The 72,089-nt window shown below is 39.4% G+C and overlaps 1 protein-coding gene and 1 long non-coding RNA gene across 3 annotated transcripts; one reads left to right on the top strand and one right to left on the bottom strand.

Moving 5' to 3' along the window:
• The first annotated feature begins 15,112 nt into the window (after positions 1 to 15,112).
• Positions 15,113 to 68,238, top strand: LOC131065256 (ubiquitin-related modifier 1 homolog). 2 transcript variants are annotated; one of them, XM_057999727.2, is made up of 4 exons: positions 15,113 to 15,296; positions 67,047 to 67,122; positions 67,237 to 67,319; positions 67,601 to 68,238. In XM_057999727.2, the coding sequence occupies exons 1-4, from the start codon at positions 15,274 to 15,276 to the stop codon at positions 67,725 to 67,727; spliced, it is 309 nt and encodes a 102-aa protein (XP_057855710.1). In that variant the 5' UTR covers positions 15,113 to 15,273; the 3' UTR covers positions 67,728 to 68,238. The 2 variants fall into 2 exon arrangements, with proteins under 2 accessions (XP_057855710.1, XP_057855712.1); XM_057999729.2 differs by having other exon boundaries at positions 15,118 to 15,296; positions 67,610 to 68,238.
• Positions 15,661 to 68,883, bottom strand: LOC131065257 (uncharacterized). Its single transcript, XR_009111396.2, has 3 exons — positions 68,635 to 68,883; positions 45,284 to 45,405; positions 15,661 to 16,036 (listed from the first exon to the last, which is right to left on the bottom strand). It is a non-coding gene; the product is annotated as an uncharacterized LOC131065257 (long non-coding RNA).
• Between the last annotated feature and the right edge of the window lie 3,206 nt (positions 68,884 to 72,089).

The following is a 72,089-nucleotide window of genomic DNA, read 5'->3' as shown; positions in this document are numbered from 1 at the left end:
AGAGAAATTAAGTCTCCTTCTGTTACATTTCATCCAAAACAAACTAAACAAGAAGATGTGATTCAATTCCCTTCTACGCCTAAAAGAGTTGAATAGAGACCCCTAGATAGGCAAGAAGTTTAGGAGAGCTCATCTAGCTCTGAATCTTCAGAAGAGGAGGAAGAACCTCCAACTCAACTTGTTTGAAGGTCTACAAGACATAGACAACCACTTGAAAGGTATTCACCTGATTATTGGAGATGTATTTTTTCTCTGAATACTAATATGGATGAACCTAGATCTATAGAATAGGCATTAGGTATAAATGATGCAGAATCTTGGAAGATTGCTATGGAAGAAGAAATGACAACTTTGAAAAAGAATGATGCATGGGATGTTGTACCATTGCCCAAAGGATGGAAACTTGTTGGTTGTAAATGGGTGTTCAAGAAAAATATTGGTTCAGATGGAGGTATTGAGAAGTATAAAGAAATGTTGGTTGCGAAAATGCTACTCTCAAGTTGAGGGTGTTGATTATGGTGAGATATTTTTTCCTGTTGCAAAAATGGCATCCATTAGATTTTTTCTTTCTATTACTACTACTTATGATTTAGAGGTTGAGAAAATGAATGTGAAATCACTTTCCTTCATGGTGATTTAGAGGAGGATATTTATATAACACAACCAGAGCACTATGTGGTAAAAGGTAAAAGTAATAGGTCTGTAAATTAAAGAAATATTTGTATGGCCTCAAACAAAGTCCTATGATGTGGTACTATAGATTTGATACATATGTGTTGAATTTGGGATTTGAGTGCTCTAAAGCATATTACTATGTATATAATAAATCTGATGGTGATCATTTCTTGTACATTGCATTATATGTTGATGACATGTTATTCATTGGTAAAGGGAAAGGCGTGATTTCACAACTAAAATCTCAACTTGCTGCTAAATTTGAAATGAAATATCTTGGTGCAGAAAAACACATTCTTGGGATGGATATTAGAAGAGATAGAGTGAACAAAAAGCTATGGCTATGCCAGAGTAAGTATGTCAATTCAATTTTACAGAGGTTCAACATGCAGGATTGCAGGCCATTGTGTGTTCCTTATACAGCTAGAAGAAAATTATCTATTTTAGATTGTCCTACATCCTCATCAAAGATGGAAGCCATAAGAAGAGTGCCTTACCAGACTGTAGTTAGAAGTTTGATGTATGCTATGATCTGCACTAGACTAGACATTGCCCAAGCAGTGGGAGTTCTTTCCAGATATATGTCTAATCCTGGTGGAGTTCATTGGGATGCAATTAAAAGAGTCTTTAGATATTTGAATGGTACCTTAGAGTATTCTTTGTGTTATCATGGTAATTTGGTAGTAGACGTGATGTTCCTTGATATTCATGGTTATATGGATTCGGACTGGGCAGGTGATATTGATAGCAAAAGATCCACCAGTGCTTACGTGTTTATTTTATTTGGTGGTGCAATTAGTTGGATGAGTAAGCCATAGGCTGTGGTTGCTTTGTCCACTATGGAAGGAGAGTATATGGTAGCTACTCATGCTTGTAAAGAAGCCATTTTTATTCAAATACTATGTTCAGATATTGGAATAAAATAAGGTGCAGTGGCAATTTATTGTGACAATTAGAGTGTGATCTGCCTAGCTAAGATCCTGAGATTTCATGCTCAGACCAAACACATTGATGTTCAATATCATTTTGTTAGAGATATGGTCAAAGATGGCAAGGTGAATTTGGTTAAGGTAGAAACTTTGATAAATGTAACAGACTCTTTAAATAAGGTTGTGAGCATAGAAAACTTCAAATGGTGTTCGGAGCCTATGGGCCTCATGGCCCCTAGCAATTAATTTATTGTGTAGATACTTCCTTTGCTCTTGCAAGGTGTCAACATGTGGGAGAATGTTGGGAAAATGGTGTCTAATCTTGCATTTACATAAGGTTACTATTTATAGTAAGTTTTCCTTTGGGCATGAATTGGTTCAAAATTTTCCCCAAAGCTTCAAATTGGCTAGATAAGCATGCTAACAAATTTTCGTTACAAGATCATAACTAGATTTGAAGATATTAAAGTTTCTATTTTTGAAGGTTACGATGAAAGGTTTAAATTTAATTTTGAGGACTTTACAGGTTTTGAAACATCCTGAAAAGTGGGCATAATTGGCGTAGCAGGTTATGAGGTGATAGAGAACTTCAAGATCTTTTCGGTGCTTCAAATAGTTTGTCAATCAAACACCCAGTTCACAAGTTATGGCCTCTAAATGTTTGGTCTTTTGAAATAGGAAATATAAAAATGCATCGAACACATAAATGAGTTGTAAAAGGGAGGGACACATGTTGATGTGTGTTTTGACACATCATAGGGCATCTAGATTAGAGATAAGGTTGGTTCCATTTTATTGGGTGATTTTAGCCCATGGTTTTGTAATATTGTTTGACAGTTTCATGTATTGTATCTCCTATATATGAGGTGCATGAGATAGAGGTTGTGTGTAAGAGTCTTATAGCTACTGAGTTACCTCTGAATCTCTGGTTGGTGGTACTCTTGTTAAGAGATTTCTCTGCAAGTATATTGCAATTTGTTAATAATTTTGAATAATATATTGGGCGGCTTTTGGAGTATGGGGTTTTTCTCCCGAAAGGGTTTTCCCCACGTAAATCATTGTGTTGTGGTATGCATGCTATTATGTCTATTTTTGTTAAGTTTCTATTACTATTATAACAATCTGTAAAAGTTTTTACATTACCCTCCTCTCAAGGTTAGTGTAGGAAGTTCTAAAGCTATGTGATTTGCATGATTGGATATCTTTTGAATGGAAAGACTAGCTAGAAGATGAGGTTAGTATTTTCCCTTGTGCAAGGGGTTTCTTCATTATGGAGTTCAAGTCCCAGGAGGCTAAGGACAAGGTGTTAAAATTGGGTCCATGGGTGTTTCAAGGTGACTTCTCATGCTTGAAAGCCTGATATCCATCATTTGATCCTCACACATATATTTTCTCTTTTGTATGTCTTTGGGTCTGATTACCATACCTTTCGATTCAATTTTGGGAGTTGGAGTGCTTGAAAACTATAGGCATTTATTTGGGTAAATATTTTTGTGCCTCGAAGGAGACAATAAATTATGCGAGTACCACCTGCACTTGGATTTGTGGAGATGGATTTCTCCACAATCCTCCCAAGTGAGATCTCATTGAACGTTAGCAAGAGACTTTGGAGGCAACAAGTAGACTATGAGAAGGTTGCCTTTAGGTGTAGAAGGTGTTATTCTATAGAGCAATTCACTAAAATCCCAAAATTTAATCTTTGCTTTTGAAAACTTGTCTCCTCACCTCACACCTACATGGTGTGTTGGTGTAGAAGGCCATCATTATATGATCTCTTCCTAGGCAACCAAGTGCAGTTCTGAGTCCTCTCCATTGGATTCCTCAAACATAACTCCTTTAGGCTCTCTTCAATGCCCAAAATTTGGGTTTCTGCTTCAGGTTTCCAATAATTGTGCTCCTTCAAACATCACTACAACCTCTACGGGGTGTGTGGGCCTCAAAAATCCTATTTCTCCTACTATCCCCTCCAATGTTCCAAAACATGTTGATCGGGATGCCTTGGTTGGGGTTAATACAGGCTCAACGATGTAAGAAGATATGAGTCTTATGTCACCTCCTGAAGATATGCACCAAAATTTTGTGGATTCCTCCCATTTAGCACATGGTTGGACAGAGGTTAAGAGGAAAAAATATCCAACATGAAAATATCTAAGGGTGCTCCGGTCTTCTATGACAAAAGGGAAATAAGGAAAGGAGAGAATACATCTTGGTTTAGTGGCTGTTTAGATCAAAGTTAATAAAGTTTTTGTTTATCATAATAGGGAATTTGTTAGTGTGTCTTTGTGTTCTTTGTTGCACCCCTTGTGTCAAGGGCATGCTTTCTATCTTTTTTTGATCCTTTTATATTATGCGAGTTGCTACCCAAAAAAATAAAAATGAATGACAATTTGAAAATAATAATATATTATATTTTTTAATATATTTTTGTTTAAATTATAACATTTTGTAAAGAAGAAAGTAGAAATCATAAACTAAAATTAGCTCAAATAATATAATTTTTTATTTAAATATTTTTAATATACAGTTAATATAAAATTAAAAATAATGCTATAATATAATATAATAATATATAATGTTTTTGATTAAGGAATAAACAGGTTTTGAAGGGACCCGAAACCCTTTAACATAGAAAAATTACAAAAAGATACTTAAAGATATACCCATAATAAGAAACAACAACCAAAAGATAGCAAAAATCCAACAAAAAGCTAGAAACCAAACAAACGACAACAAAAAGGAGAACCTAATTCAAATTTTTGAGGGCCTTTGTGGCCTCAGCTTCCAGATGTGTCATGTTGAGAGCAATCTTCTTGAAAACCTGTATGTCTTGATTAGGAACTTTCTTCTTCAAGTTGGTTTTAGTCCTCTTGGATGGACTGGTGTTTTCATCTTGTTTCTTCTCGATAGAATCCACATCAATCATTATCCCTTCTTGATGGAGGCTTTCTAGTTTTCCAACCATTGTATTTATGCTTTCAGCTAAGCTCTTCGCAACTTTGTGGCTATAAGTCACCAATGAAATGAGGTTATCATTAACTTGTGGAACTTGCTTTCCAGTTGTTTCAATCTATCCTCATACTCTTTCTTTAATTTCTCCTCCAAATTTGAAATTCTATTGTCACATTCTTTCTTCAGGTCATTAATCGTGCTCATAGTTTTCTGAATAGACTCAACAATAGATTTTCTCTTCTCAACACTCCATTGTTTAGCACATTGGTTGTCTTGTTTACTAGTTAGAGCATGGAGTTTGACATTGATTTCCTTTATTTCATTGAAGGTCCACTTATGAATTCTAAAATTCTTAATTGTAGAATCACAGGCAATAACCAAAACGTCATCAGGATTCTCTTGGTCCATGCTGAGGTAAGGATAGCTCACATCAAAGTCTTTTGGAAAAGGGAATCTGTCATTCTTATTTAAGACAGGATTTGACTTATCCGTCATGGCATTGAAGGAGGGCCTAGACTCAAAATTGGATATGGTGATAGGGGAATCTTTGCTCCTCTTGGTTTTGTGGCTTTGCTTCACATTGGTTTTCAGCTCAGAGTCGTAATCCTCCAAATCCGTATTCCACTCCTCATCAGAAGAGAGGCTAATAGACTCATCTTCCTCAGTATTATAAGAGGAATCTATAACTCTAGTGGATGGAGAGGGTTGCGATTTGATATGCTCATGAATTGATAACAACAAACCCCCATGAAGGACTAGGTTTTTCTTGTTCTTCCTATGGTATTTGATACTGACATTAATGGAAGCAAGTAAAAAGAAGGAAAAAGAGATCTGCATCTTATGCCTAAAATGATTCGACATAACAAAATGGTGCCCAAAAGCCCTAGTAAACCTGCCATCTAGGGTAATATATTTCATAAGAACAAAAAGCATAGAGCGCCAAATAGTTTTAATTTTACCATTATCATAGCTACTCTTGACAACTTTGACCAGTTTATTCCTTTCCTTGTCATCTTTGGGAAATTTTTTAACCGCCGCATCTGACATTTTCCTCTCTATAAAATTTTGCCTTGTCCATAGACAAACCAGTGACCTCAACTAACAAACCAGTGACCTCAACTTGTTGGCATTCTACACTTAGATGAGAATTGTTGATGTTGTCATTGATAGCAACCAACTAGTAATATGGTTCACAGGTTACACTAGCAACACAAACTTCACATACCGACACTGGTAGCTACACAAAGTTCATTCACATCGGCATCCAATTTACACCGGCAATGAATCATACCGGCACCCAAGCCGACATAAGATAAAGTTTTGTTTATGTGAATTATATTGTAATGTAATTAATTATTTGTAGCTGACATGATGTATTGTAAAGACTCATATATGAATGAGATCTTATAGGTCATTTTGTAAGTATGTATGGTATGTAATTAGGTAATGCAAGTAGATTATGTGAGCGAATATCTGTATATGTATTTTGATGTAATAATTTTGATGAGCGAATAAGAGCAGAGCAAAGCAAAGAAAGGTTTAGGCAGAGGTATTTGACAGAGCTTAAACCAGTACTGAATCCAGCATTGCAGATGCTATTTTGAGCAGTAAATTGTCATTGGATTTAATCATCCAATTTTTTAGTCAGTGTGACTCCTTTTTGTGATTGACCAGTGAGCTCTAGGCTATTGGCCTTCCTGCATGTGCAAGCCCCTATTGTATTACTAATATTTATTCATATTGGCCAGTGAGTAAATATTGTGGGTCACAAATCCCACTGAGGTTTTTCCCCTACCGAGTTTCCTCGCCAAAATATTTGTGTTATGGTGTGCATTGATGGTTATACTGTTATTTCTCTTTATTGTTTTATTGCTTGTTTACCGATACATTAATTTGGGTTATAAAGTTGCAAACAATTTTAAATATTTCATTTACCGGTTAGACATTGATTCACCCCCCCCTCTTAGTGTCTTTGGGACTGATCAAGTATCTAACAATTGGTATCAGAGCCTAGTCCTCTATTTGTAGAAGCCTAACAACTTGAGGAAGATTCTAACACCGGTATCAATAAAAAGCTTGAGACAACAGTTGGAAGGAGCTCTTGAAGATTTTGATGCAGAAAAATTGAAGAATATCAAACTGGAAGATGAACTTAGATCTGCTCGGGAATTTATCAAAGCACTTCAAGATAACCTGGTTATAGCCAAGAATAAGAGAAAAGAATTACATGTGCAATTGTAAAATCAAGATGATGAAGAAAAAGAAACTCTTAGAGATATTGCAGACAAATTGAGACAAGAAAACAGTAACATGAAGAATGAGATGCAAGATTTAACCATGAGACTATACAAGGATATTGAAGATAGAAAGAGGAATGAAGAAGATTTGGCCAAAAGACTAAATGAAAGATCAGATGAATCTCAAAGGCTTAGTTATGAAAATGATATGCTCAAAATTGATTTAATTCACATGCAACATGACAAAGAGGAACTTTTGAGACAAGTTAGCACTTTGGAAAGTGAGTCGGTCACTGCAAATGAATACAAAGACAAATTCAAGAAAAGTTCAGATAATCTTGATGATATGCTAAAAAGTCAGAAACCTGATGGAGAAACAATTGGACTTGGATTTGAACATGGAGAAATTTTTGGGACTGCAAACAACCATGATCACAACAAACTAGTAAGACAACCTAATGCCTATAAATTCAATGGAAAATGTTTTAATTGCAACAAATTTGGTCATAGAGCAAATCAGTGCAGATTTAGAAATACTCAAAATACAAACTCACCCACCGGTCAATGCTCCAAATGTAATAAAATTGGTCATAACTTAGACAATTGTAGAATGAATGTGAAATGCTATGTTTGTGGTAGATTTGGACATTTATCTAATCAATGCAGAACTCAAACCGGTAAAGGTTATGGAAAGGCAATTTAGAGAAATAATGTAACTTGCTATGCATGTAACAAGATTGGGCATATTGAAATTTTTTGTAGAAGCAAGACTATACTGGCAAACAATAAAGGATCAAATAAAAAAGGCAAAGAGAAGGTGACTGAAATCAAGCAAGAATTTTCAAAACAATGGATTAGGAAGAGAGATCAGAGAAGTGATGAATCTGTCACTGCACCGGCAGAACAGGGTAATCCTGCACTGACAGGTGATTCTTCATCCAACTAAGGAATAATCCTTAGGGGTAAGGCAACAAATTGAAAATCATGCATTTACCCTCGTTTGATGGTAAGAAGTTATATTTCTTCTTTACCAGCGGATATGTGGAGTTTTTCACTTCACCGACGAGAATTTATCGCAGTTGTAAGATAATTTTTGGTTATAAAGGCATTGCAACCTCTCATTTCAATTCACCAAGCATTCGCAGAGAGCGGAATTGAGTAAAGGCATTCTAAAGGCGAAGCAACAAAGGTCTTTTTAGGGCATTCAAGGATTTCACAGTTAAAAGGTATTTATCTTTTGCAATGGCATCTTCATCTTCTGTTCCCGAATTCGTAGCAAACCCTACCATAGTGGAGAACATTAAGCGACCTAGACCCATTTTCAAGATCATTCCTAAGATAGAAAAACAAGATGACTCTATTGGTGCATTTTCTAAAATCCCAAAGGGAGTCGCATTCACTGAAGACCCTAGGGCATACATACTTTGCAACATAGAAAGTTTAGGGTCCAAAGATTTGATGAGCATGTACATGAATGTAATCACTGACAAGGATGGGAAAGTGAAACCAGAACATAAGGTAGTTGAGGATTTAGATTTCATAGACATCCTCCATATGCCATAATTCTCAGATGAAGTCGTTTGCTATGTCCTTAGTAGGGTTCATGGAGAATTTATGTGGTTGGACTCGGTATTCAAGATTACCAAGGAAGTTATTAGAGTTGTTACTAGTTTACCCTCCACCGGTTCTAGACCTGACAAGAAGAAGAAAATCCCTAACAAGGAAGTTATGAGCTTAACTGGAGCTACATATGACAACCGGTCACTTAGGGTTAATGACATAAAGGATAAAAATGTTAAATTTGCTAGCATGGTCATTGGATATAAAGTTGGTCATACAAATAGATTGAATTCTCTGTCAAGTTCATGCATTCACAATGCACATGAGATGATTATAAACAATGCAAAAATTGATATTTGTGAATGATTGAAGGATGAATTGATAGATAATTTGGATAAGATAAAAGGTGATAAGAAAGGAACCTTCAAATTTGGAAATCTGTTAGTATGTTTAATGCTTTACTTTTCTAAGGAGATCCTCGGTATGGGTCATAAGGATTTTGCCTATGATATTTCTCTTGGAAAACAGATAAAGGAGGCAATCACCGATATGGGAGCTAACAATGATGAGTTGGTTAAAGATTACTTCAAGAATTTCCACACTAGGATGAAACAGAGAGAAAAGATTTCCCAAAGCATTGTAGATAAATATGATAAACAAATATGCTTTGTAGTGAAGAGAGATGAAATTTGGATGGAAGCAGTCAGACCCAGAACTATATGGATTACTGAAATGGGATATGAGGTGGACTCTCACATTTTGGAATCATATGCAAAAATACTCCTAGATGCTTCACCAAAACCATCAGAGAAAATATTTGGTAGTGCTGAAACAATTGAAAGTGATGTAGCCATGATGAAGCAAAGAAAGAAAAGAAACAAATTCATGAAAGATGCTTCTAAAATGGTAAAAGATGTTACAGAAGAGTTGATGAGTCTTAGTGGTATGGCTGCTAGTATGAAAGAAAGTCAATCAGAGCAGACACTGGTAGCTCATGTTTCCCTGGTTGTTACTTCTTCTGAGACAAAAAGTGATAAAGCAACTGAATTTAAAAGAGTTGAAAGGAAGAAAAGAAAACCTTCACCGACACCTGTTCCATCTCCAAGAAGTCAAGGACACAAAGAAAGAAACAACAAGTTGTAAGAGAGCCTAGTGTTCCAAAGAAGAAGGTAACTGCAAAGAAGAAACAAGAACCTAAGGCACCAGATACTCTTACACCGGAGGAATTGATAAATGAAATCACACAAGAAGGTAACCTTAGCAATGCAAATAAACTTTATCATTCTTTCAAGGATTCAAATAAAATCACTATAGAGGAAAGCATTATTTTGCACCTTGATATCTACAAGAAAGTTCTCATTGAGGTTGTAGATGATCTGCCTAATGATTTGTATTTGAGGTTAGAGGCTAAAAGAATGTCGGTAATAGAATTGGATAAGAAATTAAAAGTAGAAGCTCTACTTGTTGTACATCTTGTTAACTCCAAACATGAAATTGATGACTTAATTTCGGAGGCAAATAGAACAGTTTTTGTAAGTGGTCACCGATAGGTTAGCCTTATGGTAGGGAGAGTGAAAGAAATAGCAGATGAAACAACAGACAAATGGGATATATTTTTTGTGGAAAGAGAAAAGAAAGAAGAAAAGGATAGACAAAAAATGGACGTCTTTTGCAAAGGTATATCAGAAGGATAAAGGTAAAGGTAAAATTGGTAGTGTACCTAATATAATGGTCAATGATAACCTTCCTCCACCGACACATGACACCCCACCAATAACTGCAGAGGCACCCGTACAAACTGAAAATCAACCGGAAAAGAAGATAAATGAAATAACAAGAGATTACAATAATCCGGAATCTGAAATTCTTTTTACCATAAATGTGGACACACAGGACTTCAAAATTGTCATGGACAAGGAAACCACAGAGGTAAAGCAAACTGAAGCTACAAATATTGAGATCTCTGAGTCACCGGTCAACACTGTTGACTCTTAGAATATTGAGATACCAGCAGAAGTTGAGAAACCTGTTACCATCCTAGATGCTATTCAACCTAACATTGAGAAATTGACATAAGCACAAGTAAAAGCAGAGGTAAAAGCACAAACTGGACCTATAAATGTTGACACTCAACAGAAGGTAGAGAAATTGACAGAGAAAGAACCTAAACATAGTATAGTTGAACCGACAGTCAGCAAGGCAGAAAGTAAGGATGATAATAAGGTTGAAAACAAAGTTGAAACACAGAGTGAGAAAAAGGAAGAAATAGTGGATAAAGAAAAGGTCAATGATGAAAACAAGGAAGAAGTGGTTAAGGCAATTGGACAAGTATCTGAAGAAAAGAAAGTTATTGCAGAGCCTATCAGTAATATTTATTCATATTGGCCAATGAGTAAATATTGTGGGTCACAAATCCCACTGAGTTTTTTCCCCTACCGGGTTTCCTCGCCAAAATATTTGTGTTATGGTGTGTATTGATGGTTATACTGTTATTTCTCTTTATTGCTTTATTGCTTTTTTACCGGTACATTAATTTGGGTAGTAAAGTTGCAAACAAGTTTAAATATTTCATTTACCGGTCAAACACTGATTCACCCACCACCCCCTCCCCCCTCTCTCAGTGTCTTTGGGACTGATCAAGTATCTAACACAACTATCAAATTTTCATCAATCACCAGATTCATGTCACACATCTAAATGTGCCGCTCCTTCAAACCCTTTGTAAATATTTTAGTAACACTAGCATAACATCCATGATGTCTCTTGATGAAAGGGTTTAGGCCTCCGTGTTCCAAAATTCACCAAATGGTTTTGTCCTTTTTGGTCTCTTCATAATTCAAAGGTACAACCCTTCTCGCACCTCCCATGGTTGTAGCAATGGCGAAAATGTACAGATAGACAAAACCCCCCAAAAGCTTAGTAGCCACCCAAAAAGCGTGCGAGGCTCTGAGGCAATTCCTGAAAATGGCTTTTCTCTTAATAATGACATGGGCCATCATATTATAGCATGACATTATCAATCACAAAAAGGTTTAGATCATTTAGCCTAGGATAAGTCATGTGACAACAAGGCCTCGACATTTGTCATAACATGATCCCCAAGGCTCCATACCTTTTCATTTTTACTCACGTTGGCAAAATAATTTGCAAGTCCATTCGCTTCACTATATGCATGTGTAATTTGAACCTTTTGAAATGTCTTTATAATATACATAGATTTCTCAATCCATTTTTCAATGGTCCACAAGGGTTTTTGTTGGCCTTTTAAACATTGAATAATTTTACTAGAGTCTCCCTTTAGCCACACTAACTTGGCATTGATGCTCTTAGCCAAAATCAAGCCATGGTAGGCCGCAATGGCTTCAACAAGGTGGTTTTTTTGACATCCCAGGGGGAGTGCCACCATTGAAATAAGCCTTCCATTATAATCTCTAATCACTCCCCCACACCCATCCAACCCAGGATTTCCTTTTGTCACCCCATCAAAATTGATTTTCACCCACCCAATCGAAGGAAGGTTCCAATGAACATTATCCCTAGGCCATTTGATTGGTTTGAAAACAATAGAAATGTCCACATTAATTTTCCAAATAGAAGTAACCCAAGAATCATATAAGGAGTAAGAAGACTTCCCCTTATCTGGGTATTTGGCTCTTACATGATAAAAGTTTTCCAGAATGGCCCTACAGATTATAGAAATTTTAGATTGAGTAATAGAAGAAGAATAATACACAAGATAAAGTCATGTTTCACTCTCTTTCATTCAATACACTTTACATATATATATACAATTTAAAAATCCCATTTTATAGGGAATAACCTCCCTATTTAGTTGTGATTGTTACTTACGTAACAATACACAACTCAAACTATACGAGTTGTTAAAATAACTCAAACCATATTATATATTATTGTGAATATAACAATAATATTACTATATACTAACAATTATATGATAATAATTATTCACATAATTATTATTTACCCACATACATGGAGCGCTAACTTAAATTTCCTAACATTCCCCCCCTTAGTGCGAACATGGTAGAATAACATTACATAGTCCTCTGCACCATGCTCACCCCTGTGACATGCCCACTCTCGTGGCTCATGATCTTGATTCAAAATGAAAGGCACCTCTTGTCAACCTTTCATGGTTCTTCCATGGGTTTGCCACAAACCTAGACATGAACAGGAACCCACTCATCTGTTCACATTGTGTGGCTTTTTGGATCCTCCTACAAACCCTTTCAAGATCCATGAATTGACTTACTCTGGTGCTTTTGTTCGCCACTATGCTTGCACATCAGGGAAGTTACATATCACAAATTTGAAAAACCCATACTGGAAAACATTTCACATTACATTCCATAAGAGCACAATGTTCTTAATTGCAATCACTGTTATCAATCGCTGCCACTTGATCTTGAACAACATAGACAACTGCCACTACCACTAGAAGTTGCCCTTGACTTTAGTTATTTTGGCACGAAATGGGAATGGAACATTGGTTATTATCTCCCTTCACAATGTGAAATTTCCACTTATTCACATAATGAAGAATACTGAAAAGCAAATCATATCAAGCTGCATAACACTGTCCAGATCTTGCTGCACATGATCATCATTTCCATTGAACGTATTCATTGAGCAATCATCTTCTAGTGAAGTACGATAGTCAGAGGATCGCCATAGTCAAAGGACCTCTGCAGTCATATGCTCTCCAATGCAATCATTTTTCAACATTTGCACACCATACTAAAAAGCTAAAAGAAAACACACTACATATTGTACATTTGTCACCAAAGTTGATAAGTGGCCCCATCATTGGTGATTGACGAGAGGTCGCCAAGTGTCCACTATCCTCCAACCTCCTATGCCTCCATTGTCTAGTAGTTTTTCTACTTAGTAAATTTGACTTTGAAGCTCAATTTTACAATGCACCTATCAAGATGGATGTTGCATACAAACTAACGCATCTAGTTACAATTGAGGCTTTTAAAAAAAATAAAATTTTTGACTCTTGAATTTTGAAAGACACACTATTAATAATCTTACAACTTAAGATTCATTAAGATAGACCCTACGACACAAAATGTTTGACTTTTATGATGACATGCAATATCCTTATAAAAATTAACAATTGATAACTAGATAATAAATTATAATAACCTAATAGCCTCCTACCAAACCTCACAAAAGACATAGTTAATAATTATGGATGAGAGGGCAAATCCCCTAAAAGAGAAATTTGCACTAATTGAATTTTGACAAGTAGTAGAGTTTGAGAATAGAGGCAAGATATCATACAAGCTAATATAGACATTGACCTAAATTGTGCAAAGACACATGAATGTCAAATGAATAAGGTTCGATGTGAACAAATTCGCTGAAAAAGAAAGGCAAAGCCTCTGCCAAATCGCAGCCACCAAACTGCTGCAGTTTTCCAAAATTTAGAATGCTAGCCACAAAAAACATGATGCTGCCAATGAACCACCTCAAGAGATTATGCCGCAAACTGCAAATGATGGCACCAAATATGTATGAAATCTCATCTCTCCCAACTGAAATAATAGTTCACAAGCATAAAGAGCAGTATGTTAGCCAATAATATAGAGGCCGATCGAAAGCAAGATTTGGGGGAAAATGATCGAATTCGAAGTTCGCACCTTGGCAATAATAAATACAACACAAAGAAATGACTTTGCATATATATTGTGGCAGTCCTTCAGAACTGATTGAAACAACACACCTGGACAACAGATTGGGAGTCCTCCAATGATTGTTGCAAGCTCATTAGTTGATAACAATCACCTTCACACATGGACACCAATCTAGTAAAGTTGAGCCAATGGATGGTTGGAGCAATAGGATACACATGCTAAGCAAATATTCTATCATATCACGTAGTCTCTCTCATTTCTTGTTTTTATTCTTGCCATTGTAATAAATCACCATGAATACAATACGCCAAAGAGATAAAGATATACAACCACTCAAGAAGAATAATGCATGCTCTGAATTTGTTCTAAACTAGGTGCTATTGTGTGCCTCTCATACCATATAGAAATTTTAGTGCTTCACTCTCTTTCATTCAATATACTTTATATATATATATATATATATATAGGATTTACTAATCCTATTTTATAGGGAACAACTTTCTTATTTAGTTGTGACAACTCAAACCATATCAGTTGTTAAAACAACTCAAATCATAATATATTAACAATAATATTACTATATACTCATTTGTATGATAATAATTATTCACATAATTATTATTTACCCACATACATGGAACACTAACTTAAATTTCCTAACACTAATTTTGTTGAAAACCACATCTGAAAATGAAGCAGTATTCCTAAAGACTCTCTTGTTGCCTTCTTTCCATAAACCCCATACCACATGAGGAAAAGTTAAGGACCACAACATGCTCAAAGCTTATAATATATTACATACTATTATAATATAATATAATATTATAGTATAATATGATAGTTATTTTGTAATATTATATAATCTAATAATAATTTATAATACGTAATAATAATAAATTAATACATAATATAAAACTATAATATAACATAATAATTATATAATATTTTATTACTTTTATTTTGCATTATAATTTTTTATGTTACAAACTATTAGTGAATTATATTGGACCAAAATAAAAATTAAAGAAATTAATATGAAAAAAATATATAATTTTTAATAACCAGTTAAAATATACGCTTTGCGTATAATTTCCTTTAGAGCAACTAATAAATAAGAAATAACACAGGTGTGGAAATTTAGCGTAGAGTAGCAGCAGAAAACATCTCCAGAAAATTTAAGAGGCTATCTGGATGGAGTGTTCATGCAATTCTCCGCAAGCTATATAAGCTTTCAAGGAAACGTAATATAGCTAAACGAATATGAAGCTCACTGTAGAATTTGGGTACGCCTCACCTGCTTTCACCTCTCAGCCAATTTGCTTCTTTTATTTTATTCTGTTCCATGTCTTGTGGGTGGCTATGCAACTGTTTTCTCATTATTATGTTAGATTGAAAATAAATGTTATTCATTTCATTATTCTTTCCTGAAATTTTTTCAAAGTAGAATAAATAAAAATACAGACAGCGCTGTAGAAACATCTCGAATATGGAAGGTTTTGTGCCGATTGAAAGCCAAAAAATACATCACTAGAGTATATCCAGGAAGAGAAATATAAAGTCGAGATTGTAATTTTCTCAACATTAATATTATTAAGAATTGACCTTATAAACATTCAAGTAAAGGTTAGGTTTTACATTAACCGAATTTATTTAGAATCAGAAGATAAACCTTTAGAAATCCATATTTTTGAAATGCCATTGAGCTGACGTGTATATTGGGGCAAAGCTTGAAGTTGGAGACTCCAATACTTCCCTAAACAAAAGCTTTGTGAACTATCTAGATTCTATACGTAACATGGCCGAAGAAGTGCTTCAGGGCGAATAAGCGGGTGAACCCTTGAGTGTCATTCTGGTTCCAGAGCTGGCTGAGTGCGGAGTGGAGGTTGAGTCCAACTTCTACTATTGCCGTCAAACTCGTAGCCTCTGATAAAGGACAATCCAGAGCTGTCTCTTTTCCTTGTATTGTGAGGCCAACGATGGATTTTATGGATAAATCTCGACTCATCATGAAGTCTTCTCCTTCCTGTCGCCAACAGAAGTTGGGTCAAGCTTCAAGAGATAAGATAAGCCGACAAGAAGCTAGCACAGGGAAATAAGTTAGTAAGAGATCAAGTAAACAAATTACAAAACACCATGGAAACAGGGCAGCAAGAGATTTTGGCACTAAAACGTTGAATTAAGTCAAGCCAAGGATGGATGCATAGCCCAAGCAACTGAAGAAAGAGGTATTCTGCATATCGAAGAGATTCAATCAGCAACAACAAACAAGGAGGTCAAAGAAACTAAATTAATGGAGAAATTAGAAGAGGCCAAGTCATGGACGCAAGCGGTAAAAGAGCCAACAAAGATGCAATAAGAGCTCATAAAGAAACAATTCAGGTTACAAATGTGGGAGGAAAAAGACCGACATGCTAAGAGATGAAAATGTATGAGGAAGGAGAAAATACCAGCGTGCTAGAAAGAGACTTCTTATTAGATAAATTCCAATGGGCAGGGCACATCCTCCAAGTAAACAGAATTGGAAGAATGGTGAGGGGAGAAAGGAATAGAAATATAATGGTAATCTCGAAAAACATAGAAGATAAGAATAAAATACTAAGAAACAAAAAGGCTCCTCAAAGGTTCATAGTTTTATATGGGCGATCTAACCTTAACATAGCTAGAAGAAGGATAAAATAGAAGAAAGTTGTAGGAGCAAGAAATGCAAGAAGTTTAGGCATGGTTTTATAGGGGGTGAAAGGAAAGCCAAAGTGCAGAATAACGCTTCCAAATGCTAAATCTAATAGGAGAGATGATGTAGAAAATTTCTTACAAACTCTTAAACTATTGCAGATTAGATAGACATGTATAAAATCAGATTTAACAAATAAAACCACAACACCAGATATATGTAGGAAAACCCTTTCAGGAAAGAACCCACACTCCAAAAGCTAGACTCAATTGTATAATCAGCAACACCAACAGTTAAAATACAATTCCTAGAGTCAATGCTCTTCAAGACTATATACAGCAGCAAAGAATTCTAGAGAATATCCGGCACCTAAAAGCTTCTTAGAAGATGTCCAACCTATCCTACAAAATACAGAAAGAAGCTACATATTTATAGAGCTCAACACAAGCAGAAAGCGCCCATAGTTTCCAAAACCAACTCCAACACCAAAGAGGTAAGTGGTGTCATAAACAACAACTTTCTAAACTCATGACATGTTGCACATAGCAACTTCCAATGCAACAATGCATAACTCATCCATAACGGTCACCTTGCTATATGCAATACCTACCTCACACCACTTGTCAAAAGTGGACTCCACCATAAATATCAATTACCAGATAATTACTCTCCATGACTCTTCCATCGAACTAGTAACCGTCATAGAAACTTGTCATAGTCCAATATAGCAACCCATGACACCAGTCCCCTAATTTTAGGACTTTCAAAGTGGGTGCGATAAAATAAATAAATAATAAAATAAACATGTTTGGACTCTAAGGTTGAGACACCTTAATCCCAACATTCTCCCACTTGTCAAAGACGTATCAAGAGTCAAAACACTTTGTCATTTGCTTAATGCCCCAAGGCCCACATAACCGACACACCTGTAATGTCCCTCTTCCTAAATTACTCTATTCTGCCCTAGATTACAATTTCTCAGCTATCAAAAGGGTTTTAGGGAGGGAATCTCCTTATCTCTTTGGCAGGAATAACCTGCAACACAAGTTAGAGGATAATCTTCTAATTACAACATATGAATGGTTGGCATTTATAAATCAGTTATGGTAATATAAATACAGAAAAAATAGGATATAGAAAAACTAACTAAGATTCATGAATTAGAAAGACTATAATTTAAAGCATTACTATAAGGAAACTTAAATAATTTTGCAACAACACTCTAACGTAAAGATCATAAGTCTTGAGTCATAACCATAAGAATCCTAATTGTCTTAATAGGGTGCCTTAGCAATGGTTAATCAAGTCATTTTATGATTGTGCCTTAATAGTGGTTCTCCCTCTGTCTGAGAGGGTGCCTTAACAGTGGTTCTCCCTCTATCAAGTCACCTTCTCCTATTCATATGAATCATCATCATCATCATCATCATCATCATCATCATCATAGAGATGATGGAGATTGCCTCAATAGGGTGTCCTAAGTCTAACCCTCCTAAGCCCAAAGGCAAAGCACCTTCACCCCCCTTGGCCTCATGTGGACTCTGCCATACATATGAGGTGGCGTGCTTAGAGGTGACCCTTAACGTCGTTCTCCCTATTGCAATCATTCTTCTTCTACCATGTCTGATAATAAACAAACCAGAATATATATATATATATATATGTGCAAAGCATCATATTTCATCACTTTTCCCAGAATATATAACCATAAACGACTCCAAAGTATGTTGTGTAAATTTACATAACAGTGGACTGTTATCAGACATTATGCAAAGAATGCTGTAGAAATATTGTGCACAGGATCACGTACCGGAATGTATTAATGTCTTAAACATGGATATGACAGAGAGTTCCTTACTTGCTGTGAGTTCAATCTGCTTTCTTTGATGTTCTTCCTCCTTCGATTCTTATTCCTTCAGGTTTTAGTGCAGATTCATTTTCTGTCTGTAACTTCATAACAGTTCTGATCTGATCTAGTCGACGGTGATCCCACTAGATGCTTTTGATTTCCTTCCTTTATATCTCTCAATGTGAGGGAGGGGTCACACCTCTTCATCATGTATGCCCTTTGGCAAGAGACATGCCCTTTCACTATTGGCACTCTTTGAAAGAGTGCAACTCTTCATTATTTGTGCCCTTTGAAAGGGGCACAACCTTTCACAATTAGATATGCCCTTATTTAAATCAGATCTGCATTCTGATTCCCAAACTATCCTCACTTCAAATGAGTTCTCTTCTCCCTTTTATACCTCATATTTGGGGGAGTCACAACTTATCATTTCATGCCTTTTGACCATTCATTAACTTAATTAAACTTTAATTATATTTAGTTATATTCTTTATAATTTAATTTAAATTTAATTTAAATTTTTTTGTATTTTAATTTTATTATTATTATTTATTATTAAATTCTATTATCAGAGTGGGGACACTACAACACCATTTGAACTTCTCAGTGCTCACTGATTTCGTCAGTGCATCTGCAACATTCACCAAAGTATCAACTTTCCCCAACTTCACCTTTCCATCTTCCACCATATCATGAACAAAATGAAACTGTACATCAATATGCTTTGTTTTGCAATGAGTAGTATTCTTTGCTCAACAAATAGCACTTTCGCTGTCACAACGAATAGTAATCTGTCTTGCATCAAAACCAACATATGAGCACAATCTCTTAAGCCAAATGGCTTCCTTACAAGAATGAGTAGCTGCCATGTACTTTGCTTATGTAGGACAAAGCAACTATAGCTTGCCGCTTGCTCATCCAACTCACTGCACCACCAAGCAACGTGAAAACATATCCATTGGTGGATCTTTAGCTGTCAGTGTCACCTGCCCAGTCCGAATCCACATATCCATGAATGCAAACTGAATGTTGAGGTCCAGTAGGATAACCATGAAAACACAAGGAATACTCAAAAGTACCCCTCAAATACCTGAACACTCTCTTAACCCCATCCCAATGCACCCTACCAAGATTAGCCATATATCGACTAAGGTCTGCCACTGCTTGGGAAATGTCTGGCCTCGTACAAACCATAGCATACATCAGGCTGCCAATGACACTCACATAAAGTACTCTAGACATGTCCTCCACCTTAGTAGGAGATTTTGGACAATCCTCCACATAAAGCTTCGTCCCTTGTAACACTGGAACAACTAACTACCTGCAAGTTGACATGCTGAATCTTTCCAACACAGAGTTAACATACTCTGGCTCATCCAAAGCTTTTTGCTAGCTCTATCTCTAATGATCTCAATCTTAAGAATATATCTCACTGCACCTAGATCTTTCATTTCAAACTATGCTGATAACTGAGACTTCAAATCTGAAATCATTCTTCTACCATTCCCAATAAACAACATATCGTCCACATATAGGACTATGATAAGAATGTGACCATTTTCAGATTTATAATACACACAATGGTCAGATTTAGATCTCAAAAATCTCAATGACAATGCATAGGTGTCAAACTTTTGATACCACATTCTAGGAGACTGTTTTAGACCATACAAAGATTTTTTCAACTTACAAACAAGACTCTCTTTACCATAGCCGATGAAGACATGCTTAACCGCCTTGTTCTCCTATTTTGATCTTTTCTGACTTGGCAGATGTGCATATGCCTCACAGCCAAAGACTCTAAGATGTTTCAACGAGGGGCTTCTTATCAGACCATGCCTCCGTGGGTGTCTTCTCAACAAGTGCCGAAGTAGGAGATCTATTAATCAGATAACATGCAGTGGCTACAACTTCAGCCCAAAATTTCTGTTCAAGCCTAGCACCACTCAACATACTCCTAGCCCTCTCCATCAACATTCTATTTGTCCTCTTTGCAACTCCATTTTGTTGTGGGGTGTATGGAGTTGTCTTATGTTTGTCAATCCTATGGTCATTGCGGAACCTATCGAATTCTGCTGAACAAAAGTCACTGCCATTGTTAGTCCTCAAACACTTAATTTTTCTACCAATCTGGTTTTCAACCAAGGATTTGAATTCCTTAAACCGACTAAAAACTTCAGATTTACTTTTGAGGAAATATACAAATGTCCTTCTACTATGGTCATCTATGAAAGAGACAAAATACACAAATCTAGATATCGAAGGAACATTAATAGGACCAAACACATTTGAATGAATATAATCCAAAACCCCAGAATACTTATGAGAACTGGAAAATAAAGAAGCACGATGTTGTTTGCCATAAACACAATGTTCACAAAGTCGAACTCAAGATTACAATTATCAAGGCCTTCAACAAGGCTCTTATTTTTTCAGGGCTCCAAGACCCTTCTCACCAATATGACTGAGTCTCTGGTTTCATAACATTGTCTTCTCTGTTGGGAGCTTCATCTCCAAAGCATTTGCACCCTTGGGTATTGTTGTGACCTTTTTCACACATTGCCCCATTGTAGATGGGAACCCCCTGTTTTTGCTTTTTTCGGGTTTTGCTTTGGTACCGCAACTGCTAATCACTAGTCTTTCTACAAATGCGGAGTTAGAGTTTTTGAGAAGTCATCTCGAGCCAAGTAGAAAATTCATGGCCAAATCAGTGTTTGAACGTTGCCAAAGTGTTTAGAAGATCTGAAGGATGAGGACAATTGCTTTGGGTCATTTCTGACAATTTTCTATTTTTAGAATTTTTTGTTTTTTGTTTTTTTTATAAATTTAGAAAGTTTGATTTTTGGCGCTTTGGGCATAATCCAGGAAACAACTTTTTTTGGCTTGCTTTTTGCTTTTTTGCTTTTTTCTGCTTTTTTGAAAGTAGTACCTAGGTTTTGTTCCTCATGTCATTTGGTCAGTGCCCATGTCTCAGATTCGAAAAATTTGGTTTCTAAGTGTAAAAAGCAGGGTAAAAATTCTAATCATGCAGGAGCATCCCCGGTCTATGAGCAATCTTGCATCAACCAAAAATATTTCCTTTCAGTTTAGTTCTTGTTCAGTTCAGTGTGCGGTTTTTTGTGTTCCTACCGGTAGGTGCCGGTCGTTGTTTGCTTTTCATTGCAGATCCTATTTTCGGTCTCCAAGCTGGTTCATGTGCTTAATTCCATATTTTCAGTCCATTTGGATCCTTTTCCGGTTAGTTATCGCTCCCGGTTTGACTGTTTTTGGGTTCCGGGACATTTCTTGACCTTACCGGTTGGTTTTCCTTCATTTCTGGAGCGGTTTCTTGGCATGTGGATCTATTTGGGGTCTTGTCTGATGTTCTTTGGCGTGTGGCTGACCTTCTTGCTGATCCACACTTCTTGGTTGTTATTTTCCGGAGGAATTTCTTTCATTCTTAGGGCCGACCTAGTTACACGTTTCATTTTCCTGCATTGGTAAATGTAATCTTTTGTGGCCGACCCAGATATGTTCCGGAGGGTATATATAGGGTATTATGTAATCATTTGTAGGATAGAGGAAGGAGAAATCAGAATAAGGATTGAGATTGGTGATTAGTGATCCGGTTGATTCTGAGAGTCCCGATTGGATTGTATCTGGCTTGTAGCCTGCATGTTATCGGTTGACTACCGAATGTTCTATGATGATTGTATGATGATAACTGGTTGGTTGCCGGAGGTTCTAAGACAATAATATGATCTGTTTCTGTAGTCTTTCTATGTTTTATTGTTGCTTTCGTTGTGTTACTCTTGCTGCATAAGCCGGTCAGTTCTCTTTTGAAGGTTTACCGGTTATGGCTGCATTAAATGGTATTAGAGCTAGTTATGAACCGGTTGGTGGAAGAGTTGTTTGCGAACCTTGAAGTATTCCTTTGGGTAGACAGATCGCCGATTGGAGGCAGGCTGCGCGTGTGTTCAATAGATCACCGAGTGAGAGGCAATTGAAACCGGTGGTCAGATCGCCGAGTTGAGGCAGTTCACCGGAGCAGAAGAGGAGATGCCGCCTAGAAGGACGAACCCCCGGAGGGTAGAGCAGAGGATGGAGGATTTCAAGAATGAGGTGAGGAACGAAATCCGGAACGCATTGGCTGGTTTGTGGAGGAACCCAAAGTCCGAGGATGAATATGAAGAAGTCGGTGAAGAGCTTGAAGCGGAAGAGGCTGAAGGACCGGAAGACGGAAGAGAGAAAAGATTCCCGAGAGCAGTGGCGCAAGCGAGTAAAGTTCATAAAGTGGAAGTTTCAAACTTTTCTGGAAAGCTGAACCCGGAGGATCTGATTGATTGGATCGGAGAGTTGGAGGATTACTTTGAGTTTGAGGATGTCAAGGACCCGCAGAGAGTCCGGTTGGCACAAACTAAGTTGAAAGGGCATGCTGCCTTATGGTGGAAATAATTGCAGAAAGACAAAGTGGAGAATGGTGAAATGAAGATCACCCGGTGGAGACAGATGGTTGCAAGATTGAAGGCCAAGTTCATACCGGGAGACTATGAGTTGGAATTGTTCAAGAAGTTGCAGAACCTGAAACAGAGAAACATGACTGTGAAAGAGTATACTGAGGAATTCTACAAGGTGATGATTAGATCTGGACATAGAGAGATGGATAGAGAAAAGGTGGCGAGATACATAAATGGACTTGCATTTAACATTCGGGATGAGATGAGTATGTTGAGGGTTTCCACAGTTGAAGAAGCTTACCAGTATGCTTTGAAGGCTGAGGGAAAGATTAGAAGAAGACAACCGAATAACCCTAGAGGGAAGGAGAGATTGAAGGGGCAGATGAGTACAGAGAAGTAGAATGTTGAAGAAGAATCAAAACCTAAGTGGAATAAAGAATCGGAACAAAAAACACAAAGGAAAGGTAGTGGCAGTACCAACAGAGAATTTCCCAGTAAATGTTTCAAGTGTGGAGAAACCGGACATAGATTTTATGAATGTAAGCAGGGAATGGCAAGAAGTTGTGTGGCAAATGAGGAACTGGAAGGTGAAGTTACTGGAATTGATTGTACATCGAAGCAAGGAGAATCCCTTATGTTCAGAAGAGTCATGATGGAGCAGAGCAGTGAAGATACCGGATCTACTCAGAGAAAGTCTTTTTCGGATTGTGTGCAAATCAGGTGGTAAGTGTTGCAAGGTTATTGTGGATAGTGGAAGTACTGATAATTTGGTATCTGAGGAGATGGTAGTGAAGCTTGGATTAAAGAGGCTCGAACATCCTTGTCCTTACAAGGTAAGTTGGTTACAAGATGATCAAAAGTTAGAAGTAAAGGAGCAGTGTTTGGTGAATTTTAATATTGGGCCTTTTATGGATGAGGTCTTGTGTGATGTTATCTATGAGTGCTTGTCATGTCTTGCTGGGAAGACCTTGGCAGTTTGATAGAGGAGCTATTTATGACTGTAGAAGAAACCTAATCACTATTGAAAAAGATGGGCAAAAGTTCACATTGACTTCTTTGAAGGAGAAAGAGAAGGAGGTGAAGAATCTGAGTCTTGAGAAAAGTTGTAGTATTGAGAAACCAGTTGCAGAGGTTATATCGAAGGTGGCATGAGTTTACATAAGGATTTGATAGATAAGCTTGATGGACAGATAGAACCGGATGACATAAAGCTTATGGTGACAAACCGGATGAGATCTTGTGGCAGAAACAAATTAGAGTTGCAGAAGAAAGAGAGCAGTAAGAAGAGACAATGTGCTTATCTGAAGCAAAGGAAGAGAAAGAAAGAGAGTCAGGGGTTAGAGAATCCGGTTGAGATCCCGGAGGAGCTAAAGAAGAGGTTTACAGATAAGGAAGATGTTTGGATCAGAAATGAGCATGGGGTCTTTATCCCGAGTCCTTTTCGATGTTCATGAGTTGCCTCTCACGAAACATCTCTTTCTACCCGGGTGTCTGATGCAGGAGCATCCTTGGTCTATGAGCAATCTTGCATCGACCAAAAATATTTCCTTTCGGTTTAGTTCTTGTTCAGTTCAATGTGCATTTTTCTGTGTTCCTACCGACAGGTGCCGGTCATTGCTTGCTTTTCATTGCAGATCCTATTTTCGGTCTCCAGGCTGGTTCATGTGCTTAAATCCAGATTTTTCAGTCCATTTGGATTCTTTTCCGACTAGTTATCGCTCCCGGTTTGACTGTTTCTGGGTTCCGGGACAGTTCTTGACCTTACCGGTTGGTTTTCCTTCATTTTCGGAGCGGTTTCTTGGCGTGTGGATCTATTTGGGGTCTTGTCCAATGTTCTTTGGCATGTGGCCGACCTTCCTGCTGATCCGCACTTCTTGGTTGTTATTTTCCGGAGGAATTTCTTTCATTCTTAGGGCCGACCTAGTTACATGTTTCATTTTCCTACATTGGTAAATGTAATCTTTTGTGGTCGACCAGGATATGTTCCGGAGGGTATATATATAGGGTATTATGTAATCATTTATAGGATAGAGGAAGGAGAAATCAGAATAAGAATTGAGATTGGTGATTAGTGATCCGGTTGATTCTGAGAGTCCCGGTTGGATTGTATCTGGCTTGTAGCTTGCATGTAATCGGTTGACTACCAGATGTTCTATGATGATTGTATGATGATAAGTGGTTGGTTGCCAGAGGTTCTAAGACAATAATATGATCTGTTTCTGTAGTTTTTCTATGTTTTATTGTTGCTTTCGTTGTGTTACTCTTGCTACATAAGCCGGTCGGTTCTCTTTTGAGGGTTTACAGGTTATGGCTGCATTACCTAATTAGGGTTTTGTTTTAGAAGAACATTCCTCAAGCCACTTCATCAGTGCCCATGTTCTCAGAATTGAAAAATTAGGTCTCCAAGTGCAAAAAGCAAGGTGGAAACCCTAATTAGGTTTTGTTCCAGATAGTCTTGGTATAAACATGGCAAGTCAGAGATGGACATGACAGTTAATAAGTGTGAAGACATGGCTGTCCAAATAAAATTCGCCCAAGGGAAGAATGGCAGACAAAGGTTGAAGTCCGCCTTGGAAGATGGCACATCAACTTGGATGTCAAAGTTCTCTTCAAGTTCGCCCACGCACAAACAAGTTTGCAGACACATGCTAAATTCCTACCATTAGTTAAGAAACCTATGGCAGAGGTTAATCAAACTCCTACCTTTGGTTAAGGTCAAGCAAACAAAGGTGGCAAGCAAACTTCCAAAGGCATGTGGAAGATATGGCCAAGGAAGACCAAAGTCCGCCTTAGCATGATGACTCCAAAGTCCGCCTTAGCATGAGCTTCTCCAAAGTCCGCCAAGACAAGAAGAAAGCATGTCCAATGAGAGCCAAAGTCTGTCCTCTAGGAGAAAGACAAAAAACGAAATAAAGTATGGCACATAGTCTTCCAAGTCCACCTAAGGAAGAGCAAGGCAAGTTTGGAAAGAGATTGTCCAAGTCCGCCAAAAGGTTGCAAGAAAAGAAAGCATGTTCAATGAGACTCTCAAATTTCGCCTTGGACATGTCCAACAACCTTCAAAGTCCGCCTTGGCATAAGGCTGTCCAAGTCTGCCCTCCTAAACAAAGTTGGCAAAGCATGATCAAAGTCTGCCTTGACATCAAACACTTAAACTCCGCCATGTAGAAAAGCAAGGCAAGGTTTGAAAAGTAAAAAGAAAAAGGAAGTTGGCAAAGAAACCTCAAACTTCGCCCATGGCATGAAGACCTTCAACTCCGCCTTGGCATGATGACTCCAAAGTCTGCCCAAGGGAAGTTGATGAAGATGGCAAAAAGGCTTCCAACTCCGCCCTAGCAAGCCATCCATGAAGCCCGCCATGTAGACAAGGTTGCAAGAAGAAAGCAAAGTCCCAAGGAGATAAAACATAAAGCAAGATGGCGAGGTATACTTGAAGTCCACCCAAGTGGTGTGGAAGCATGAACATGGTACAAACTCCTTAAAGTTTGCCTATAAAAAGTATGAAAAGCATGATCTAACACAGACTCAAGTCTGCCTTGGCTAGACTTCCACAAAGTCCTCCTAGGCAAGAAGGATTAAAACACTTCCAAAAGCATACAAAGTTAGACATTGGCAAACAAACTTCCATGTCCGCCAAGCCTTGAGAAAGAATGGCAAAGCACATTCCAAGTCAAGAAAACAAGCATGAAGGCATAAAGCAAAAAATGTCTAGACTTGTATAAAATCCGCCCTCTCTAGCAAGACCTTGACAAAGACACATCAAAGTTCGCCTAGACTTGAAAAGAATGTCTAATACACTTCAAGTCCACCTTGGCATCAAATCCTTGAAGTCCGCCCAACTTAAGTGAAGGATGTCCAAACAACCTTGAAGTCCGCTAGACATAAGGGGAAGATTAAAACAAGGAAATAAAGAAAAGAAAGGGGTTTGGCATGATAAAGAAAACAAAATTTGCTAAGGTAAATTTCATAAAACACAAGTTGACTAGGCATAAATGGAATATGTGAAGATGCCTAAGCAAGACATAAAAAATTGCCTATGGCTCAAGGGTAAGACATGAAGACAATCGACTTGCCATGCCGAAGAGAGAAAATGGCTAAAGGGAAAAACAAATTTGACAAAGTAGCACATGAAATCAAGGGTCAAATAAATGAACGGTTTGGACAATAAAAGTTTGACACATGAAAAATGGCAAAGTGTGGAATTTTCCACAACCAAAAGAATCAAATTTTGACTAAGTGTTGGAGAGGAAACAAGAAGAAAGAAGAAGAACAAAGAGGAAAATAAAGAGGAGATGAATAAAATTCTTGTCCAAAGGCGGAGTTTGTTCTACTTAGCACAAGCCAGATCCAAAATTGAAGGAAAATCCAGAGGCAGAGTGTGTTCGATCATAGAAATGGTCAAAATCTTGGCTAGGTGTTGGAGGATCTACATGAAGGTGTCACAAAATAAAATTGACTAGCCAAAATTTGGCTAAGTATGGGAAATACTTCACAAAAAAAGTTCCAATTTCCTTCATTGTGGCGAAGGTGAAGGGGAATTCTTCTCCAAAATTCAAGGCACTTAAAAGAGTTTCCAGGCATCAAGAAAAGTTTTCAGGCTTGGTGAAAATTCTAGACTTCTTGAAGGATTTCATCTCTTGAAGAGTCAAAGACAAGCTCCCAATCAAGATCAAATGGTGGCAAGAAGAGTATTCCAAACAAAATTCCATACTTAGACAATTTCTCGACACAATTTGGAGAATTCAAGGAGGATGTTCAACAATCAAATTGTTCCAAGTCGGCATGTCCAGGTTCAATGAACTTGACTTATCCGGAAGCTTCTAGAAGGCATACTTCACAATCTAACAACCTTCTATTTTATTATTGGTTTATATTTAGCAAGAAAGACAAGTGTCCTCAAATGTAATTTTCTCATTGGTCGAGAGGTAGTTAGTTGTAGCAAACCCTAATTAGAGTTTTATTTTGTAATCTTGACTGTTGATTTGAAATCAATCTTGGCCATTGAATTGTAATTGGGGAGCGTATAAATTGAGCTCACCCCTCATTTGTAAATCATGGGAGCATGTTGCAAAACATGTTGTGATAAGTAAATTGTTGCTTACAACTGCCAAAGTAAAAAGTAATGCATTGTTTGAATTGATGGTGATTACCTCTCTTATTTTGGAGTTGGCATTTTTTTTATCCCTCATCATAGTTTAGATTTTATTTCATGTATCATAGAAGAATGCAAGATTTGTTAAGTATTGATTTATGGTGAATTTCTGCTCATACTTTTGATGAACAAATGATTTTTGTTCATTGTGTAAAGTTAGTCTGAGCTTATTTTGTGGAGGATTTAACTTCTACTTTGAGTAATATTGTTCAACTGTTGGTATTATTCATAAGTATGAAAATCATAAGCACATCCTTTAAGGATCGCACTCACTTTGTGTAGTTGTCCTAAGTGTGGCGAAGCAAAGTGTTGTTATTGAAGTCACCTAGTCAATACCGTCTCTTGAATTCTTAGGAATAGATTAGAATTTCTAAACCTTATCTCCTTTTCAGTTTTCTTGAAATCCATGATCCAAAACTCAAACGATAAATCTCCATTGTGAATTGAACAAGCCAAGTGTAAGTCCCCCTTGTATTTCAGCATACAAAGTCGCCCGTTCACACATATAGACCTTGGAGTTAGCCTTGTGGTCTTGCTCGCAATCTTGGCACAAGTAGTGATTTTGTTCAGGGGAGGATAGAGTATCCTTGGATGTTTTATTCTAATGTTCGGTATATGATAAAACACATACCAACAGGTACCCAAAAAGCACGACCACCAGATGTTGAAAAAACAGTTTTCTTCTCTGCTTGATCTGATGGTGAGGATGGAGAATTCAAAGTCCTCTTCTTGGAATTCACATAAGCACTATTGCATTGAACCATGCATGCTTCCAACTTATACAAGGTGCCAATCCAAACACCCTTAGCAAGCACCATAGAGCCTCTTGTCATCTTGCATCCACCTTGCGAGAAAACGACCTGCACACCCATATCACTCAACTTGCTAACTGAAAGTAATTTCTGTGCCAAACCAGGGATATGCAGAACACCATCAATCCCCTTCACTTTTCCATCAAAGAATCAAATTTTGACTTTTCCATGGCCAACAACCTTCAAGTGAGAGTCATCACCTAGATACACCTTCTCACCATCAAACTCTACATACTTTGAAAACCAACCTCTGTGAAAGGTCATGTGGAAAGAGGCACTTGAATCTATCAACCACACATCTTTCGATGCATGTGTTGCCAAGGCTGCAACAAAAACATCTATTTCATCATGAGAGGATTTATCAGAGTCAGAATCAAATAAATCCTTTTTACCTTTCTTTTTCTTCTCCTCCTTGCACTCTTTTCGAAAATGATCAGATTTGCCGCAGTTCCAACATTTTGCCTTAGACTTTTTACCAAGAGACTTGGATTTACCCTTCTGGCCCTTTTTCTTGCCTTTCTCCATCATTCTATCACGAGCAACTAGGGCCTCCTTAGCCATCTCAGAAGATTTCCTTCGCATCTCTTCAAATAACAACGAACCAACCACATCCTCCATCTTGAAAGTGGTTGTTGTACTTCCAATGGCCATCACAAGGTGATCCCATGAGTCCGACAAAGAACATAACGAAAACATACATTTATCTTGATCCTCAATCTTTTCACCGACAAAATTTAGTTGAGCAACCAACATGTTGAATGCATTTATGTGATTTGCAACAAACCCTCCTTCCTTTATCTCGGAAAGAGTACAACTTCTTTCTGAGAAATAAATTATTTACCAAAGATTTCCCTTGATAAATATCACCAAGCTTTTTCCAAAGTGCAGCTGCAGTCTTCTCCTCATGGACAATTAGGAGCACTGAATCAGCTAGACAAAGTCTTATCAAACCCTTGGCTTTCCAATCCATTTTATCCCAATCATCGTGTGGTGTATTTTGAGGTTTTTGTTGAAGAAACTTCAGCCCATATATCTCTATCCACGAGCATGTCATCCATTTTGAGTTTCCACAACTCAAAATTGTTGCCAATAAATTTATCCATCTCTATTCTGTTGGATGTGCATGCCATATCTAAGCTGCAACAAAGTTGTGAAATCTTCCTCTGCAAAAGTTCCACTGAAATAGATCAGCACAAAAAACCCGTTGACCCAACAACAATAACAAAGCTAGCGAGGCTCTGATACCAATTGAAAGGAAGCCAAAGTGCGGAATAATGCTTCCAAATGCTAAATCTAATAGGAGAGATGATGTGGAAAATTTCTTACAAACTCTTAAACTATTGCAGATTAGATTGACATATATAAAATCAGATTTAATAAATAAAACCACAACACTAGATATATGTGGGAAAACCCTTTCAGGAAAAAACCCACACTCTAAAACCCAGACTCAATTGTATTATCAGCAACACCAACAGATACAATACAATTTCTAGAGCCAATACTCTTCAGGACTATATACAACAGCAAAGAATTCTAGAGAATATTCTGCACATAAAAGCTTCTTAGAATATATCCAACCTATTTTACAAAATACACAAAGAAGCTACATATTTATAGAACTCATCACAAGTGGAAAGTGCCCATGGTTTCCAAAACCAACTCCAATGCCAAAGAGGTAAGTGGTGTCATAAACAACAATTTGTTAAACTCATGACACGTTGCACACAGAAACTTCCAATGCAACAATGCATAACTCATCCATGACGATCACCTTGCTATATGCAACACCTACCTCACACCACTTGTCAAAAGTGAACTCCACCATAAATATCAATTACCAAATAATTACTCTCCATGACTCTTCTATCGAACTAGTAACCGTTGTAGAAACTTGCCATAGGCCAACATAGCAACCTATGACACAAGTCCCCTAATTTTAGGACTTCCAAAGTGGGTGCAATAAAATAAATAAATATAAAATAAACATGTTTGGACTCTAAGGTTGAGACACCTTAATCCCAATAGGGAGAAAGCCCGTTATAATGACACCATGGCATCATGACTTATAATGAAAAGGAAGACAGTCCCTTAGGATCATATTACAATACTAAGCTGGAATTATAGAGGCAGTGCCAAAATTCAAAGATTAAAAAAAGGTATCAGTTTGGAATGGGTTAACAAAAAGTGGTAAGGGACATGAGAGACTGATAGTCTTGGTAAGAAATCATAAAAATGGAAAAGGAGGACCCAAATAATCAATGCATATGGATGAGGATAAGAGATAAAGAATCTACAATATGTCTTCCAGCATGTTTTTTTGCCCCTTATGGCTCTAACACGTACATGAAAATGAACACAGACAAGGAAGATTCATATGAAGCATTAAAAGGGACATAATAGTGTATCATGCCATTGCCAAGGTCATTTTAATAGGGAGTTTTAATGCAAGAAGAACAAATAACCAAACATTGTACCTCAATATGGAGTAGGGGTTGAATAGCAATCCACTATGGTCAGAGGGAGAAGAGAATCAAAAGTGGGAAAGGATCTCTTAAGACAAAAAGAGAGATATTTCACAATATGGAGCTGAATTGTTGGGGATATGCATCTTTCATGATTTGGTCATATGTAATGGCATAAAGACATGGCCAAGCTCAACGAACATCACATGGAAAACTTACAATGGGCAAAGTGTAGTGGATTATGTCATTTGTTCATAGAGTATTATGCCAAAGTTAATGCAGGTGAAGATATGAATCTGCCCTATATAAATGTAATCTGGTCATAATCATGTATATGTAAAGATTGTTATGCAAAAATAAGACTAGGAGAGAACTTGTCCACAACTAAGTAAAAAAATGGACTATTAGGGCAAAATCCTTATGATCCATGAGAATCAAGATATTTTTAAAGCAATGCTCGAAAAAAGTTACAGGAAATAAAAGATATTGGCAGCTCTAGCAAAGACAAGAGAATAATAAGCGGTGATAACTTAATGGCTATAATCCACAAATCTCTCACAACATGCAGAAGAACTATGACTAGAAGAGGTACCAAAAACAGTTTTTCGGTAAATTTGTGGTCTAATGAAGATTGCAAGGCAACAAAAAGAATCAATACAATCTTGGGAAGGCATAAAACAAATAGACAAGTGTATGAAAAATTAGTGAGATATAAAAAAGTAGAATACATGAAAGTAAGGAAGAAGGAGCTAATTTCTCTAGGGAGGCATAGTCGGAGAGGGTTTTGGAGGGACTTGCAGCAGACTAGAACAAATGTTGAGAATAATATCATAGACATCCAGTCGCCAGATTATGAAAAAATGTTGTATGAAAGAGACCAAAATAAAGACCACTATCAGTAATTAACACTAGGGCCAAACCTTTTTCCATAAAGGATAGAAAGGAAGGAATTAAAAAAGCTGGTAGTGGACAAAGATCTAGACATAGATGGATTAGAAGAAAAATTCTTAAAATGGGGCTTGGAAGCTCTAGCACCACACATCAAAACGATATTTAACGTGGTCATTTCATATGGTTTCTTGGAAAATTGGACAACTAGTGTGGGCATCCCTCCTTAAAAGTGGGATGTCAATAACTTGACAAATTATTGTACTATAATCTATGTTAACAATCTCTTGGAACCTCCCATTACCCATATGGGTTTTTTTTGAGGTCAATATGCTATTGGGTTTGCCTAAGGTTCTGCTTGGGCACCTGGGGTTCATTATGAGTTCTCCGCAATAGGGAGCCTAGGGTTATTGGGTGAATCTAGGGGACTAAAGGGCTGCCCAAAGAAAAAACAAAAAACAAAACAATTTTTAAAACATTTTTATGAACAAAGAAGTGCCAAATACCTACTTTCTCCCTTAAGTGATAAAATTGTGAAAATGTTGTGCGCCATGAAGGTCTGTGTGGTTTCAAAGACCATAATTTGGGCTTGGTGGTAGGCGCTTTGCCCCCTTAATCCCTCTGTGGGCATTGCCCCTCAATCTTGTTGGGGTTGTTGCCCCCAAATCCATATGAGGGGCACTACCCCTCAACCCCAATGGGGTCTCACCTCCCAACCCCCACTAGTTATAGGGATCTCTTATCACATAAGTGTAAAGCGGAAAAATCGAACCCTAATTGTTCTCCCCTCCCCAACTCCAAGGAGAGAGAAGGGAGAGTCACTAGGGTTGATGGTTTTCACTTAGGAGAGACTTTACATTCAAAAGAGGGGTTGAAACCCACAAGATCCAATCCCACACAATGCAAGATTGGATTCTAAATGAGTTTCAAGGGTTAAGACATCAAGGATACCCTCTTTTGTAAAGAATGTAGATAGAAAGATTGAACTAGGAATGCATGTAAAGTAGGAAAGATTCACTTATAAACAGAGATAGGGATACGGGATGAAGCTGCGGACCTGGAATTAGCAGTAAAATGTCGAGACGGTGCTGTTCTGCAAATTTGAGCGAAAGTTGATGGGACGATGGCGCCCGGCGTGCACACGGTCCTCCGAAAAATCCGCGAAACGAAGGGGGATCTGTTCGTCTCTGCACAAGGATTCCAGATCTTCAATTACAACCGCGTACCTGTAACCTACACACAGAAAAGAGAGGACGATTGGGGGGTTAGGGATGAGGGGTTTGCCTTTAGGTCAAACCCCGGTTTTGGAATTAACCAAGAAATGAGAATGTTGTAAATGTAAATGTTTGTAATGTAAACAAGTACTGATACCTTGTTGTAAGAATGTTTGTATTCTTACATGCGAAGGTGTAATGCATGTAGTATGTATGTTGTATGTGATCTCCTCTTCAATGGTTGAATCCTTGTCTTGAATGCAACACCTAGCCTTGAATGGAGACTTAGAATGCTCAATTGCTTGAAGGAATGCTTGAATGCTTGAATGTTTGAATGTTTGAATGTTTGAATATTGCTTCCGCGTCTTGCTCTTGCTTATTTCCTTCCTCCCTTTCTAGGAGAGGAAAAGTAGTTTATATACTTGTCAATTAGGGTTGATAGACTGATTTTTCCGACCTTAGGCCGACCAGGAAACATTATTTCCCGAATTGCAAACTTAAAGACCCGATGCCCAAAAGAGACCGGGCCCAAAATAGGGCCAGGGACCAGGGCGCTCGGCGCCATGGTCCCACCTCTCGGGACAGCAGGGTGCAAGGAGGGATCAGGCCAGGGTGCAGAAAAATGCAGTTTTTGGTGTTGTAAACAGGTTTCGGGGTCTCCATTCAAGTTCAACGTTGTGCCGCCATCGTGAAGACCCAAATGCAGTCGAAATTGCAAGTGTCGCAATTTTAGGACGCTACAATAAGAAAATTGATTACAATGAGGGGGTGACAAAGAATTGGGATCATTCTCTTCACACAACTCCCTCTATTTCTTGATCTAGTTTGATGACCTGAACATTCTTCATGCAGCTTAACCTTCTGTACTCAAACTGTTTTAATCAGCCACTTGAAGGATACTGTGTTTAAGATTGTTGTTACTGCATAGCCAGCAGATGAATCTTGGCTTGGGAGTTTCTCGGTGAAGAGTAGGCTATAGGAGAAAGAATTGATAGAGGACTAAGAAGAGCAGGCATTTCCCCTACCTCCCTAGGCCAAGAAGGTCTCTTTATACTACAAGCATATATATGAATTTCACATAAGCTTGGGTGCTACTCAAATTCTTTAGTATATATTTTCTTTATTCTTCTATGTCTATCCTTTTGCTCCCTATTCAATTTCCATATATGGTATATTGTATTATTATTATAGCTTCCAAATGTGTAGGGACATGTCCCTAAGTTCATGTCCCTAAGTTTAATCCTATACAGTTTTGACCATCAAGAGGTACTGCAAAGTGTTTCATATTGCCACGACATACTTTTTGGCATTTGTGGTGATCTTTGGTCTAATATTCAATTGGGGGTTATCTGTCATGACTTAGATTCGGACACCATTGTGGGTTTTCACCATTCATCCTCATTAGGCTGTCCTATTATGGATTTTTAACCTAATAGGGATATATTTAGTCACCCTTTTGGGTTTTCAACCAAATCCATCAATAGTTAGCCCTAATTTGCCAACAATATCCTAGGCTTGGAGCAATTTGATGTTGAAAAGAGTTCTTAGGAGCTCAGTTGCTTGGTATCTCCATCTCCTTAAACTATTCGCACATCCTCCAATGGGTGTGATAGGGAAAGACACAGCAGGCTGTATTGAATATTGAAAAGAAAAGCTTGCAACAGCTGTGCAAGGTGTTAGCTGTGAGGCTTAAAGGCTAGATGAATGATCACAAATTCACAAGAACATAGTGCTATTCCAATGGAAAAGTTTGGGTCGGATGGATAGCAATAAAAGCTTTGGAGCTGTTGGTGATCTGAATTTCTCGACAATGTTGATGTTGTATTGATAATACACAGATAAAAGTTGACAAAAACTCGAGATACTGTTTGGTCAAAATTCTCAAAATTTTGATCCTCGTATAACTAAAAATCCACTATCTATATCAAAGAGAGAATCAGGTTTTAATATGGAAGGATAGCTAAAGATACTTGTCTAACAATGGCATGAATTGGAGTAAAAGCAACTAGAAATTAGAAAAAACATGCACATGCAAAGTCTTGTGGATGCATATGAAAAACATGCATTCACCCTTTCGGCAATAATTTTTTTCTAGTTGGCCTCTCAAAAGGCACTTAGGCAATTCATTTTTAGATTGAAATGATTTTTTATACCATTAATGTTAATTCTGTTGTTTTGCAATTGCTTCAATGTCATACAGTCAAGTTGTCAAACTGCTCTTTGGGTGTGTTTTATGGTCCACAGGACCCTTTGGTGAATTCAATAGCTGAATTCAGCAGTTTGTTTAATTCAACAAGCAAAATTCAGGGATAACATGGTATTAATCCTCCAATAATGAAGCATAGAAATGTTGGCTTCACTTTCAAATGCTTTGCAAAGTCTCACTCATTTCACTCTGCTGATGGCAATGCAGTCAACAAACCTAATATGCTGAACTATGTCTGAGAGTTGTAAAAGGAGTCCGTCACATTAAAAACTAGATTGTATATGATCTGCAAACATAATGAGATAGATGGCAAGTTTGATTTAGAGCACTAAACTGGCCTTGGAAATTTAATGTTAATAACATATGTTCCCAGCTAAGTCTGAGGCTGCATGTTTCAATTTTGACAGGTTTCCCATATGATAAACCTGCTCTACTAAATTTCAAGTATAAATGTTTTCCTTGTGAACTATGACTACAATGACAGATTTTGTTTGCCCTCTCGGGTGAATAACTTAAAACATAAAGCACATAATGCAGAATAATAATGCCATAGATATCAGATGCAATATATCAGATGTTATTTCATTCATAATTGTTGTTGTCCACAAGTTACATTCGGAAGTATATAAAGATGCCAATGGGGTGTGAGCGCCAATCGTCACACCGCAACTGCCACCCCTCGGTTGCCAACTAACCAACACAATTACAACTTAATTAACTAGTTTTATTTCCGTGTACAATATTGCCGCCAACATCATCCCCCCCAAAAGAAAAGAAGTCGTCTCTGGACGACTTAATACAAAATAGAAATGACATTAAACAGAACTGCTGACGCTAGTCGAGCTTGGAACTTATACACCTGTTGTGTCCTCGCCTGAAAACCCTTGGCTGCTACCATCCGATGCTCAAGTGCGGATTTCACCATTATTGCTTCCTTCGACACCATCATCCTCCTGTGCCTAAACCAAACTTGTTTGCAAAACAGGCTTTTCAGTCTCAGCCTCCACCAACTGCTACTCAAATGAGACTGTCTCCCTAGCCAATTTGTCCTCGATAGCCATCCGCGCTGCCCTCTCGGCATCCAACTCTTGGGTACGCTGAGCTATGTCTCACACTAGTACTGCCTCCAACCTGGTGGTCAACTCCTCCCAAGCCCTCTCGGCATCCACCAAGGCAACCTCAAGTCCAGCCGAGACATACTCCAAGTTCCTCAAGCGTACCATTCCTACCTGGAGGTGGCCACAACCCGCTGGCACAAAGGCTAGGAGACACCTCAAATTCTCCATCACACTCCCCAAAGGCTAATAACTGAATTGAATAACTCCCTGGTGTCATACAACTGCGCGGACTTGCAATGCCTTCCCTCAAACTCTGTTTGTTCCCAACCTCCAAATCCGTCTCCCTCTACGGCTTATGGCTTCCCCGCCAATGCTTAGCTGCAGGCTTCTTTCTCGCAGTACGAACAACCACAACACTTCTCGTGGTATTCTGTAGCTCAAAAATAAACTGGGGGTCTGGGGGCAACGCCCCTAGCAGGGTAGAGGGGCAGCGCCCCCGCGGGGTCTGGGGTAGTGCCCCAACGGGGTTGAGGGACAGCGCCCTAGTGGGGTCGAGGGGCGCAGCCCCTCGCGGGGTCCGGGGGCAGCCCCCCAACGAGGTCGAGGGGTAGTGCCCCCGCGGGGTCTGGGGCAGTGCCCCTCGCGAGGTCTGGGGCAGCGCCCCAGCGGGGTCGAGGGGCGCTGCCCCTCGCGGGGTCCGGGGGCAGCGCCCCACCCTCGCTGCCAACACCAATTTACAACCTTCAGAACCACACGAAAGTCCATGGCGCGCATCATTTCTGTGATGTTTTATGATGTCAAAACCCTTCTTCTACACTCCAATATTTTTAGTGTCCAGGCTCTAGATGTCATCGAATAATTTTTCAATCTGGTCGTCGTCGTTTTTTTTATTTTATTTTGGTTTCCTCTGTAATGTCACCCCGGCCATGCAACCTCCCCGTACGGTCAACAACAACACTGACACCTCCGTGGGGTTTCCTCCTTTTTCCTTGCGTGGGCTGCGTGGTGCGGGTTTCAAGTGCAGCGTGCGGGTGTCCACCGCACGGTGGCATCCACTGCCGGTGGCCCCACTGTCGGTGTGTCCACCGCACGGTGTGGTCACCGTACGGTGGCCCCATGAGGTGCGGGTTTCAAGTGCGGCGTGCGGGTGTCCACTGCACAGTGGCATCCACCGCCGGTGGCCCCACCGTCGGTGTGTCCACTGCACGGTGGTTCCACCGTCGGTGTGGTCACTGTACGGTGGCCCCACGACTTTTTTTTTGGCACCCGTACGGTGGTTTTTTTTCTTTTTTTTTTTAATATATAATCTAATTGTCGAGAGTCTTCGGCTCGGGTCCCATGCTGCTGGGATTGCCCTTCATCCTTCTTGGTTTTCCTCGCCCAAGAGCCTCCCGCGTTGGTCCTGTGCCTCTCAAGTCGCTTGCCTAGCCTCTCGAGTCCCCTTCCATCCTCTCGGGTCCCCCTCCGGGCTCTCGGGTGTCCGTCCGGCCTCTCGGGTCCCCTGTGCACTTCACGTGGTAGGGTTTCAATTTGTACCCGTTGGTGGCCAATCTATTTTCAATGTCCATCCGAAGACCTGGAACCACAAATTCTACAGGGACCACGGTCTCCTTCCCGTACATAAGAAGAAGAACAATAAAGATTTTGAAAGCTGCGACCTTCCACACAAGGTTCCAATCGTTGCCAACACCATTGATCTTCGGATTATCTACGTCACCGAGGTTTGGGGCGTCTCCCTTCCAATATTCTATGTATTCTGGCAGGTACACCTCCTCTGTTACTTGCTCTGGTTCCTCTACTTCGAGCCTGTAGCTCTGGAACATTTCATAATCCTCCATCTGCCAGTGGAAGAGCCCGTTCAATGACCCTGTCTCATCCTCGGAGCATTCTCCTAGTTTGAGAATCCTTTCGTCATTGGGCTCCCTGTAGCCTCGTCCTTTGTCCCTCGGGTAGCCTTTTCCTTCACCCTCCGATTCCGAAGATGATGTCAATTCCTCATCAACAACCTGGGTCCTCAGATCAATGGTGTACTTCCGCCCCCCTTTCTCCATAGAAAGGGTGTTCTTTTTCCAGTTGTGGTTCACCTTTGCTGTAACCAGCCACCCTCTGCCTAAGATGGCGTCGTACCCCTTCTTGAGTGGGATTACCACAAAATCTAGTATGAAAGGTTGCGTGCTGATGGTGACCGGCTGGGCCATCAGGGTGCCGAGTGGCTTGATGCCGTGTTGGTCTGCACCTACCAAGTTGAACGTGGGTGGCCATAGTTTTGGCTTCCCCAGCTTCTTCCACGTATCCTCTGGTAGTACATTCACCCCCGAACCTCCGTCCACGATGGTGTCTTTGAGGATAGCCCCGAGAATTCCCATCTCTACTACAACAGGATGCCGACCACTATTCAAGGCCAACAACATTGGGTCAGCCGAGGGGCTGACCGGAACTTCCGCTTGTGTGGCATGCAAAGGTGCCTGCGTAGTGGTTTGTATGGAATTAAAAATGGCGGTTCTTAACTGTGGCATTGTTTCTAGAAGGTCCTTTACCCTTATAGATACTTCCATCTACAGTACTTGCCCAATGATGTTATTTTCCGCTTCCGTACAGGATGTTGTACTCGCCACCTCGTTGTCCCGTCGTTCGGCCGTCATCTCACGTTCAATATTGGCCTTTGCCTCCCGTAATCTCTCCTTCTCCGTACGGGGGTCGGGATAAGTGGCCTTTTTCGTTTGGGCACAGGTGATTGCCAGTATTTCTTTCTCACCAGTCTTCTCAATGTTGAGGAGATTAACCCCTGCCTGTGGGCAATTTGCGTCCTCATGGTCGCCTGGCCCACACCATCGGCAGAGGTGCTAAGGGGTGGCTTCCTTCGTGCAATCATGGGCGAAGTGCCCCCACTGATTACAGGCCCTACATTGGATAATTGGCCGGCCCTTGGCGTCATACTGGATACGACTTCCGTTATTGTTATTGTTGCTATTCCTTCCGCCATCGCGTCTGTTGTCCCGGTAACCTCTAGATGACGTCGTTGTGTTGGTTTGCAAAGTTTCGACGGCCGACTGCTCTTGCGTGAAGAGAACTTGTTGGCTCCTGGTTTTCATATTGTAGGGACATTCCTTTGTCAAATGTCCCGCAATTTGACAAATGTCGTAGAAAGCCTTCTTGGGGTAGGACCCCTTGGTGTGTCCGTCACTCCTACAGTCGGTACACCACACGTCGTTTTCTTCAGTCTTACTTGTACTCCCCTTCATGGCTTTGAATTCTTTCAGCATTCGTTCCATGTCCTTTTGGAGAGCGTGCACCTTTTTACTCGATTCGCCACTGCTGCTGCTTTCCCCATCAGAGTCTTCATCATCGTTAGATGAATATTTATTACTTTTCTTCTTCTTTGATGTTTTGTATTCGCTCTCTAGGTCCATCGCCCTATTATAGGCATCGTCATATGACGTCGGGGGTACAATTTTCATTATTTTTCGTAGGGAGGATTTCAATCCTTCAACGAACCATCGTTTCTTCAATCCCTTTGCTGGTTGGCTTTCTATTTTACCCAGCAATTCCTTCAGCCTCCTGCTGTATGCCCGTACTGTCTCCTTGGTACCTTGTTTGGTACTGTATATCTCCGTTACAATTTCATTGTCATCACGGAGCAACCGAAACTCCTCCGTGAATTCCTTCTGTAGGTTGGCCTACGTGGCCACTTTTTGCTTGTCCACATCGGAGTACCAATCTATGGCAACTCCACGTAACGTGGCTGGGAACTGCGTTACCCATTCGTTTTGGTCAGTAACACCATTCGCTGACCATATGGTTTCGCACGTTCGACAATGGCAGACGGGATCTTCCTTCCCCTCGCCGTTGAACTTCGGCAACTTCTGTTTACTGGCCATCCCACCACTCAGTCTCGCTCCTCTGGTGCCTTGTGTGCTTGTACCTGGTCCGCCTCCGCCTCCGCCTCCTGCACCTGACCCTCCACTCGTGGGTCCTCCGGAGAAGGTTGTTGACCCAGCACCGAACAAATTGCCTCTCGTACGGTACCCTTGTGCTCCCTCAGCATCGTCGGCCGTACCGTCAGCTTCGGTTGTCTCCCTCCGGTTGTCCTCCAAAATGGACAAATTCTTTAGTAGGTCTCTGGTAGTGTCGATCAAGTTTAGATTTCGCCTTGTTTGTTCCACCAACTCTTCGCGACTTCTTACCCCACGGTGGTGGTATTCAGGCGAACTGTAGAGGTCACCTTCGGCACCCTTCGTGACTCCTAGGTTCCCTTCGGGCAACCCTACGACAGTGTAGAGAGTGTACTTCTCTCCGTCTATCTCTGCCTCCGCAACCTCCGTGACACCTCCTGGGTTCCCTTCGAGCAACCCCTCGGCCGGTCGTCCCTCGGCAAGCTGCCTTAGCCTATGCCTTCGTTCTACTTGCTGCTCCAGAATCAAGGCCCTCTGTGCGGCCTCCCACTCGTCCGTTTTTGCTTTTTTTTTCTATCTTTATTTAATATATTGGGCATAAATCACTTCCGTACATAACAAGCACACGCCATGTACAAAAAAAAAACTTTTATTATTTTTCCTTTCGGCCACAATTTATCTCAACATTGTGTCGGGATTATTACAGGGTTCAATTTTCCCTTCGCTGATTGTTCTGTGGGCGCGTCGTCGGCCTCTGGGTTCATCTCACCGACGGGTAGGCCCATCGCATCCGTGCGCCATCCGCGTCTTCCGTTCCCGAGTACGTCTAGGCAACGACGCCAAATGTTTGCCCTCTCGGGTGAATAACTTAAAACATAAAGCACATAATGCAGAATAATAATGCCATAGATATAAGATGTTATTCCATTCATAATTGTTGTTGTCCACAAGTTACATTCGGAAGTATATAAAGATGCCGAGGGGGTGCGAGCGCCAACCGTCGCACCGCAACTGCCACCCCTCGGTTGCCAACTAACCAACACAATTACAACTTAATTAACTAGTTTTATTTCCGTATACAATATTGCCGCCAACAGATTTGCCTACATGAAAACCCATCCTCCTGATGCCATTTTCAACCTTTGTCAGCACCACCATCCTTGAAGGTCACTTGATGCCTTGGTTAGATTTGGTTATGTTAGTATGAAATTGAAGGATGGCTATGTTGGCCAGATTATTGTGTGGATTCATGGTATTTATTTAAACACCATAGTTAGCTTGAGCCGATGTTCAGTGTCTATATGTCTCTGGTATGTGCTAGAAACAGACATCATATGTTACTAATACATTTTGTATCATCCACTTTGCATTACCATATGAGAATGAATAACATCATCAATCATACCATGGAATATGCATATCAGCCATTAATGCTATTGGTAACAGAAACTTTGTTATATGGAATATTCCTACCAAGGTGCACAAAGCCATATGCTCACAAGCTAAAGGATGGTGTATCATGTGATTAGCATGAGCCATTTACACTATGTTAGCATTGTAGATGGCATGGCAATTTACGTTATGTTAGGAATTGTCATGAACGTCATTAATAGCACTCAGGGATGATGGTAAGACTGGTTCCCAAGTTGTGATCCATCATCATATTACCAAAATGTTTACTATAAAAGCATGTCACAAAATCTTGGATCAATCAAGTTCATCCATCTTAATGGTCACGGTCTTAGCAAGATCATTTATAGACACCCAAAAAGGACCCAATAATAACAGTTTTATGTGACAAAATGATAGTGAAATGCATGTTAAAGGATGTTAATCCCACTAGTCTTCTAAACAATTAACAATGCCATAACTGTCCTCCACAGTATATGGTACATTCATGTGAAATTTGAATAAATACACCCAACAATGACCAACCATGCAGTCTCCCAGACAAATGTCAAGTGCTCAAAGTGAATCACATTATCTTCTACAAACTTAGGACAATCTTATGCCCTGATTAAAGATTAGAGTAACCATTCAATAAACATATAGTCTTAACAATATCCAAAAGTAGCATAATGTCAACTTAGGGTTTCTTAGTAGTTCAACCCTTTTATTAGTACAATAGTACCAATTAAATCTTTTTATAGTTTCAAACAATAATGTCAAGGCCCAACCACCCCCGAGAGCATGTACTTCCAGTTTACTACTCATAATAACTTATAAGTTTTTAACTTCAACTGAGGAATGAAACTGTATTGGCAGCTTATCCTTTGTTCGAATAGAAGCTTGACTGACTACCCCTTACTTGAGGAATACGTGTATTCCTCAATTGAAGTTAAAAACTTATAAGTTATTAGGAGTAGTAACCTGGAAGTACATGCTCTCGGGAGTGGTTGGGCCTTGACATTATTGTTTGAAGCTATAAAAAGATTTAATTAGTGCTATTGTTATAAAAGGGTTGAACTACTAAGAAACCCTAAGTTGACATTATTACCTTACTATAAATTAATCAACCTTTCATGCAGCCTAAACAAAGAACAGTCCCCGCCCATGGCCACTGCCAACCCTAAGAAAAACCCTACTCTTCTGCTCGAACTTGGCTCCTCCAGCAAGTAAAACAAAAAGCGTGCCTGCCACTCGGAGGACTCAAAACCCTTCGAGTCCAAGAAAGTGAAAATCCAGTAAATTAACTCTGATGTGGAGATCATTGATGAAGCCAACACTCCCTGTCGCTCTGTGAGACTGGCGTCCAAACCCCCTGAAAAAGAGAAACCCTTAAAGGACCCCTCCTCATCACATGACACGGGTGATTCTAAGGATGCGGAGGAGGATACCAATCCCTCGGGTAAAGTGGCCCTGTCTCATTCCACCTCGGCCCCTCATCCTGGTAGCTCTACCCATGTCTCTGAAAGCCCTAACAACTCTGTGAACCTAGATGTTGAACCCAAGTCTCGGGCCAATTCTCCGTCCCCTACCCTTAAGTTTGAGAAAATGGTTATTGTGGAGGAAAGTAGTAGTATCAAGGAGGAAGCGGAGGGCAAGCTGCTGGATTTGGAGAATAAGTGGACGCCCTGAACGAGAAAATGCAAGAAATTGTTAGCAGAGTGAATTTCACCGAAAAAAGGCTGCATGAGGTCACCAGGTTCGCGCTGAAAGTCATGCACAGCTCTGCGACCACCCTATGTCTTTTGCAGGAGAACACCCAGAAAGGAAAACGGAAGGAGGAAGAGGACTACAAAGACCTATTAAAATTTCTCACCAAAGAATGGGCTAGGAGGCTCCTACCCAAGATGAGTCAGGGCAAAAAGAAGTAGGATGTTAGCTACTTGGTGGTTTTTTGAGTTTTTGGATGGCCTTACTGTTTTTAGTTATGATTATAATCCTTGCTGGTTAATCTCGGACTTGGTTATCTTTAGCCCTGCATGGCATGTTTTACTGTTTACTATGACTCTTTTAAACTCTGTTAATATGGGTAGTATGTTTAAAGTTTTTGATAAGAGGAAAGTTTTAGGAGGCTGTGATTTTGCTGTTTTTCTGCTAACAGTTGTTCTTCTGCTGTTAATGTGACTGTATCTGGGTCAGCCCCCTAGTTTTGGCTGCTTTTAATATCAAAAACAAAGAACAGTACTCAACTGTGACAACACAGTGATAACAATGCAAAGTGGGAACTTCAACATTGTTGCTCAAATCTAAGACTCCATCTTATTTCAAGATTCAAGGATAAACATAAATAAAATGTTTTGATATTAGAACAGAATGAAGACCACTTTTCAGGCATTATGGTTCAAGTAACAAGTGATATCAGCGCACTTACCTGAAAATAGTTAACAAAATACAGAGATACAGTTGTGTAGTTCTTGCTTGACTTGAGCTTCCAGCTTTTCATTTCTAATTTCTCTTCCACACAAGTCCTATACAAAGTCTATATGCTTGGCTTCTTTTCCAACTCTTGTTCAAAGGCCAAAAATAACAATCCACAGAACTACAAGACTCGCTGTGAAGATTATAACGAACGTAATCTTCTTTCCAGGATATGGCCATCTAAAATAGATTCCTTATTAACTTCAAAACCAATTATTTTCATCATGCAACTGGAGTTGCATTCATAGCCATGAAAATCAAGAACAAAATGACCTGGAGGTGTGGCATGGCTTTGCCATGGCTGCCAGCTTCCTCTTCCAATAAACCAAAATTGACAATAATATGCTTTGAAGCCCAGAATACCACTAAATCAAACCTAACTCAAGTCATCTTTGACTAAACCATAGTTTGCATGGCTTGTCCAACAAGCTTTGAGGATCTTAAAATTCTCATTTAATACATATTTTATTACTCCCTATCCTGAGTGCATGGAAGGATCAGCTATATAAAGTCAAATTCCCTCTCAATAAATTTCCATATTATCCTCTTTTCGCTTGGAATATTTTCTTTGCTTTTGTCCGAGGATATATATCCAATTTCGGCCTTCAACTATAATTAAGGAAATAAGATAGACAAACTTAGCCTAGATTAAAATCAAAATAAATTCCAAGCCAACAATTTAACTCGAACCTATCAGCATACCTTTAATTCTTTAGAAATCAATGATCATAAGATAGGGATGTAAATGCTACAAAGACGTACAACAGTAGTAGTGTTGACCATAATGGTCAGGAGGGCGAGTGGCAAGTATACACCATAGCCCATTTGTATGGGCCCCCATAAGCCCTCCGCCACAGTGAAATGTGATTTCAGACCTCCTGTACCTGCAAAACAGTCAAAAATCCAATCAGCATTATCCATCTCAATAAGCCAAAATATGAATAATAAGTCAAAATATAAATAATTAAGATTAACATTATTGCATAACTGACTGATAAACATCAGATCAGTTATAACTGTCACATTCAATTTTCAGAATCATCATTTAAATATATCATCCACAGTTTAATCAATGTTCAGAAATGACAGAATCTAAAATGCAGTCCATGGGGGATATCACATTTTGATGCTAGTGATTCCTCAATGATGACTATAATATGTCCACAAAATATGCATATTTCTTAAAGATTAATTTGTCATATTTAACATTTTGAGATTTTAAATAAGCCATGTTTTTAATTTTTTTTTTTTTTAATAGATTATGCTATAAAAATGATACTCTTCTGTCTTCTCCATGCCATCCTTCATGGTGTTTTTTTTAATGTCCCCACTTTGAAATAGGATTTAATAATATATAATAATAATAAAATTAAAACACAAGTTAAAACTAACATTTAAATAAAAAATAAAATAAAATAAAATAAAAAATAATTAAATTTTAATTAAGTTAATGAATGGTCAAAAGACATGGAATGAAAAGTTGTGACTCCCTCAATCAAGAGATATAAAAGGGAGAAGAGAACCTCATTTGAGAGGGGGATAATTTGGGGAATCAGAGGTGCAGATCTAATTTAAATAAAAGTGCAGATCTGATTGTGAAAGGTTGTGTCCCTTTCCAAGGGCAGAAATAATTAAGAGTTGCACCCTTTCGAAGGGGTGCTGATGGTGAACGAGCGTGTCTCTTGCCAAAGGGCATGCATGATGAAAGGGTATGACCCCTCCCTCACATAGAGAGATATAAAGGAAAGAAATCAAAGCATCCACTGACATCACTATCGATCAGTCCAGATCAGAACTGTTGTTAAGTTACAGGCAGTAACATTTTTGTTCTTGGTGGTATGTATAGGAATGTGCTTAATATGAAACCTGATAATGTTCTTACTGTCATATCCCCCCCATATTCTAGTTAGAGGAGTTATTGGAGAAGAGTATATATAGGATCAAACTTCTACAGCCATCATCAAGTAAAAGGAAGAATGACATTCAAATCAAGAGGATTATAAATGTTCATTAAGGAGGATAGTGTTTGGTTATGAAGAGTTTCCAAAATGAAGAGTCATGCCTTAGTTAAGAGGGCAGACACTGTCTAAAGGGGCGTCTCTTCATAAAATCATGGAAGTATATATGGAGGGAAATCTAAGGCAGAAAGGGAGCATCAAACAACCTTGGAAGGGAGACGTAATCAAGGAAACAAAAAGAAGAATAGAAACAAGAAAATAATAAAAGAACTACATCCTGCCACGGATACACTCAGCCAGCGAGTTGAATCAGTAAGAATTTCTGTGAGTTACATATAACTGATTGTAGATGCAATGTATGATAATATATGAGCAATACTATCTGTATATTTATAATGTTAATACGTTGTATATTTATGACCCAACACTGATAACACCCTGCTGCCTAGTTGATCTATGTTCATACATTTTATCTTGGACACTACTGAGTATTGTTTCTTGAGGGAGAACTGCTGTTTAGGCACCCTCTCAGGTAGAGGGAGAACCTTTATTCAGGTACCCTCATCACTTGATTTGTTGAGGGAGAACCGCTATTAAGGCACCCTCTCAGACAGAGGGAGAATGGTTAATGAGGCACCCTCTTTAGGATTGAGGGAGAACCGTCATCAAGGCACCCTCACAAAGTGGCTTGATCAGAGAGAACCGTTACTAAGGCACCCTATCAAGATAATGAGGATTCCTATGGCTATGACCCAGGGTTTCTGATCTTTACATTACAGTTGCTGTTTGCAAAATTATTTAAGTTTCTTATGAAACATAGTTAGTCTTCTTTATTTTATATAGTTAGCCTTTTCTTATTTTATCATGATCAGTTCATTCTTTACTTAGTATGTTTGTAATTAATCGCTTATATATATAATTAGTAGATTATCTCCTAACTTGTTGCAGGGTTCTCCTATAAAAGGGTTAAAGGTATTCCTTCTCTAACCCACCCTTAATAGCCAAGAATTGTAATCTAGAGCAAACTAGGGCATTTTACAAAAAGGGACATTACATTTTTTTTTTTTTATCTTCATATTTTGAAATATGTGCATATTAATTCGCTATTGTGGGGGTGTATCCTTAATCTCACTTTATGAGTTTTAGTGGATTGCTGAACTGTATAACATATCATTGCTTTCTCTCATGGGAGATGATACTCTTTTTTTTCCTCTGTTGAAATAATTGATATACGTGCAAGTAGTCTGCCTGTTTGGATTATAGAAAAAAATGTTAGGTGTAGGAAAAACCTTGGGTTATATGGGTTTAAGGTACTTTTTTAGATCTTACTAGATTCCTCTATATAGGTACATTTTAGAAGTTGTACGGAAGACAAGTTGTCAGACATAGTGGTAATGCAATTGAGTGTGATCTTTCATTCTGACTAATTTCAAATAAATAATCTATTGTTTTCTCACAAATCATGTAGTTCTTGATGTGGTAAAATGATTATCATTGTGAGACCGCTTAGCCCATTTGGCCCTATCATTCTCTAAGACATCTCTACATTTTAAATTTTTTTATCTGTAATTTAAAAAAAAAACTCTGGGACACTGGATGGAAATTTTGATTTTCTGTTTGAGAGCCTTGTTCATGCACCGAGATCTCAATCTGCTATGTTGTGGCCTTTGTTAGCATCTTGGAGATGTTAATTTGTTCTTTATATCCATTTTACATTATTCTATTTTGATTGACTGCATCTAGAGATCTGTGGTATGAATGCACGCATTCACATTTACCATTAGGTGAAGTTATCCACCATAGCAACAAGCCTCAAAATGTAAGTTATCTCATCATAAAATTATAACATTTTCTGTAGCTCTTGGGTCTGGGGCTAATTATGATTTTTGTGATAATATGTGCTTCTGATCAAAATGTACATGGAATTGCTCTCCATTTTAGGTGTCTCTTGAATCAAAATGGGAAAGACATTTTATTGCAAGATTGATTTCGATGCAAATGTTTTGCCAGTCTATATTTTCATTGACAATTTTGTTGGAAGAAAGTTCAAGCTCTCAGTACTAATGTTATTGGAAAATCCATCTAGAAACAATGTCACTTGTAAAACCGGGGAGTTGAGTTGGGACAATTTTTAAAGGTTAGTTTTCTCTAAAAAACAAAGTTTGCAAATGCTTAGAATGCTTCCAATTCTAATAAGGGCTGCAATGCAGCTGCAGTCCCTGCCTAAGACTGCAAAAACTATAAGTTGTAAATTGTTTTACAATTGTACTTTTTCATACCAAAAGAACAAGCAGTAACCATTGTTCAGGGAGTATAATTGTATAAGAAGTATCAAACAATATCCGAACCCTACAATCAGCTCCAGCACCCATCTTAGCAGCCAATGTATTATGCAACACATCCTTTCTGCACACCAACAGCTGTCAACAAGAATAATGGATCTCGACACTGAATTTTCCAAATTGTTTCATCACTGCAAAATTAAAGAGTTAAAAAATAGCTAAAAACATTTTATATGGTTAAATAGTTTTCTTGAAGGAAAATTGTCAAAGCAATATATTTTTTTAAGACATTTACAAATTCAAATTTCCCTTTAAAGGATTAGTCTGATAGCTTCCAATGTCTTAGGGCAACAAATTGGAGAACTTAATCCTTTTTTTGGGATAGCAAGAACGATAACTTTTTTCATCAATTTGTGCAAAGCAGCACCAGCGAAGCTATCTGTGCTGCTTACAATTTTCTCAAAATCTACATCTTTCTAATGCTTTGCCTCTAGAATGAACCTGCCAGATTATGTGCAGATAAATAAGAAAATCAAATAGCATACCAGGCTAAAGCTTTAATTTTTGTTGCACTCTCAATTTCTCTCTGTTTTGACCAAAGGGAACTTGCAGCAACCGACATGTTTATATTTGTCCTATCATTTGCATAATGCTAACTGTGAAAATGACGTTCTTGTTTCCTCCAAATGCAACTTACAAATCAAGGACATAAGAACAAAATTTTCTGCTTCCATCCAATAGCAGCATTTCATCTGAAAGGAAAGCAGTTACACCATTTTTTTCAGCCAATGGCTATGATACTTCTAAAATAAATAATATTTAAAAATCAAAATAAAATGCCTGCGTTAAGTTCAGTAGGAGCCAAATAATTGTTTACTAACCAAACCTAGTAACAGCATTTCCAATCTAAATTAATGATGGTTTCAACTTCTTATGGTTGACAACCTATGCCAATATGAGTTTTATCCAACCCTCTTTCTGTAACAACATATTGTTTGAAAGACAACAATTATGACAAAAAATATTTAAAGAAAAAACAGGGATATAGGTGATTTATTAATATTGTATGTGATAATCGGTCACTCACGCATACAACAGCCAATAGTGCCTTTCATAAGAAGTTGAGAGGGAGCGACTTGTCTGGGTGCTTCTAAGCCGCATACTTCTGTCAACAAGTATTGGAGATTGACTTTGTAATTTTTAGAAGCAAAATAACACAAAAAGAGAAATCAAATATAAGACACACAGTAGTAAATATAGGCAGCAACTAAGAGATAAGCATGTGAAGGGAGCACTGCCCGAATATAAGCACATAGAGCTTTAATCTTCATGTTACTAACAAAATGTATAATAAGTTTAACTTTCACCTTGCCTGTAAGGAGAAACAAACGTATCACACTTTAAAAAAAATATTGTAAACCCAGTGGTTTGTTGAATGTGAGACTGTATAATCCTCTTTGCCTTAACAAAAACAGTAGTTAAAAATAATAAAATATTTCTTGAGTTCTAATTATGGCAATGCTTTATTTGTCTTATAAACTTGTCAGACTCTTATCTTAGTACAAGTCTGTATGTGTTGGCGGCATTATTGTACATAGGAATAACATTAGTTAATTATGTGTAATTGTTTTGGTTAGTTGGCAACCAAGGGGTGGAAGTTGCGGTGCGACGGTTGAGGGGCATGAAGTCCCGCTTTAGAGGTTTGCCCGCCCGTTGGCAAGTGTCACACCCCACGACCCACTCCCTGGCGTCGTGATATACCGTTGGCCACCATAGTCCTGCGAGAAGCACAGACACAATGGGTCTACCCGTTGGTGAAGTAAACCCGGAGGCCGACGACGTGTGGACAGAACTTTACACAGGAGAAGACACGGCAACGCGAGAATTTTCGATTTTTGCTCCAGGTAGCCATTCAGACATACGTTCGACGAGAAGCGGTGGAGGCAGAAATCCCACCAAGTGCCGTGTGGATAGTGCTGGAGGTTAGCCCGACAGTAAACCGGTTAATGAACCACCTCCCCCGGTTGCTTGCACAGGCATCGCTGGCACAACAGGCCCGCCTGGAGGAGATTTCCTAGGAAGAGCGACGACAACAAATCCTGCAATGCTACGAAGAGAACAGCTGACAGGAAACAGAAAGAGATGGCGCCAGGCCAGGAGGGAATTGAACTGTGAACTTCTTATTTTCAAATAAAAGTGTCATTGACACGAGTTGTACTTGAGCAGATGAATTAATAAAGATATGTTTTGATTTAAGAATTGAGAGTTATGGAAATGTGTGACAATTAATGCCAAACCTATTGAATAAAGATAGGAATCGAAAACCGAAAACGAACGAGTGGGAGGCCGCGCAGAGGGCTTTGATTCTGGAGCAGCAAGTAGAACGTAGACGGAGGTTGAGGCAACTTGCCGAAGGACGACCTGTCGAAGGGGGGCCTGAGGGGAACCAAGGAGGTGTCACAGAAGGTGCAGAGGCCGACGGAAATTTCTACGCGTCGCCAGATCATCGTAGGACGCGGAGCCACGAAGAATTTCTAGAAGAAACAAGGTTATAGCGAAATTTGGTCGAGGAGACTAGGGATCAGTTTAGGAACTTATCCCTTACGCCACGGAGTGAAGATCACCAACGGGAAGCAGGAGTAGGAGCGTGTCAGAACGAAGGGGAGGGCAACAGTACGGGTGTAGGTGCCACACGGGACAGGCAAAACACCGTACCTCCAGGAGACACCACCAACACTACCAGAGGTAGCAGCGCAGGGCCGCAGACACAGACACAAACACAACCGCCTCCAGGAAGACGACCAGGGATGGCGAGCAAACAAAAATTACCAAAGTTCACAGGGGACGGCAAGGAAGACCCCTTATGGCACTGCCGTACATGTGAAACCATTTGGTCTGCCAACGGAGTAACAGACCAGGATGACTGGGTACAGCAGTTTCCAGCCACGTTACGTGGAGTCGCCATAGATTGGTACTCCGATGTAGATAAGCAAAAAGTGGCCACATGGGCTACCCTACAGAAGGAATTCTCGGAGGAGTTTCGGTTGCTCCGTGATGACAACGAAATTGTGACAGAGATATACAGTACCAAGCAAGGTACTAAGGAGACAGTACGGGCATACAGTCGGAGGCTGAAAGAACTCTTGGGTAAAATGGAGAGCCAGCCGGCTGAGGGCTTAAAAAACGATGGTTTGTGGAAGGATTGAAATCCTCCCTACGGAAAAAAATGAAGATTGTACCCCCGACGTCATATGACGACGCCTATAACAGGGCAATGGATCTAGAAAGCGAATACAAAACATCAAGGAAGAAGAAAAGTAATAGATATTCATCTAACGATGATGAAGATTCTGACGGAGAGAGCAGTAGCAGTAGCGAATCGGGTAAAAAGGTACATGCGCTCCAGAAGGACATGGAACGAATGCTGAGAGAATTCAAGGCCATGAAAGGGAGTACAAGTAAGACGGAAGAAACGGAAGTGTGGTGTACAGACTGCAGGAGTGACGGACACACAAAGGGTACTTGCCCGAAGAAGGCATTCTGTGAGATTTGCCAAATGATGGGACACTCCACCAAGGAGTGCCCATACAATATGAAAACCCGAAGCACGAACCAGGTGTTGTTCACGGAGCAGGCCACAACATCCGCACCAGCGGGTACAGGCCAGCAGACTAACACAATGGCATCATCTGGAGGATACCGGGATAATAGACGCAGCGGCAGCGGAAGAAACAATAACAATAACAACAACAAAACCGGATCCAGTACGATGCCAAGGGCCGGCCAATGATTCAATGTAGGGCCTGCAATCAGTGGGGACACTTCGCCCGCGATTGCACGAAGGAAGCCAACCCTTAGCACCTCTGCCGATGGTGCGGGCCAGGCGACCATGAGGACACAAATTGCCCGAAGCCTGGGGTACACCTTCTAAACATAGAACCTACGAAGGCAGAAGTATTGGCAATCACAAGGGCACAGGCTAAAAAGATTGCCTACCCAAATCCCCACACGGAGACCGAGAGAGTGCGGGAGGCCAGAGACGAGATCACAAAGGAAATGGCCGCACAAGGGCAGAACAGTCACCAGACAGCAAGTCCACCACGAACGAAGGGAGAAGAGGAAATCTTACGGCAAATATTGCAGGTAGAGGTACCCGTGAGAATTCAAGACCTCCTGGAGACTATGCTGTAGCTAAAAACGGCTATTTTAAACTCTGTACCCACACAAGTAAAAACGAGGGAGGTCATGAGCCCCACAACCAACCCCGTGTTTAGGGAGGTCGTGAGCCCCGCGGTCGACCCCATGTTGTTGGTAGTCAACAGCGGACGCCACTCGGCTGTGGTAGAAATGGGTATACTAGGGACCACCTTAATAGACACTATTGTGGACGGAGGGTCAGGAGTAAATGTACTCCCAGAAGTGACATGGAAAAAATTGGGAAAGCCTACGTTGTGGCCCCCTACGTTCAACCTGCTAGGGGCAGACCAACATGGGATTAAACCCCTTGGTACCCTCATGGGGCAACAGGTGATGGTCGGCACGCAGCCATTCGTGCTGGATTTTGTGGTAATCCCCTTGAAGCAGAAAGGATATGACGCCATCTTGGGGCGGGGGTGGCTCATTGCAGCAAAAGCGAACCATAACTGGAAGCGGAATACCCTTTCTTTGGAAAACGTCGGGAGGAAGTACGTAATCGATCTCCGTACGCAGATGGTGAGCGAGGAGTTAGCCTCTTCCTCTGACTCGGAGTCTGAGGGACACCAGTTAGCGGAGGGTGGAAATAGATGCCGCATGGAGCCCAGTGATGAAGGGGTGTTAGAACTGGAGGCATGCTCAGGGGACGATGGGGACTCCTTGAATGGCCTCTTCCATTGGCAAATGGGAGATTATGAACTATTTACACCCTCGTGCAACGTATTGAGCATCGAAGAAGAACCGGATATATTTCCCCCAGAATATGGCGAGTACAAGGAAGGGGAGGCAGCAGTGAATGAGACGCCGGCACACCAATTCCCGAAGGGGGAGCCTATTAAGTATCAGGAAGCCAAGTTAAAGGAAATGAATCTCGGGGAGACAAGTGACCCCAAGATCATCCTTGTCGGAGATGACTGGAATCCAGTGTTGAAGGTCGCAGCCTTCAAAATTTTCCTTGAATACAAGGATGTCTTTGCATGGACATACAAGGATGTTGGAAGCGGGCATAATCTTCAGAGTGCAGACAAGCGAATGGGTGTCCCCCATTGTGATTTCCCTCAAGAAAGAGGCCAATCAGATCCGGATCTGTGTAGACTTCCGGTGCCTAAACGCTGTCACTATTAAAGACCCGTTTCCCATACCCTTCACAGACAGCATCTTGGAGGAAGTAGCTGGACATGAAATCTATTCCTTCATGGATGGGTTCTTTGGTTACAACCAGATATCCATCGCGGAGGAAGATAAGCTGAAAACAACCTTCATGGTGGAGGACGGTGTGTACGCATACAACCGAATGCCCTTCGGTCTATGCAATGCGCCTGCCACCTTTCAACGCATCATCTTGCACATCTTCGACAAGATGTCGGTGGGGAACTTCAAAGCATTCCTGGATGATTGGTCTATTTACAGCGAACAGGACATCCACTTAAAAACTCTTGGAGAGTGCCTGGAGAGGTGTCGGAGGGCACGATTGGCCCTCAACCTGAAGAAATGTAGATTCATGGTACCACAGGGAAGATTGCTGGGACACATTGTGTGTAAAGAAGGATTGAAGACGGACCCGGACAAGATTCGGGTAATAGTAGACAATGAACCTCCTACGGATGTCACGGGGGTAAAGTCCTTCCTTGGTCATGTGGGGTACTACAGGAGGTTTATCAAGAACTTCGCGGAGGTGTCCCACCCGTTGGATCAATTGACAAGGAAAGGGGAACCATACATTTGGGCAGAGCCACAGAGCAAGGCCTTCGAAGAGCTGAAGACAAGGTTGATGGGAGCGCCCATACTGGCATACCCAAACTGGGATAAGGAATTCCATGTTCACGTGGATGCCTCAAACTATGCCATCGGGGCTACATTAGCCCAAGTAGGAGGACACGGGCTGGACCACCCCGTTTATTTTGCCAGCAGGTTGCTCTTGAAGGCGGAAAAGAACTACAGTACCACAAAACGTGAAGCACTTGGTATGGTCTATGCCGTACAGAAATTCCGTCATTATCTCCTGGCCACACCATTCACATTTTACGTAGACCACCAGGCACTCATGTATTTAGTAAACAAGCCCATTATCCAGGGGAGGATAAGTCGTTGGCTATTGCTACTACAAGAGTTCACATTTTTAATTGTGGTAAGACCAGGGCGAAGCCATGTCATAGCCGACCAGCTGTCCTGGATTAAGTCGGGGGAACCTCCAGAGGGAGTAAATGACGATTTTCCAGATGCACACTTGTTCCAAATAGCCGTACTCCCGTCATGGTACAGAAAGATTGGGGAATACCTATCGACGTCCTGATTTCCGGAGGGTATGCCTCCAGGGGAACGAAGAAAGCTCGCATTAAGGAGCAGGACTTTTTCGCTCATTAACGGGTTACTCTACAAAATGGGGCTGGACCAGATATTAAGGCGTTGTGTCATGGAGGAAGAAGTCTCGAGTGTATTAAGGGAGGCACATGAAGGGCCCGCAGGTGGACACATGGGTCCAGACACCACAGCCCGAAAGGTGCTTCTCGCAGGACTATGGTGGCCAACGGTATATCACGACACCAGGGAGTGGGTCGTGGGGTGCGACACTTGCCAACGGGCGGGCAAACCTCTGAAGCGGGACTTCGTGCCCCTCAACTGTCGCACCACAACTTCCACCCCTTGGTTGCCAACTAACCAAAACAATTACACATAATTAACTAATGTTATTCCCGTGTACAATAATGCCGCCAATAGTGTGCACATAATCCAGTCCTAAATCACCATATTTCTATATGAACTTATCTTTCATGATAATGAAGTGAAAATCCCCATCTAGACACCAACCAAAACCGAGAATGCTGGGCTGCTAGCTGGGAAGACACCAATCCTGGGGCATCCATGCAAAACCTCAACACTCAGAAAAGGTGGACACTACCAGGTACCAAGACTTGGTATAAATACTGGAAAACCATTGCAAGAATTTCATCTTGGAAAAGATGAGGGGTCCATGACTTACTATAAATAGTAGAAAACCTTTGCAAAAATGTCACCATGCATAAGATGAGCACTTTGGTATATCCGTGACTTGGTACGAGGAAAACCATACGGGAATTTCAAATCTGAGAAAAATAGCCGCTTTTTGATATCCAAGTGTTGATACAAATGGTAAATACAAAAATTGCTAGGACTTAACCACTGAGATAGATGAGCACTTGGTGGTATCCAAGACTTTCCACAAATACTAGCCAAATCAGGGAAACATAAATTCTAAGAGATCTAAGATCACTAGCGAAGACCTTTTTCCACAAGCAATCCTGAGAAGCATCCAGCTTGAAGAAGCTTCCAAAAACTGGTGGCACCAGTATACCCGTTGAAAAATATATCCATGGTCTAGGACAAACAGGATATGGCAAGGGCCTGTCAACCAGTTATGTATAAAATCTTTGAGGGGCCAGTATAATATAGGTAGAATACAAATAGAATCTGAGAGACCTGTAACCAGTGGCATGGATTGTTGTGCAGGCATGAGACCTTTTTCCACAAGCAATTCTGAGAAGCATCCAGCTTGAAGAAGCTTCCAAAAACTGGTGGGACCAGTATACCCGTTGAAAAATATATCCATGGTCTAGGACAAACAGGATATGGCAAGGGCCTGTCAACCAGTTATGTAGCGCAAATAAAATCTGTGAGGGGCCAGTATAATATAGGTAGAATACAAATAGAATGTGAGAGACCTGTAACCAGTTGCATGGATTGTTGTGCAGGCATGACGGGTCACTGCACACATACACCTTCCAGACACAGATGTATAGTGTAATGGATTGTGGTCATGTAACAGCTAACATGTCGAAAAGTGAAACATTTATTGAGCGAGATGGCATGCAGCAGCTTAGTTGGGGGTGGACGGGAGATGTGCCAAGTCTTAATTTTTTTATAGAGCAGGAAGTGGCAGATACCAACATAGTTGTTTTTTCTTCTAATTTTAGTGTTTTACAAATTCAACCAGGAAATCTCCAATAGACCAATAAAAAAATTGCAAAACAACTAGTTTTAGGAATGGAAAATTAGAATAAACCTCAAATATTAAACAATCCATATAGTTTTTACCTCACTAGGGTCTTTAACAGAAACTAATATGCACAGGTGAAAACATAAAGATCCCTGCTGCAGGCAGGGACAAATAAGTAACAGTTCAAATTTGCTCTTTGTTTGTTTTCTTTTGACTGACATAATTTTTGCTTGTGAACGTTTGTTCATTTCTTGGCCAGCTCTTATATATTCGTCTTGTGAGCTTTGGTAATTATGTAAATGACTGTACTATGTTGCATCAAATTTCCAGGATGGGGGCAGCAGGGGATGAGGGGATGTGTTTCCAGGACAGCTTTTTTGAGAGCCTATTTCTTAGGGGATGGCTATTAAAAAGGGGAAACTTAAAAGAATATAAAAAATTTCAAATATTCATATGATAACATTGATAAGGCATCCATCGTATACTTTATAGAACTGTAATACATAACATTTGAGTTGAATTAAGATTTCACGTGAGAGTTGTGAACTAATTCCTATGCTGCTCTAGATTTGTAAAAATGATCAAGTATTGAATTGACCTTTAACCTCACCTCATTAGAAGTTTATATGAGCAGTGCAACCTAAATAATATAAAGGCAGTTCTAGGTATCACATTTAAATTCCACCAGCTTTACTCATCAAATGAATATCTCATGCGATTCAATAAGACCTAAGTTATCGGTTCGGGGGTAAATTTTTTTTTGTTCTTTGGGTTGTGGGTCAGGTTCGTCCGTACACACACACACACACACACACACACACACACACACACACACACACACACACACACACACACACACACACACACAGAGATATATATATATATCGTGACGAAAACCCAACAATAGAAGGGGTACTTTTAGGGTTTTTGGATGCAATAAAGGTCAAAAATGTCTGTTTTTGTTATGTTTTGGCGCTCAGCGCCTTTGGATATGCCCAGGTTCGTACTTGGGTTCGTACTTGGCGAACCCAAACACCTGGGTACGTACCCAGGGCTTACCCCACAAGAACCTGAACCCGGGCAAACCCGGTTTGGGTGTGTGGACCAAAACAGGCGAACCCAGTAATGTACTGATATCAAATTTAGACTAGTAATTAACATGTTTGAATGTAGAAAAAACATTCATGAAAGTAAAATATTGGGACCATAATCTCCATTCCATAGCTCAGGACAATAAATCACTGTACATATGATGTCTCCTAGGTAAACAGTAATAATAGTCTAATAGATTTCAATCATGTGTAACCCGCACCTAATATTCTCTTTGTCAGACAGTCTAAGAAATGATTATATGCTACACAAGTAAATTAGACCCTTTCCCCAAACACACATATCAACACAATTTTCAAACATTGACAGATAGAATCAAACTAAATCAAATACAGACATAATAATATGAGATGTAATAAACATTGTTATCATAAAGTCAATCATTGTATGCAACGCCCTACTCATTTCTATGGAGTAATGTATATTAAGTTGTGGGTGTTGTTCACCCCATGTACATTAATATTATGACTGCCCGAGTAGATGCAATGTAGTTACTGTGCAATGGAGGAATAGTTCTCTGTCTCACCTAGTACAACCTCTTCATATTGTGCCGAGCAATGCAATAGAGGTTCTTTATTACAGTGTTTCTAAGACATCATTGACCCAAGTACTTCTGTTTGTATATGTTAAAACAAATCAATGATACAAATCCTTCATTTCATGTTGTAATTATGTGTTTCTTATTAGTAAGATACAACATGCAGGCTAGAGTAATGAATTTTCTTACGATTTCACATTTAAGACCCTGGTGTTATAATTTTAAAATCAAGTCCTATAAATCATGCATCAACCTCTGCATATTGTGGCCAGCAATGCAACAGAGATCTTTAGTACAGTGTTTCTAGGGCATCATTGACCATGTACTTCTGTTTGTATATCTTAAAACAAAACAATGATACAAATCCTTCATTTCATGTTGTAATTTTGTGTTTTTTATTAGTAAGATACAACATACAGGCTAGACTCTAGAGTAATGATTTTTCTTATGATTTCACATTAGAAGACCCTGCTGTTGTAATTTTAAAATCAAGTCCTATAAATGATGCAACAACCTCTGCATATTGTGCCTCGCAATGCAATAGAGATGCTTTACTACAGTGTTTCGAAAATATCGACCCAAGTACTTATGTTTGTATATCTTATAATCATTCATTTCAAGTTGTATTTCTGTTTTTCTTATTAGTAAGATTCAACGTGTGGGCTAGAGTAATGAATTTTTTTATGATTTCACATTAGAAGACCCTGGTGTCGTAGATTTTAAATATCAAGTCCTATAATCAGGTGCTCATATTGGACAGCTGAAAACTGTTGGTTTCTTCCTCGTTGACAATTAAACATGGTGCAGGTCAGTAATGCATATATATGTACACATTGCAACTGCCTATTTATTTATTTCATAACAAGTTCTATCTCTGGAGCATTCCATCTAGATACAGGAAACTTCAGTTCTAGTGGGCAGCAATAAAATGTGCCTGTCCACAAAAGAAGCCATCCCAGCAGAGAGGAATCATCAATCATGGCATAAGACATTCCAACACATTTGGGCGGAGGCTAGAATCAAACTGTACGAGCTAAAATCAATCTTGGGTTTAGGTTTTGTACAAAAGGGATGGAGGGGCCTATGTGGGGGTCCTTGTGGGCTGCCCAATCCCCTTTTCTTATTTTGTGTTTCAAAAACAAAAATAAAAAAATGGGCCTTTTGTCTACTGGGTTGTAGGGGACGGCTAGCCATTCCCTAGCATATCCTGCTGTCCTCTGTCCAACTTTTGCAGTACCAGAAATCCTTTTTTTCTGAAAATTGGGGACGGGATGTTTCCTATCCATTCCCGCGATCCTGAAATGTCCCCTATAGGGAATGGGTTTGCAAGGGCACGTGTCCCTCGGGAACATAGAAACGACATCTAACAACTTGGACAAAGATAAAATTCAAGTCGAGTCTGGGGTTATGTAAATTACTAAATTGTAAACTGAACTTGACATTTGTGCACTCTTTGCAATGTTTATACATATTGACTATCCTATAAGACGATATGGTTCCTATTGAGTTTCTTGAAAGTGACTGTTAAGAGTTATCTTGAATTAGCTAATAATTATTTATTTAATTTAAGAGTTATCTTGTATTAGCTAATAATTATTTATTTAATTATTAGTTTATTATACTCTACGCTTAAGCTAAACTTAGACATTTAATAATATGGTAGGTACTTTATCCCTTTAGGGTTTCTTTAGGGTTGCACATCTTTAGGTTTGCATCTTCTCCTTTTATAAGGATTGTATTGTATTTTTCTATTCTATTCCCTCTCTGAATGATAATCTTTTTCTTCAGAGCCATTATTGTGTTTTTGTCTCCAATCTTCTCTTGTGACAGGTATTTTGCTTGCAGGTGCTCTTGGGATCTCTGAAGTTGTATTTTCTCAACTTCTTCATGGTATCAGAGCCTACATTTGCTACTGCTTGTTCCTGATTTTTCAGAAGATTTTTTTTGGAGGCAAGAGTTTCAGTTTTTTTTAAAGTTTTACTTTGGATCTAGGATGCTTCTTTGTTTCTGGGCATTTTGAGCACAAATGGAACTCATCGTTGAGCTCAGAACACCCAAAAACCCCCATTTTCATATAAAATTTGTCCAATTTGGACAACTTTGGCTCCGAGAATTTTTTTTTGATTTTGGCCCTTTAAGGGCACGTTTTTTGAGGAAAAAAGATATTTTTGGGCATTTTACGGCTTGCCCAGGCTGGAACCCTCACTGCCGACCGTCGGGGCCAGCCTTCACGGTAACTGCCGGCCAACAGACCGTGGCGGCTTCACCGTCGGCTACCGCCCGCCGCCCGGAGCACCAGAGCCACCACCCGGGACCCGCCCGCTGCTGCCGCCTGGAGCTCAGCCGCCACCGTCGCCGCCCGACCACCACAGCCCCGCCCGACCACCACCGCCGCCCAGCTAGAGAGCCACCTCCACCTAGTCACCTCCTCTTGCTCCTCTTTGAAAGTCTTTTTGATAGGGGGGAGGGTTTTTTGTCGTAACTTGGGCAAATGGAGTCGATTTTTGAAAAATCTTATATCACTGGAAAGCTCTTTTCGAGCTCTATTCAGATCTGGAGGTGAGATTTGCTGATTTTTTCATTTTGTACCTGTTTTTTGCCGTCGAAGTCAGAGCTCTTTTTTGCACTCCGAGAGCCATAACTTGGGCAAATGGACTCTATTTTCGGCAAACGAATAGGCGTCAGAAAGGTCTTGGAGAGCCCTATTCAGATTTGGGGTTCATTGTTCCAGAAATTTTACCATGTACACAAGATATTCGTTTGAATCTTGTTTTTTCTCTTGCCTTTCTTTCTGGCTCTCAGATTGTACTGGGGTTTGGTTTTTCATCTTGTGGGGGGTGTTATTTTACTATTTTCTGTAATTTACTTTTGAAAATCAGAACACCTAAAACTCAAAAAAACCTCTCTGCATCCTCTGTCTAGTTTGAAAGATCACTTAATTAAAAAAATCAAGAGCAGGTCCAGGTACATGTACAGGTACACATGGCAGATTCTTCAGTTGAGCTTCTTACATCCCAGAACTATCACCTCTGGAAAGCTCGTATGATGAGGCTTTTCAGATCACGAGGGTTGTGGTCCTGTTTGGATGCGGATTAGCCTCAGTTGCAACGTCCTTTTGAGATTCTTCAACATAGGAATAAGATGGATGAGGCTATGGGTGTCATCTCCTTACATGTTTCAGACAACTTGCTTTTTCATCTTGATGGTTTGCTCACTCCTCGGGCTATGTGGTCCAAATTTGATACTCTCTTTGGTACTATCAATGAGTTCAGAGCATTATAGATTGAGGCAGAGCTCTCTTCCTTGTTACCTGAGTCCTTTCCTCACATTGAGGACTTTCTGAACAAGTTTAAAACCACCAAATCTATCCTCCACAGTTGTGGTAAAAATAAGATAGACAGAGTGTATCTACCGGATTCTCTCTAAGCTTCGAGGTCCCTATCAGATATTTGCTTCCATATTTTATTATACTATGGATGCCTTGGGTACATGCTTCACCATGCTAACTTTTGATGTGTTCTGTGATCACTTGACTCGTGAGCAAGCTCACCTATCTCAGTTGGACACTCTCACAGGATCAAAGAACAAAGAATTGGTTGCTCAGACATCTAAAGAGAACAAGAAGTAGAAACTGAAGCCTGAGAAGGATTCAGTTGGCAGTGAGCGTTCCTCCAAGCCACCACCTAAGTCTGATTATAAATTGAAGTCCTATCCCAAACAGGAGAAATCTTCTAAGTCTGGTGAGTCTTCCTCCAAGACTAAGAAGAAATCAAATGAACTTTGTAGTTTTTGTGGCAAGGAAGGACATCTAGTTTCCCGGTGTTGGAAACGATTAGAGGCTTTGGAGGAAGCCATGCAGTAGCATCATATTTCTTCTCCCCAACCTCCATCTTCCTCTTCTACAGGGAAAGGACATGCTCTTTCTGCATGAGCTATTACTTCTGCATCCACTTGGATTATTGATTCAAGGGCTTCTCACCATATGACACACTCACAGCAGCTTGTTACCTCACTTGCTCATAGTGATACTTTACAGATTGCAGTTGGTGACTCAGCACAACTTTTAGTTTCAAGTTCAGGTTCTGTTCCATTGACAGGTGGTTGTTTTCAGGATGTTCTTTTGGTTCCTGACATTTCGACAAACCTCCTCTCTATTTATCAGATTTGTCATTCTGGCTTTGGTAAAATAGTTGAGTTCTCACCACATGATGTGGTTATTAGAGAGCTCCATGATCCTGATTTGGTTGTGGCTACTGGCAGTGTTGATCCTGATTCTCGGTTATACCGGTTTGATGGCTTTGAGAGTCCAGATGGTTCGGGTGTTTCTCTTGTAGCACATGCAGATTCAGTGAGGAGACTTTGGCATGAGCGTTTTGGCCATGTCAATTACAGATACTTACAGCAGATGAGCACATAGGCACTTGTGATCGGGCTCCCTCAGATATCCTGTACTGATGGTGTATGTCGAGGTTGTGCACTTGGCAAGCATCACCGGGATCCTTTTCCTACATGTAGAGCCACATGTGCTAAGGCACCCTTGGATTTGGTACACAGTGATCTTATGTCATTTCCGACTCCATCTTTTTCAGGGTCCAAGTATGTGCTCACATTCATTGATGACTTCTCCAGACGTACATGGGTGTACTTTCTTAAGTATAAGTCTGATGTCTTTGATTCATTTCGAGTCTTTAAGACATTTGTAGAGAAGTAGTCTGGTCTTTCTATCAGGAGGATACGTATAGATAATGGGAGAGAATATGTGAATCAAGCTTTTACAAATTTCTGCACAGAGCATGGTTTGCAGCATCAGTTATCAGTTCCTCACACTCCTTAGTAGAATGGTGTTGCTGAGAGAAAGAACAAAACACTATGAGAGATGGCCAATTGTATGCTTCAGTCACGTTCTATTCAACCTGCTTTTTGGGCCGAGGCAGTTAATTGTGCCACTTATATTTAGAATTGGATGCCTCATAAGGCATTGCGCCAGATAACTCCTGAGGAGGCTTGGTCCCATGTCAAGTTTGATGTTTCATCATTCCGATTTTTTGGTAGTGAGGCTTGGGCATTTATTCCAGATGCTCAGAGGAAAGCCATGGAGAGGAAGAGCTGACCACTCATATTTGTTGGCTACTGTGAGGATGTTAAGGGGTACAGGTTGTTTGATCTTGATTCCCGAGAGGTCTTGTTTAGGCAGGATGTCCAGTTTGATGAGCGCCTTCTTCAGATGGATTCTCCATCACCAACTTCTCCCTCACTGCCGCCTCCTCCCTCTTCATCTTTTGAGGATTCCTTATTCTTTGAGGATGATGTAGAAGATGGTCCACCATCCCCTCCACCACCACCACCCATAGCTCAGCCTTGCCCAAGTGGGCCTGGTTTACAGTTGATGCTGCTGGTTCTATGGCAGGTGATCCTTCAGACACTCGTCGTACTTGTGCACAAACATTTGGTTTAGTCTTCTGAGTCATGCCATTTCGGATGATCCTCAGAAATTTTCAGAGGCGACGGGTCACCCAGAGTGGGATAGGGCCATGGATGAGGAGTATTCTTCTTTGATGAAGAATCATACTTGGGATCTTTGTACTCTTCTGAAAGAAAGAAAGTTGGTTCGGTGCAAGTGGGTGTACCGTACCAAGTATGTTGCAGATGGTTCTAACTTCTATTAATAAGTATAAGGCTCGTCTTGTTGTGAACGGGTTTTCTCAGGTGGAGGGTATTGATTACTCCGAAACCTTTGCTCCTGTCGCCAAGATGAATTCTATTCGCTTTGTACTTCACTTGCAGCTTCACAAGGATGGACAGTTTTTCAGATGGATGTGAAGAGTGCCTTCTTGCATGGAGACCTTCATGAGGAGATCTATATGGAGCAGCCTCAGGGATTTGTGCAGGATTCCTCTTTGGTTTGCAGACTTCGACGTTCATTATATGGTCTCAAACAGGCTCCTCGGACCTGGTAAGAGAAGATGGACTCTTTCTTGCTCTCCACACTCTTCACACATTGTCATTCTGATCCCACAGTATATATTTAGCGTCAGGGGGATGATATAGTTATCCTTGTGCTCTATGTTGATGATCTTATCATTACAGGTAGCTCGTCCTCCTTGATTCAGGATATTCAGAGAGTCTTGATGGAGTAGTTTGAGATGATAGATCTTGGCCTTCTGCACTATTTTTTGGGCCTACAGGTTATTCAGTCTTCCGATGGGATTTCCATACTTCAATAGAAGTATGCTCTTGATATGCTTCACAGATTTGACATGCTTGCTTGCAAGCCTGAACCCACACCATTTCAGTCAGGTGTTGTTTTGTCTGCCACTTGTTCTACACCTTCTGTGGATCTTACCTTATATAGGCAATTGGATGGCAGTTTGTTGTACCTGACACATACTCGTCCGGATCTTTCCTTTGCGGTTGGTCTTGTCTCTAGGTTCTCCCATGATCCTCATGAGAGCCATTGGCAAGCTGCCAAACGTATTTTGAGGTACATTCGGGGCACTACACAGTTTGACATTCACTATACTTCAGGATCCCCTCACATTGTTGGCTTCATTGACTCAGATTGGGCTGGTGATGCTCATGATCGGAAGTCTACTTCTGACTTTGTTTTTTGTCTCGGTTCTTGTTCTATCACATGGTCTTGCAAGAAGCAGTCTGCTATTGCATTATCATCTACAGAGGCTGAGTACCGAGCAGTGGTGTTAGCTAGTCAGGAGGTTTTATGGCTTCGACAGTTGATGACTGAGTTTGGGTTCCCTCCTGATAGTCCCACTCTTCTTTGGTATGACAATTAGAGTGCCATTCACATTTCCTGCAACCCAGTGGAGCACCAAAGGACTAAACACATTGAGCTTCACATGCACTTCATCAAACAATTGATTCAGGATGACTTTCTCATCTTGGAGTACATTCCTACAGAGGAGAAGGTTGCTAACATCTTCACTAAACCTTTTGCATCTCCATGCTATCTTCAGTTGTGCTCTATGCTTGGGGTGAAGGAAGTTGTCCTTGGGGGGTCTTAATGAGGTCGGCCTTCCTTCATGTTTTTTTTATAGCATGCTTTTCCCATCTCTTTTTGGGGTAGAGTATTTTCCTACGTGGTTTTCTCTATTTCTCCGGTTCGTAGAGATTTGGTTGTGATTGAGTACCTTATCAGGCCTTGTTGCCGGGACTCAAATTTGTCTTCTTCATGTAGTTGCATTTTGCTTTCATGCATTTAGTTTTTTGGCTACTCCTTAAGTTCATCTTAAGGGGGGTGTTAGAGTTATCTTGTATTAGCTAATAATTATTTATTTAATTATTAGTCTATTATACTCTACGCTTAAGCTAACTCTAGGCATATTATAGGGGGGGTGTTAGAGTTATCTTGTATTAGCTAATAATTATTTATTTAATTATTAGTCTATTATACTCTACGCTTAAGCTAACTCTAGGCATTTAATAATATGGTAGGTATTTAATAATTACACTTTATCTCTTTAGGGTTTCTTTAGGGTTGCATATTCTCCTTTTATAAGGATTGTATTGTATTTTTTTATTCTATTCCTTTTTTGATTGACAATCTTTTTTCTTCAGAGCCATTATTGTGTTTTTGTCTCCAATCTTCTCTTGTGACAGGAATTTTGCTTGCAGGTGCTCTTGAGATCTTTGAAGTTGTATTTTCTCAACTTCTTCAATGGCCAAATATAGGCATTAAAGGCTTTCAGTAACTAGAAATAGTTCTGATCTATTTAGCTAATTTTATTCCATTTTCTAATGTTTGTTTTGGCTCGTATAGTTTTCTTGAATGACCAGATTTGTGAGGGATTGATTATTGGAGCTAATCAGTAATATAAAAAGAGATTGATTTTGTTAATATCCAAGAATGGCAAAAGTTGGTCAATGGGACTTGAAAATAAAAGTTACAATGATAAAGTACCATGGTTGAGAGAGAAGAATCCCGGGAGCTAAAAGAGTAACTAGACATTAAAGTAGAATGAATTCATTCATTTGAGTGTTTTGTGAGCTAGATATTTTATGCTAATTATTAATTAGTTTGGATGTTGCTAATTATGCGAGTATTATGTGATGTGCTTTTGATGATATGGTTACATCAGTTGGAAATAAAAGATGATGATAGTATAACCAGATTTCTGAGGGATTATTGGAGCTAACCACTAATACAAAAAGAGATAGATTTTGTTAATATCCAAGAATGACAAAAGTTGGTCAGTGGGACTTGAAAATACAAAGCGAACAATGGTAAAGTACCATGGTTGAAAGAAGAACCCCGGGAGTTAAAAAAGTAACTAGACATTAAACAAAGTACATTCATTCATTTGAGTGTTTTGTGAACTAGATTTTTTATGCTAATAATGAACCAGTTTGGATGATGCTAATTGTGAGTATTATGTGATGTGCTTTTGATGATATGGTTACATCAGTTGGATATAAAAATTGTGATAATTTATTGAAGCATGAAATCATAATGCAGGGGTGGCCTGGAGCTTCTTTTCCAATCAGTGAGGACGCACAATATTGATGTTCCTGTTAAGAGTGGAGAGAAACAGGTAGATGACAAAACTTTTGTGGATATGAATTTGTGTTTAATATAGTCTACTGCTCTACCTTGCTTTATATATTACGTCATCTGATGTGTTCCATTTGTCAAAGTAAATTTACAGTTAACTATGGAAGTACTGCTGTTCTGGATTCGGGATAATCTTTTGAAGGAGAGGCCTGAAATGTTTATCAAGGGAAAATCTGTGTAAGTGCTGAAATGTATTCCCAATTTGAAGGTGCTTCACTGCAAAAATGTTCACTCCTTCTGATGAAGATTAAGTATTTCAACAACACAGGATCTTTTTATCAATCATTTAGATTTTTTGTTGCAATTGACCAGGAAGCATGTATAAACACAAACTATATTTCTATAACCATCATCCTTGGCTTTTCCTTAATCATCCTTTTTGTACTTTTTTCTTTTTCATCATAGACCGAATATCCTATATGCTTCTATCATAGGCAAGAAAAATAATTGTGAATTAGTTTGTGCAGGAGACCTGGTGTGTTAGTTTTGATAAATGACTGTGACTGGGAACTTTGTGGGCAGCTGGAAGCAACAGTGGAGGAAAATGACAACGTGGTTTTCATTTCAACTTTACATGGTGGATAGGATTTTTAACTTGATGGCTTTCTCAGTCTTTCTTGCCTATGCCTATGCTCGTTCAACTTCAAAACAAAATTTTAATGAGCAAGATTTCTCAAGTCGCTGTATGAATCATCATTCTTCTTTAAACGTAATGTGATTCCATGGATGGAATATCTAGATTCTGCTTCACATATCATGGTTGACGAGGAGATATAATTTAATTTATGATTTCTCTAAACAAGGTGGTCGAGGAGATAATTTAATTTATGATTTCTCTAAACAAGGTGGTCGAGGATATAATTTAATTTATGATCATATTAAGATTGTCTAGGAGAGAATTTATTTTATGATTGTTCTAGCGACTCTACTTTCAGGAGGCGTCTTAGAGAACATGTATTTGCTAATTTTTATGGTCTAGTTCCTGATTTATATTAAAACTGTAAAATGATGCAAACTGAAATCACGTGCTTCATGATTTACATGCACATGTATGTTATGATAAGTCCTGGATGTAAGAAGAGATTTTCTTTTACAACTATAAGTTTACTGATATTTTTGGGTCTCACATACTTGTTGGTATTTATGAAAAAAAAAGTTTTACTTATTGGGTTCAAATATATCCTTGGGCAAAATATATCTAATAAAATGAAAATCCTATGATTCAAGCGTGGCCAGGCACATTCACTTTCACGTTATATTTCCTTTATTTAGCACTGGTTGAGTGGTCGACTTGCAATTAAAGAAATGACCCACAAGCTCATTATCTTACCAAATACTGAAAAGATAGATTCCTCAATTTGGGCTGATCCGAATGGTGCTAATATGTGCGTAGACATAAAATAAATGTCAAGAGGTTATTTTGAACGTCGTTCCTTCACTAGAGGTGATCGTTTTGAATTATTCTCTTAGAAGGAATTAGATATGAACGCACCTTTTTCTGAAACAAATTTCAAAAAGCTGGATTTGAGATTACTGGTTGTAATTCATCCTTGTTTCCAAACATCTGAATAACTGGTATAGAAGCTTTCCAAATGCTACAGGTTACAAAGTTTTAAAAGCCAAAATAGACAGGCACCCTGATAAACAGTTCTGCTCAAAGAATTTTTTTTCCCTTTCTTTTTTCTTTCTGGTTATAGCGAGTCCTCACTAGCTCTATCTTTCAAATATCGAGAAATTTCTATTGTGATTATATAAAGCACAGCCGAAAATAAAAGGTCTAAAACCTTAAAATTCATCATGAACAAATAATAGAACTATCACTACATCCATAATCATGGTCAATGATTAGTTTGGAAGTGCATCGTGGCCGAGTTGGGACTACATTGTGCACGGTATCTTGAATTGCCCACTTGAGGGTCACTAGACCATGACAGAGGCTGCTCCCACTGACTTAATCACTTGGTTATAGGTAGTTGAATGCTCGTGTTCTCTGGTTGTTGAGGAGGCTTTTTATTGAAATTGATTTTTATTTTTTATTTTTTATCTAATAGGATCATTCATTTTTGTAGTGGTGAAATTTGCATATCCATTCCCATCACAAACTGATTTATTTTAGTTTCTCTTGGATTGAAAAGATGTAGGCTGGGATGAAAACTCGGCGTATTCAACAATCTCCAGCAAAAGGCAGAATTTTTTTTACTAAAAAAACTGGAATACCTTCCAAATAGCGCTATAGAGGCTTTTTAAGGAGAAAATTCCATCTTATGGCCTTCATAGTCACACACTAACAAATTTAATTCAATGGGCACTCGCTCAATGCAAAAGAGCAAAACAAAAAAAGAAAATCTGAAACAAATTGCTTTGCGGTTAATGCATGGTTTGTTGAGGAATGCAAAAAGACAAGAAGAACTTTAAAAGAAACAAAGAAAGAAAAAATAAACCTCATAGTGTACAAGCAAATTTTAAGGAAAAAAAAACTGATTATTGGCATTTGCATGAAGATTGCATTAATGAAATGTTATGTTGTCATTGATGTCAATTAACCAGTAATGACATTGTTATAATGTTGTTTTGTAATCGATAGGAAGAGCTAGTAAATGAAACTGTAACTGGTAGTTAAGTTTGTGGAGTGAACCGATATTGTTAAGTATTGGAGAGTTGAACCGGTAAACCCTACCTGTTGATTTGATAAACCCTAACCGATTAAGTTTGGTGAAATGGTTATATTGGTTTATGATATGATGATGAGCGGTAATGATTATGACACGTATGCATATTGTATGAAGAGAGTTTCAAAGTGATTTTGGTGCGTTGAGATAACGGTTTTTGTCTAGGGAATGAGCAAGTATATTGCATGTAATGCAAAGCGCATGATGAGTTACTGAGTTCGATGAAGCGGTGATCAAGGAGCGGTCGAGAGTTTCTTGAATGATGTGCAGAGATTGTTATGTAATCCAACGGTCACACTTGAATCGACTTGTTTTTAATCTCTATGAGAGAATTAGGTTTTTGTTGTGTTACCTACCTATTGATTTGTTTATAAGGTCGATGAGTTGTTTTGTTTCAGAGTTGACAAAGTTTCAGTTGAGTGTGTGGTTGCCGAACCAGATGATGTATCAGTAGTTTGTGTAAAGGCAGATAGGAGCATGAAAATGATTTGAACAAGCAAGTGTAATGCTATTCAAACAGATCAACAAACCCTTGTTGTTTTCTAACAATTAAAACAGTTTTGAAATCCCCTAATCGGGTAAGCTCTAACAAGCTTAGTGTTATTCAAATCCTTTAACTAGGTGGTCCATTAGCTTGGATTTCAAATCCTTTACCGAAATTACTCCTCACAGGGTATTGCTTCTAACAAGGCATTATAGTCAATTTCTTAACCGGGTGGTCCCTAACAGGATCTATTCTTAACAGGACTTTTGGTAAAACTTTAACAAGCTTGGCTCCTAACAGGGCAAACTTCAGAAGAGTTCAGATAGTTATCTTGTGAGTCTTATCTCACCGTGGTTTTTCCCATTTGGGTTTCCACGTCAAAAATATTGTGTCAAGTGGTGAATGTTTTTGTGGTTATGTTTTCTATGGTTGATTTGCTTAACTACTTAATCCACTTTGATAAGTCATGATAACTGACAACAATATGAAATGAAGTTTTACTTATATCAGTAAAAGTATTTGGATGTTTACGAGTTTCAAGTTGTTTACTGTTAATCTGTTATAACAGTCAACCGATTTATTCTAGCAGTGATATTGAACTTATAGTTTACTTTGAGAGGTTGATTTTGAGATTGGTGAAAGTTTATATCAGTTTTTCTATCTACTGATTCACCCCCCCTCTCAGTAGTTGACCGGATCCTTATTCTTTCATCATACCATCAATTGGTATCAGAGCATCTCAGGTCCTCTAAGATCAAAGCCTAACAACTTGAGGTAACGATCTTGTAGAACATGATGAAGAAGGAAGGTCCGAAGTTTAATAGAGAGAACTATAGAATATGGAGTGATATAATGAAAATTTATATCAAGAGTCTAGGTAATCAATATTGGGAACATGTTGGTACTCAATATGTTGCACCTAGTGGGATTATGACTGATGTTCAGAAGAAAGAGGAACAAGAAAACAATCAAGCATTGGAGGCTATTATCAGTTTTTTGTCTGATGCAGAATATGTTGATGTCCATGGTCTGGAGACTGCATATGAGGTATGGAAGAAACTTGAAGAGATTTATAGCAGTGATGAACATGCGAATATTGCCAAGGAAGAGAGTCTAAGAGGAAAGTTTGATGACATGCAAATGGTTGAAAGTGAGAATATCCAACAGTATGGTTAGAGGATAAAATAGATAGTTGGTGAGATCAAGAGTGCAGGTGGTAAAGTGGAAGATGCCACAGTGGTTAGTAAAGTGTTGAGAACCCTGCTATCGGTCTACACTATCTGAGTTGCAGACATTCAGGAGCTAAAATCTATTGACTCCATCATTGGTAAGCTTACTGTTTTTGAATTAAATGGTTATGATGGTAGTGTTCAGAAATCTGAGTCTGCATTTAGAGCTTCAGTTTCTAACCCGTTTATGAGAAAAAGTAGAGATGTCAGTCATAGTTATGAATCTAGATCCAGTAGAGAAGTTGATGATGAAGACGGTTTGGTTGAGCTTGAAGCATTGTTGGCCAAGCGGTTGCCCAAAGGAATCGGTAAATACAAAGGTAAATTACCTTTGAAATGTTTTGCATGCAACAAGATTAGACACATTGCAGCTAACTGTCCTAATAGTGATAATGAGCACAAGCGAGAGAAGTTCAAGAAGTATAAGGGAAAAGGCAAAAGAGATTGTCTTATTGTAGTTGATGGTGGTATCACTGATGAGGAATTTGAGGGTGATGCTAATGAAGACATTGTGTTTGTAGTCATTAAAGAGGAAACATCTGATCAGAAGGCCTTAGTTTCTCGC

Source organism: Cryptomeria japonica, chromosome 2 (assembly GCF_030272615.1).
Source record: "Cryptomeria japonica chromosome 2, Sugi_1.0, whole genome shotgun sequence".
NCBI classification, from domain to species: Eukaryota; Viridiplantae; Streptophyta; class Pinopsida; order Cupressales; family Cupressaceae; genus Cryptomeria; species Cryptomeria japonica.
Note: the sequence above shows the minus strand (reverse complement) of the source record. Positions and strands in the feature narration are given on the sequence as shown.

What these genes read in the sequence shown, in the direction of transcription:
- LOC131065256 (XM_057999727.2), top strand. Translation starts at nt 15,274, where the DNA reads ATGAAGCTCACTGTAGAATTTGG. An exon ending in AAGCTCACTGTAGAATTTGG is followed by an intron (nt 15,297 to 67,046) that starts GTACGCCTCACC and finishes ATCATAATGCAG; the next exon opens with GGGTGGCCTGGAGCTTCTTT. An exon ending in TTTATCAAGGGAAAATCTGT is followed by an intron (nt 67,320 to 67,600) that starts GTAAGTGCTGAA and finishes ATTGTGAATTAG; the next exon opens with TTTGTGCAGGAGACCTGGTG.